Genomic DNA, 72,089 nt, shown 5'->3' on the forward strand with positions numbered 1-72,089 from the left:
CAGAATTTCAAAGAAATAAGGCAGCCAATAAAGAGGACTTTGGGTTGAAAGATGATTTCAACTTTAGGCATATTTAGATTATGGTTTTCTTTGAACATCTGTCTGGGGAACTCCAATGGCCAGATAGAAAAAACAGGGCATGTATGTTTATTGTGGCACTGTTCACAATAGCAAAGACTTGGAACCAACCCAAATGCCCATCAATGATAGAATAGATAAAGAAAATGTGGCACATGTACACCATGGAACACTATGCAGCCATAAAAAGGATGAGTTCATGTCCTTTGCAGGGACATGGATGAAGCTGGGAACCATCATTCTCAGCAAACTAACACAAGAACAGAAAACCAAACACCCCTTGTTCTCACTCATAAGTGGGAGTTGAACAATGAGAACACATGGACACAGGGAGGGGAACATCACACACTGGGGCCTGTTGGGGGTTGGGGGGCGGGGGAGGGATAGCATTAGAAATGCCTAATGTAGATGATGGGCTGATGGGTGCAGCAAACCACCATGGCACGTGTATACCTATGTAACAAACCTGCACGTTCTGCACATATATCCCAGAACTTAAAGTATATAAAAAAAAAAAAGCAAAGCAATAGGCCATTATAAATCAGAAGGTGGAAATGCTTAATAGGTACAAAAAATAGTGAGAAAGAACGAATAAGACCTAGTATTTGATAGTACAACAGGGTGAGAATAGTCAATAATAATTTAATTTTATATTTTTAAACAAATAAAAGAGTATAATTAGCTTGTTTGTAACACAAAGCATAAATACTTGAGGGAATGGATACCCTATTCTCCATAATGTGATTATTATGTATTACATTCCTATATCAAAACATCTCATATACCCCATACATATATACACCTATTATTTACCCACAAATACTAAAAATAAAAAATTTTTAAAAAGAAATAAGGAAGAACAACTCTTAATAGCATGTGATATACAGATGCTTTATAAAATATAGTTTTGTTTTTGTTTGCTTGGGGGCTTAAAATATATTTGTGAGGTCAAGGTGACACCTTATAGGCAGCAGTAATGTAGAGAATATAATTTAGAGCTGACCTGGCATGACACATTTCCAGTGTTGTGAGCATTTAGGAAAAAAGGAGATTAAGGACTTGTTGGGGCTGGTCATGGTGGTTCATGCCTGTAATCCCAGCACTTTGGGAGGCCGAGGTGGGTGGATCACAAGGTCAGGAGATCAAGACCATCCTAGCCAACATGGTGAAACCCTGTCTTTACTAAAAATACAAAAATTAGCTTGGCATGGTGGTGCACACCTATAGTCCCAGCTACTCGGGAGGCTGAGGCAGGACAATTGCTTGAACCCAGGAGGCGGAGGTTTCAGTGAGCCAAGATCTCGCTGCTGCACTCCAGCCTGGGTGACAGAGTAAGACTCTGTTAAAAAAAAAAAAAAAGGACTTGTTAAAGAGAATTTAAATTGGCCTTTGATGGGTGGAAGGGTTTAGCTGGGTGCAAGCACAGGGAAGTGTGACATTGATGCCATCTTTTAGAATTAAGAGGTACCCGTATGTTATGGTCATTATGAGTAAATGTCTTGATAACCAATTAGGCCTGATGAAGGCAAGGAATTCCCATGTATTTCTGGGTTTCTGTACTCTGCATGGCAGTTTGCTGCTGCATATCTGTCATCCACACTAAATCTGAAGTAGATCTGTGTCTGTTTAGAACTGTAGCTGGCACAGGGTAGTGAATTTAATAACAGATGCAAAATGTAGGACTGACAGGATGTATGCCCCTGTAAACAGGATGGGGCTTAATCCCTTGGAAAGTAATGTAATGCAATTCAATGCAAGATTTCACAGGGACTTTAGGTGATTTTGTTTCCCAGTAAAACCTAACAGAATTATGCAGCTTGGGATGGGCACCAATAGACCAAAAAAAAAAGTATTATTTTTCAAAGAGCAGACTAAATCTCACCTCATTTCCCCCACGATATTTGCTCTCTGCTTTCTAGGAAGAAGAAGCAAAGCACACCATTGATGTGTGTGGGTGTGATGTAGCATCTTCTAAGAGGTCTACAAAGAGACATTGCAAAGCCAGGCCTCTAAATGATTCCTCTGTGACACATTGGGCCAAACATTCCGTAACCCCTTCCTGCTCTGGTGATCATGTAAGTAGATATTCTGGAAGCACTTGCTCTACAGATGGAGAATTGTCACCATCTGCCAGGACAGCTCCTGCTCAACTTTCATGACTCAGCTCACATGTCATAACTTCAAGGGGCCTTCAGCTCTCTGGCCCTACCTGCCCCATGAAGGCTCTACCCAGTGCCCCCAACTTTGCTCCTTCGGCTGCATTTGAAGCATTTACCTGTGCTTGTTAATTGTTGGTGGAATTGTCTGTAGACTGTGACCTTGAGTGTGCAGAGTCTGGTAGAGTCATCTCTGGATTCTCCACTCTGAGAACCATGCTTGGCCATTGCAGGCTCTCAACAAAGGCTTGCTGAGGGGATGAATGAATGAATGTATGGATGGCATGAATGTATGGGCTCTGGTGAATTTTTTGCTCACATTTTGCTGGCCAGCAGCTGCATTGGGTCTGCAAACTGAACACTTTGGCTCAAGGTATCAGAGCTGCTCTCCTTCCAGTGAAGACTTGGATGGAAGACTTGAGATGCAGGTTATGGGGATATGTGTCACCTCTACTCCTCATTCAGAAGGATACATACCTCACTGGACCATAAAAAATGAGAACTGAATTCTCTGAGTGTTTGAATAAACTCCCACCTTGTTACTCCACTACAGTCTGAGAAAACTTCACTGCACAAATAGAGGCAGTGTACACCCCTCACAGACACTTTCCTTTCTCCTGTTGAGAGGTGAAGCCTCACTGGTCGGGTGAGGACTTGAAGAACTTTTTTGTCTTACAAGAGGTTTGTAAAATGCACTAATCAGTGCTCTGTAAAAACGCACCAATCAGCGCCCTGTGGCTAGCTAGCGGTTTGTAAAATGCGCCAATCAGTGCTCTGTAAAAACGCAGCAATCAGCACTCTCTGGCTAGCTAGAGGTTTGTAAAATGGACCAATCAGCACTCTGTAAAACAGACCAATCAGCCCTCTGTAAAATGGACCAATCAGCAGGACATGGGTGGAGACAAATAAGGGAATAAAAGCTGGCCACCCCAGCCAGCAGCAGCAGCAACATGGTTGCGTCCCTTTCCATGGTTTGGAAGCTTTGTTCTTTTGCTCTTTCCAATAAATCTTGCTACCCCTCACTCTTTGGGTCTGTGCCACCTTTGAGAGTTGTAACACTCACTGCGAAGGTCCGCGGCTCCATTCTTGAAGTCAGTGAGACCTTGAACCCACCAGAAGGAACAAACTCCAGACACAGTGTGTGTGAAAAAAATACCATGTGAAACCGTAAGATGCCATTGGCTCCCTTCTCTAAAGAGACTGAGCCCTGCCTTCAATATCAAAGGTTTTGTCCACTGGCAATATCTTTAAATGCAAATTACCCCATTGCTGCTGTTATTTGTTGCTCTTGAGTAATTCCAGTTTTGCTTTCTGGGAATGAAGTTTAGTATGAGAAATGTGGATGCCCATGAACATTTCTGCTATATCCTTGAGACAAATGATGGAACAAATTGTTCTCTGTGGGGTTCCATTCAGGAACCTGGAGGCATGGCGTTGTTAGTATTATTATCATTAGCAGCATGGAAACTTAGTCTATTTTCATACTGGCAGCAAAAAAGTAATATTTATCTACTTGGCCATCTGGAGAAGTGTTATGGATTTGCAATTTTGCACTTTAGTGGGGTCATAGAACAGGTACAGAAATGGAAGCTGTTGAAAATTTTCATGCAAGAGTAGAAACACACAAGATCTGTGAATAGATTGAAGCTTTGGTCAAGAAATGGAGGTTGTATTTTTGATTTGAAGGTCTTGAGCTCTCCTCAGGCTAATTGTGGACAGTCTTTTCTTGACGAGCACGAATCTATCAGCCAGCTGGATTTTATATTATAGAATTAGCCTTTCAAAAAGGACGATGCATTGTTAGCTTAGTTACTATATAGTAGTGCAATGAGATGATGTATGAGGATGTATTTTGAAAACTGGCAAGTGCTGTGTGTGGGAAGGATGACAGTGGCGGTGATGATCATGATGATCATGATGATTTATCAGCAGACATTCTAACCCAGATATATTTTTCCCCAATCAGTCCTGTGGGGAAATGAAGGTCTATAGCCTCATGCATCACAGCAAATCAGTCCCCTGAGTCCCAGCAAAGGAGACACGGGTGTGGAATTCCACGTGTAGCTGGGGTTCAGAAGCTCCAGGGGATTGAATGCTAAGAGCTTCGTATCTCTGTAAGAAGTTCTCTGTAAGAAGTCATCTCTGCAAGAAGTCACTCTTGCATTGAAGCCGCTGAGCTAAAGGAAAAGCTTGATTTGCTATTCAGAGAATCTCACATGTCACTTTAATTGTGCAGACACTCCTCCCAGCTTTCATACACCATACCCACATGCAGTCCCTAAACACATATCCTCACATTATACATGTACCCCATGTGCACACATAAACAGCTCCATGCACACACCTCCCATCTGATGTGCATACACCTGCATCTACCACCCTGATAAATATACCCCCTCTGTATTTTACACACAGAGCCCGTATACCCCCATACATGTTCTCTCTCTAATCTCTCTCCATGGCCACGGCCTCCACCCCTTATTCATGTACCCCTCACATCCTTCATAAATACACATCTTGCACATCTGTACACACCCCCACATTCCCCACTGTTATGTGCTATTACATGTTCTCCCTCATCCCACATGCATACCACTACATGCAGACCCATAGGATGTACTCAGACACTCATATACATAGTCATGCATGCATGCATGCAGGTGGTCACAGTGTTGTCTGGGGTAGAGAGAGGTACAGTTCTAGAGGGACAAGTTAATCTGTGCATATTTATTACACTTAATCTGTCATTCTCTTCCCCTTTTTCTGCCCTTCCCTCCTGGCTCCCTCCCTGACAATTGTTTGTAGAGCAACTGTTTTCAGTTTTCATAAACATCCTTTGCTTTGCCTAAAATGTAAGTATATGGCCTGAATTACTATCTATTAACCTTTTCAAACAATTAATGAATTAATTTTTGTTTTATTTTTATAGATTTAGAGAGTACAAGTAGTTTTGCTACATGGATATATTGTATTTTGGTGAAATCTGGGCTTTTAGTGTAACCATCACCTGAATAGTATGTATGGTACCCATTAATTTCTCATCTACCACCCCCCTGACACCCTCCCACCTTTCTGAGTCTCCAGTGCCTATCTTTCTACTTTCTAGGTCCATGTGTACACATTATTTAGCTCCCACTTCTAAGTGAGAACATGTGGTATCTGACTTTCGGTTTCTGAGTTATTTCACTTAAGAAAATGACCTCCGGTTCCATCAATGTTTCTGTAAAAGATACAGTTTCATTATTTTTTATGGCTGAGTAGTATTTCAGAGTATATAGTTAGGTAGGTAGGTAGATAGGTAGATAGATATCGCATTTTCTTTATTCAATACTCTGTTGATGAACACTTAGGTTGATTCCAAATCTTTGCTATTGTGAATAGTGCTGTGATAAACATACAAGTACAGGTATCTTTATTATATACTGATTTCTTTTCCTTTGAGTAGATACCCAGTAGTGGGATTGCTGGATCAAATAGTAGATCTATTTTTAGTTATTTGAGAAACTGTCATACTGTTTTCCACAGAGGTTGTACTAATTTACATTCCTATTTTTCGATGAACTCAGATGAAGAAAGTTTCTTAACAAGAGTTCATTTGGGGATATGTTTGTATTTATTCAGCCTCCCATGACCAGATCATTGAACCATTCTAGAGACTTCAAATCCATTGAGATGGGATTAATGCCTTTGCCTACTCAGGCAGAGGACAGACTGACCATTGCAAGTGTTCATCAGCATTTTCCTGCTCTTAGATGGAAGGGCCAAGGCCACCCCAAGCATGCTGAAATTAATGGGCCATCGTCAGGAAGGAGTTCACAACTGTATATGGAGCCAGGTAACTGCTTTTCATTTTCCCTTAGCTGAAAAAACTACTAGTTCAAAGACATTGTTGTAAGTGGCACAAGGGGCATACATTCTGCAATTTGTCTTTAGCAGCCCAGCAAGATGAGATTTTAAAAACTTTGTGGTGTCTTCTCTGTCATCTAGAAGAGTTCTTTGATTTTTGCACAGCTGTCAAATGTTTAATTGCTTGCCTTCTTATGCTAACCACATCTGGAGCTCTCTGAGACTACCAAAGGGCCTCCTGCTTCTTTGGTTTCTCCAGTCAAGAACTTAACCCTGAATTGATTATTGTGGATGCCTGTGGAACCATTGCAAATTTCATATGATGAAGGTGAACTCATACCTCTAGAAGACAGAAAAGCCTTGGAAATAAAGCCATTGACCTCAAACAGGAAATTCTGATGTATTTTCCCAGAAAGTTTAACAAGGAGGAGCACTTTCTCAGAATCACTGCCTCACTAGTTCATGCCCACAGTTAGACTCATTGTGGACTGACCCAGCATTGCCAGACACATAAGGATACCAGAGGTGGAGGGAGAGGAGAAAATGTGATCTATTTACAAGTGGGGCTCAGAAAGGCAAATGGAGATGCTTCAAATGCATAGCCTTTTGCTTCCTGTTTTTTGTTTTTGTCTAATTTTGTACTCTATTCCAGTTTTCCACTGAGCTAGAGAGGCTAATGCATATGATCTAAAAGTGGAGCATATCTAGAAACTCATGCCACTTCAATTGCAGTGGAATGAAAGCTGTATGCAAGGACCTAGGACTGAGATCCACCAATAATATTGCATCACTGGAGTACTTGTAAGAATCAAATCACAGTAGGGAGGTTAGAAGGATGAGAAAACTCATTGCAAACTGTGAGGAGATAGACAACTGTTCATTATTCTTCCTTAAAATACGAAGGCTTTTTTCTGCAAATTTTATAAACTTTATGGATCTGCAATTAATCCAAGGCTTCTTTGAAGATGGGGGAAATAAATTTGTCTTTACAACATCTCCAAGAAGAGACCAACAGTCCAGTAGATGATTAGAAAATCAGAAATGAATTGGTTGAACATTTTTATTCTCCTTGGGCATTTGAGCCCAGAAAAGGGAGGCAAAGAGACCCTCAGAGTGAGCAAAATGAGAAACGAGAGGGAAGGGAGAGACAGGGGAGAGGTCTGAGAAAAGGACAAGGGTTGTGAGCCAGAAGCTTCCTCTGTGCTAAGTCATTTAATTCTTGCTGTCACCTTGTGAGGAGTGTCACTCAGCTGTCCTCAAGTCCTGTACACTTTAATATCCCAAAGTGGGCTTGGCAGCTCATCTGCGCAGAGATTCCAGCATTCTCTTTAATACCACCATGGATTTGGGGTGTTTGTTTTGGTGGTGATAGTGATGGGTTATTCTATCAACCACGCAAAGTAGAAGTGCCTGCAGTTAGGTTTCTGTATTAAGTAGCAAGGGTTTTTTGGGGGATTTGGTTTTTCTGCAGTTGTATATGAATAGTCCATTTTACAAAAAAGAGGCTCAATAAATCTAAATAGCCTTCTTAGTTGATTATGATACTAATTACGAATACAGACCTAAAATACAGAACTGGAATTGAAACTCAGGGCTGTGGGCTTCAAGTCCTCCTATTTTCTGATTTGCTGCATGGTCTGTAGGAAGAGACCAGCTTTGGGCCAAGTGATACCCTGGGACAGTGCTCCCTAGGCTTCACGAGCAAAAGATTGTTGCTTGTGCAATCCTGCCCTCAGCAAGTGGACACTTGGGATACATTAGGGATGGATTTCAATGGCTTCCTGCTTCCTAGAGGAGAAATGATGAGCAGAAGCCTTAGCTCCATGCAAAATATCAGCTGCTTCTGATGTTGCTGGTTCCCTGTCTCCCTACCCTGGGTTTGCAATAGATAAGGAAAGGGCGATGGTACTCAGAGGAACTTCCAATCGGCAACATGCCTTAAATCTTAGTGGCCTTGTGGCATTCATGACTAAACATCGTCACAGGGAAACACTCATTCCAATAACTGTAAAGAAGTGTGCCTGAGGAATACTGAGCTCAAAACACATTTGCAAAAGGAATTTGAGAAGGGAAAGCAATGAAAGGAAGACAGTTTTTTAATTTTTATTTTTTTTAGTATTTTCAAGACTTTGATATTTAGTACTGATAGTAAATAATAAAAAAATAAGTTTAAAGTTCTTGAGGGCACAGAACAAAAGCTTTTGAGCTGGGATTAAATTCTAGCTGCTTTTATTAAAAGTTTTTGTAGAAATCCACAGGGACACTATTGAGACAATTCCTCATCATTCACTGATTAGTAGATTTCTTGAGCTGTGAAAATGATTTCTTCTCATTGATCTGATACACAGGGATGGAACTCTCAAAAGAACAGGGCACGTGAGTGACACTGCAAAGCACCTTGGAACTCACACCTAATATACTCTTTGATGAACAAGACTGTAATAAGATTGAGACAGATGCGTTTTTAAGACCCAAACATAGGCTGGGGGTGGTAGCTCATGCCTATAATCCCAGTACTTTAGAAGGCCACAGCGGGCAGATTGCTTGAGCCCAGGAGTTCAAGACCAGCCTGGGCAACTGGTGAGACCTTGTCTTTACAGAAATATAAACATTAGCTCAGCGTAGTGGCACATGAATGTAGTCTATAGTCTTAGCTAATGGGGAGGTCAAGGTGGAATGATCACTTGAGTCCAGAAGGTGGAGGCTGCAGTGAGCTGTGATTGTAATACCGCACTCCAGCCTGTCTAAAAAAAGAAAAAAGAAAAAAAAAAGATCCTAACATAATGAGTAGTTTTTTTGTTTTATTTTTATATAGAGCATTTTAAGTGATTTTTATCCTCCTATAACCTTAATACTCTTACCTATTGATATGGTTCGGCTGTGTCCCCACCCAAATTTCATCTTGAATTGTAGCTCCCATAATTCCCACATGTCGTGGGAGGGACCCAGTGGGAGGTAATTGAATCGTGGGGGCAGGTTTTTCCTGTGCTATTCTTGTGATAGAGAATAAGTCTCATGAGATCCACTGGCTTTATAAAGGGCAGTTCCCATGGACACGCTCTCTTGCCTGCCACCATGTAAGACATGCCTTTGCTCTTCCTTCTCCTTCTACCATGACTGTGAGGCCTCCCCAGCCATATGGAACTGTGAGTCCATTAAACTTCTTTCCTTTATAAATCACCCATTCTTGGGTATGCCTTTATTAATAGCATGAGAATAGACTGATATACTTATTTTGTAATATTTTTAATTCTCTAGGAATGCAAAGAATTTAAACTTTGGTGATCAATACATAATTGTAAATATTATGGAAAAGGAAAAAGGGGCTGGGCGTGATAGCTCACACCTGTAATCTCAGCACTTTGGGAGGCCTAAGTGGGCAGGTCACTTGAGGTCAGGAGTTTGAGACCAGCCTGGTCAACATGGTGAAACCCCATCTCTACTAAAAATATAAAAATTAGCTGGGTGTGGTGGTGGGCAGCTGTAGTCCCAGCTTCTTGGGAGGCTGAGGCAGGAGAATCCCTTGAACCTGGGAGGCGGAGGTTGCAGTGAGCCGAGATTGTGCTACTGCACTCCAGCCTGGGTGACAGAGTGAGACTCTGTCAAAAAAAAAAAAAAAAAAAATAGGAAAAGAGTAGGGTTGTGGAATCAAACAGCCAAGGATATGGACATTACAAACATGGAATTACAATCACACAATTGTTCTGTTTAATTTCTTAACTAACTTGAACTTTTGTTTTCTCAATTGTGAGATCAGGATGACAACACCTCTCTAGTAGGATTGTTTTGAGAATTAAAATTGAGAGCTTATATAAAAAGGGTCTTGAATGCTGCCTAGCATGTAGTAAGTATTAAAATGGTCATTTTCCTGCCCCTTTCCTACACTGAAGTGCTTATAATTACTATCACTGCCAATTTGTTTTTCAACATAGCATTTGGAGAACATCAGAGGCAACCAGATGAGTATTTAATGAAATTAACCGATCATCTCATTTATTTATTCAATTAATATTTAATTTTAGATATGATAAATGGAATGAGCTAGCATAAAACATATTTACTTGCTAGGGTAATTTCTTCCTGGAACTTAAGTGCCTTTGACTTTCAGTCAAAGAACTCTCTTTGAGAGTCAACTAAATCAAACTTATGGAGAAAAAAACCATCAACATAAGATTCTGTTACTTGGGGGGTTGATGTGGGAGGATGCCTTGAGTCTAGGAGGCTGAAGCTGCATTGAACTGTGATCTTACCACTGCACCTGAGCCTGGCCAACAAAGTGAGACCCTGTCTCAAAAAAAAAAAAAAAAGAAGATTCTGTTGTCAGTTGGCTGATATATTTTATTTCTACCTCCAGTGAACATATATTTATAAACATAAATTGAACACATATTGCCTATCTCATATATACATGTGCATATATATATACACACACATGCATAACATATATTGCATATATGATGCAAGGTGCTTATCCCCGCAGGAAAGGTTTTCAGGCTGATCTTTGAAACTACATTGATAAGAGGTAGAGTGAACATACATTTTAGTTTTTCTCTTTTAGGTTTAATTTATATCTGCTGACTTGATGCAATTATTAATAAAACTTGCTTGTACCCTCCAAAGAGTTCCAGGAGATGGTAAGAAGTGTTTGGATGATACAGTACATGGTCATCCTAGTAACAGGTATCTCCTCCCAGGAATAGGGGCTTTGTTTTGGCTCCTTTTGAAGGATCCTGGGAAGTAGTTGCCTTGACCATTTCTTGCTCAGGGTTGGGGTTTCATTGCGAAGGCCTCTGGTGCAGCAACAGCTGGGCTATCCAAGGGGTTGCTATGATGAATGGAAACATGCAGGGCAGCGAAGGCTGGAGGGCCAGATAATGGATGTCCAGTTTTACAGGATGTACTCATGTTAACAGTTCCATTGCTAACTAGTTAAAGATCAGCCTTATGAAAAATGACTTCCCACTTCCAGCCTCTAAGGAACATAAAACTGTGCAAAGACAGATGAGATGATGCTTTGAGTAATCCTTAATGAAACTGATTTGAGAAATAAAACCATTTGTCTCTCCCATTCGACTGCCTCTTGTTATGTAAAATCGCTGTGTAATCATCTTAAACCAGAATGGACTGGAGAGACTGAGGGACAGAAACTTCTGAGTCTTATGTTTCTGTCATCCACAGCTGCTCATCAATAAGAAAGAAGCAAATGTTGCAACAAGGCCTTTCTCATGACGATACTGAACATTCACGCATAACTTGAGAAAAATCTTTCCACGGATTTGTGAGCACTTGTGCAATGCGTTTGGCCCAGTGATTCGCCTTGATCTAAAAAGTCAGGAGGCAAGTCTTTGGCAGAAGCCTGTTGTTACCCTGAGTAAAGTAACTCTGGAGCTCAGCTCATTTCCAACTGTTTAGTGTTCAGATTCTTGGTGGTCTTAATGCCTGGCACCTATGCTGTTGAATTTGCCAGTTTCACAATTCACTCGGTTATTAACACAGCCTAAACAACTGAAGATTTTGAACGTGGCCTGCTAGAGAAAACCCTGGATAAGGAGTCTGGCAATATTATTTTCTAGTTCTCTTTTTGACTTGGAAAATTCACTTCACTTCCTTATGCCCCACTTTAATCACCTGGAAACAAGACTCACGTGGCTCACAGAAGTGCTTTGATCCAGAACACCAGCCGTTCCTTCTGCATGCCCTGTTCCTCCCTGCATGCCTGACTGTACTCCTGGCCTGTCCTCCCTGCACCACGCTTTCTACAAAAATCAATAGCATTTCGAGAGGCAGCACAGGTGCCAGTTTTGCCATACGGAAATTCCTGTTTTTCTCTCAGGTTCTTTGAAGGAAATGGTTTTCTCCTTCAAGCTTGTTAACGTGTTATCTCTATTCTTTCATGGCAATATCCATGCTACTGCTTTGCACATTTTATTATTGTTCTCAAGAGCATACTAGCTGTGGGCTGGCTCTATTGCACCTTCATTTACCTGGTTGCCAGAGAAAGAAGCTTGCAAGTGTTCTTTTTCTTGTCCATTTTTGGAGCCATGTTACGAGTGTTCTATGTGAGTCATTTCACTTGCATCTGGTTTCCTTTCTGCTGTCCTTCCTTTTCCTCTGCCCTTAACTTTCCTCCCAAATCCCCAATCACAGTGCAGTTTGCATAATGATTCCTAATTCCTTAGTTTTCTCTTGGACCCGTCTGTACCTTTCCAGCTTTATTGCTACTGACTGGTTCGTTCAGGCTCTTCTAATCATTATGGCTAGTGCAATTTTCTTCTGAGAGGCTTTTCCAGGCCTCCTGCTAACAGTGATCTATAATGCATCTGTAGGTATTTATTTATTTATTTATTTATATTATTATTATTTTTTTGAAACAGGGTCTCACTCTGTCACCCAGGCTAGAGTGCAGTGGCGCCGTCACAGCTCACTGTGGCCTCTAACTCCTGGACGAAAGCGATCCTCCCATCTCAGTCTCCTGAGTAGTGGAACTATAGGCACATGCCGCCACACCTGGCTTGTTATTTTTAGGAGAGACAAAATTTTGCCATGTTGCCTAGGCTGGTCTTGAACTCCTGAGCTCAAGCAATCCTCCTGCCTTAGCCTCCCAAAGTGCTAGGATGACAGGCGTGAGCCACCGTGTCCAGCCTGCAGTGATTTTTCTTAAAGCCCTTTCTTAAATCTCATCAGCTTGCTCCTGTTTAAAGTCTATCAGGGACCCTTTAGTGCCTGTCTGCAGGGCTGGCTCCAAAGGCGTGTAACATGAGCGCTTGTATGGGACCCGTGGGCCTAGAAGGGCCCCATGCCTGGTTTATCGTTCTGTAGTCACTGTTTTGCACTGAGATCTGCAGATTATGGAGTCAGTCCTGTATTTGGTGTAGAATCTGAGTCACATAAAGAGCCTTTATAACCACGTGGCCACCTCCCCTCATGCCCTAGTCACTGTTCTCTGATCCTAAGCCCTGTGCTTTCCTGTTCCTTCCCATGTAGCTCTCCCCCAATCGCGCCATTTGGTCTAGTTGGTGTTGTTCATGCAACAACAATTTAGTCCGTGTTTCCTGTGTGCCAGAGATTGTCCCTGGGTAGTGGAAATACAGAGATGAGGGCAGAAACTTGATTTCACAGAAAAAACCAACTATATACACATAACTCCAATGCAATATGGGAAATGCAATAAAAGAGAAATAACTGATAAGCCAGTTACACAAACATACACAATGTATGGCTTCTGTTTGTTTGATGTTTACCAAAATAGAATTGTATTTTACATATTGCCCTGAACGGGTACCCATCTTTTACAATCTTTCTACTGACTTTTGTAGGTTTTTCTCATTGTTTGCTTTTTAAAAACGACACATATTTTTATCTGCTTCTTTCTTTTCTCACTCAACAATTCCTTGTGCAAATTTCTCCTAAACCAATGATTAAAACAAAGTTTGGGATTATTTTAAGAGTCTTCTTTTAATCATTTGTTTCTCTCATTAGAACAGCAAGCTTAAAGTTCATTTTCATTCAACTACTTTAGAAGGGAACATTAAATAGTAGCTGTTTTCCAACTTGAGCCTTTTGTGTATTAAAATTAAACATTCAGTTCTACCCTTGTATTTATGCTTTCAGTTAAGCAAACTAGCATATTATTTGGAAATTTTGTTTTAAATGCTGGCTTTCCTTTACAATTTTTTTCTCAAAACATCTGTTTAGGGAGGAAACATGTAAATCGTAAGATAATTCCACAAATGATGTTCAGATGAAAACTTTTCCAGCTCGGCCTAATTTTAGAGACCTGCTACAAATATTCTGTTTAATTAATTTCACTTGCATTTGGCTTCCTTTCTCCTGTCCTTATTTTCCTCTGCCCAGGGGCAGTCATATTTTTCCTAATGTTTCCTCTCCTTCCTCTGTGTACCATAGGTCACTGTAGACTCCATGGTTCTCTCTCTGTGTTGGCCTGGATCTGCCTGCAAAAGTGCATTGCCCTCTCCTTTCCTCCTTAGCTAGGATGGCAGTTGGCAAATTGAGCCTGACATTTTCCTGGAGATGTGCAGAGGATGGCAGTTTTAATTTCATTTAAATTTTAGGAATTAAAAGTCCTTATTTTTCCCAGTCTGAGTTATTAATATCTTGGGTAAAACCTTATTTCTACTGGGAGCCTGGGGACGTATCAGGGGGCAGGATGAATCAGACAGCAGAATCTGTTTGAGGTTGAAAACAAAGCAGAGACTGAAAAGCCCGGAGACATTCTGGACCCTTATTTTCTGTTGCTCTTTCTTCTTCTGTCTGCGTGTTGAATGCCTTTATCCCCATCCCATCCTGCACCATGCCACAGATACACACATTCTAGTGGGAAGCGATTCTTTCAGATTCTTCAGACCTTCTCTCTAACCTCACTCCTCAACGCAGTTGTCTGGGATCATGTAGGCAAGAAAAATACTCGATGCTGTATTCTCTCCAAGACCTTCCTTTGTAGCACTATCCCAAACTGTTATTGCTGATTTATTTGAGAGAGTTCTTGGTTAATGTCTGTCTCTCTACTGGGCTGCATGCTTCTAGAAGACAGAGCCTACCATAGAGACCAAAATACATAAGGTCTCAGGAAATCGGTATTGCCCGACAGAACCTTCTGCAGCGATGGGCATGTTCTGTATTTGTGCTGTCCATTATCATAGCCATGGGTGACAAGTGGCTGTTGAGTATTCAAAATATGGTCAGTATGACTGAAGAATACAATTTTAAATTCTACTTAATTTTAATCCATTTAAATTTACATAGCCTCATGTTACTAGTGGCGTCCATATTGGGCAGGGCAGACTGAACTAGGTTAGTAGATGTGTGGATGGAGGAAATCCAAGGAAGTAAGTACCTGGGTATGGGATTAAAGGAGAGTCAAAGTCATCACTGGGACTATTTTTGCATTTTTTTTATTCTCAGCATACACCACCACCCCTCCCCGCCCCTCCGTCGCCCAACACACACACCAGCTTGCTCCACTGGCTGGATTGGGTTGAATTCAAGAGGTGGAAATTTGTAGCCTCCCTTATTGGTTCTGATGTCTTTGCTCTCACCAGAGAAAACACTATTGCAGTTGTACAGGGTGTGGTCATTCCCAGCCCTGTTTCACCCTTACACGTGATCCTGTCTTCCTCTGGGTGCAATGAGGTCGTCATCAGTCTAAGTATGTTGGTGTGGTCCCCTGAGTCAACAGGAAGTAGCAAATCCTTGCTGAGTGAGTTCCCTGAACTGGGAGGATATCCTGAACATGCTATAACCTGAGAAAGCACATGTTTATCTTGCAGCATAAAAGCCCTCTGTTGGCCACACAGTGCTTGTTAATCCAGGGCTCTCTGTAAGCCTGACTCAGTAGGTGGTAAGTAAAGAAATGAATTTACTGTCCCTGTTCCTGTAACTCATGCTGACTGTGCACATGCCTCAACTGGAGGCTGGTTTTTGCTTTTCCAAGGGGCATGTTTCTAAGGAGACATTTATCTGTGTGTATCAAAGAATCATTTGCCTTGGATGACATCACTGGTCACAGCCCATTCTGCTCAGTTCCTTATTTAAAGGAGCCAAGTCTGAAAGGCCTGGCTTAGAAGGTTTGTACCTTCAAAAGTTGTGTCAACGGGAGAACCTCAGCATGCTGTTCTGAATGGAGGGCCAGGTGCAACATGTACATGCAGACCCAGAAGATAAAAGTTGGGCCTACAAATGCACCCCTTCTGCAGATGATATGCCAGTCTCACCAGGCCACCTGGGAGCGAAAGGGCTTTCTGACCTTCATGAAAACCCAACACAAATATCTCAAGAACTTTTTCAAAATATCTATTTTCCTGCCGCTCTCCTGCTGGTTCAATCTCGGGAGCTTAAGTAGCTGTGATTGTCTCTGGGAAATCTGCTTTTTAGTATAACTTATTTGGACAGAAAAAAAGCCATCATCTATTTAAAGTTTACATGCACTTGCCCCTTTGATCCAGCAATTCTACTTCTAATAATTATAGAAATACTTGCATATTTAAGAATAGATATATATGGTTATTCATTAGTGTGAAAAATTTGAACCAAGAAAAATGCCATTAATAAATCAGGATGCAATAAATCAAGGTGTGCAGATGGAAATGGCAGAAGTTGCCTGCTCACTTCCGTTTCCCATTCTACTTTTTATTTTCTAATCTTAATTTCTTGAGTATTCATAATAAAATATGGCTTTATTCCAACAAAGATTGATAAGCATCGTGGTGAATAATATCAATAATGTTTGAAATATAATCAAATTTATTTTTCATTTATTGATGTAAAGGCTCTGATATGGTTTGGCTCTGTGTCCTCACCCAAATCTCATCTTGAATTGTAATCCCCACATGTCGAGAGAGAGAGGTGATTGGATCAAGGAGGTGGTTTCCCCTCTGCTGTCCTTGTGATGGTGAGTTCTCATGAGATTTGATGGTTTTATAAGGGGCTTTCCCCAATTTGCTGTCACTTCTCTCTCCTGCCATCATGTGAAGAAAGTCCTTGCTTCCCCTTCGCCTTCACTATGATTGTAAAGTTTCCTCAGGCCTCCCAAGCCATGTGGAACTATGAATCAATTAAACCTCTTTCCTTTATAAATCACCCAGTTTTGGGTAGTATCTTAACAGCAGTGTGAAAACAGACTAATACAGGGTTTAAGCTGGGGACCGGGTTAAAGGAATGACCATCACTAATGCTAACCAAGGCAGGGTTTAATGAGTAAGGCAAGATTATTGAGGCCTCTCAAGAAAAATACAATATATTTTCTGTACCAGCAGACCGGACTGAGAAAAGGGGACTGGAAGAATCTGTGACAGACCACATTTTAAACTTGAATTTGACTTAGTAATTAGAACTAATTACGAAGAATGAGATTGTTTGAACGGGAAAGGGCTAATACTTTAAATTCTTGAGTAAGGAGGGTTTCATTTTGGTTTTGATTTTGTCCTCAGAAAAACTGGGGATCCAGGGCTAATTGAGTTCACTTTTTAAAAAATAATGTGACATTTCGGCATACTAAGTGTCTACTGTCATGGGTGACAGCAAGGGCAGAGAGGACATCTATGCAGTGGCCACCCTGGATTGCCACCAGATTCTGCCTTTTCACTTTCTCAGCCCAGGGCACCTCCAGGCAGTGAAATCACTGGTAACAAGACAGCAGGAACATGAGCACACAGATAGGGGCAGATAAAGGATTCTTTATACACCTGTGGCCATGGAACCAGAGGAAGAAAGAGCAGGTCTGCTCTTGGTCATGTGCAATCTCGATTCAATAATTTTATACAAAACATAGATTCTTTCCCTCATGAGCTCATTCTTTGCGTGGCATAATTTCCGGATTCCTCCGGGGTAGACGAGCCATGTGACAAATGTCTCTACAATGCTGATTCTTCCATTTTCATGCAATTCACACCTTTTATAATATTACCATCAAAAGGTGAGGGTAGGAGTGTCTGGGCCACTGGGAAATCTTCAGGCTACTTGATCAAAACCCCATTGTGTGCTAGGTGTCCCTTCCGCCACCAGGAGTTGAAATTATGCCAATTGTTTCTTATGTCTGCAGCTTTGTCTGTCTCTTGTGATCTGTACATTTGTCTACATTTTATTTCTATTAACATATTTTGTTACACTTCCTCCATCTTTTTCAACAGATGCCCTCTTCTGAACAATCCTGCCAACCTAATATTGTACATTTGCATTGTAACTAACATTTTGACTCCCTTACTTTCAGAACAAATGGAGAGACCTCGTTTAGTCGATTGATGGTAGCAACAAGGAAGAAAGCAAATGGAGAAATGACATCTCATGACCCAGGTAATTTATGGGATTACATGATATAAGAATTAATGCTGGAAAGAACCTTGCAGATTACCTGCTCCAGCTCTCACAATTTCATTTGAATAAATTAAGAATCTTAAGTGACCTTCCCAATATCACATAGGTAGAGTTGAAACTCAAGTGAAACCAACAGAACTCATTTCTAGAAAGTTCAAATAAGATGTTCACAGCAATCTTTGGAATCAACAATAAAATAAGACTCTGAACTGAAATTTGAAATGAAGTCAGGGCATTGGGCTTCTTTGCACACTATTAGGAATGCAAAATACTAAAATTAATTTAGGCAAAATCATAGCAGCATTTTAATTTTACAAGCTGATTTATCCAAGCATTTTGGTGTAAATCCTCATTTAGTATTCATGACAACTTTATGAAGCCTGAATTATTATTCTGATTTTGCAGTTTAATTATTCTAGGTGCAGAGAGGTTAACTGGCTTTCGCATTAACAGAGGTGGTAAATGTTAAAATAAGGGCTCAAATACAAGTCACATCACTCCAAAGGCAGCGCCAACCAGTGCCCAAACAGTAAAGGCACTTCTAATTCATATCTGAGATGTATCTCCTAAAGTTTCCAGAAGAATCGAATCACTGACCATCTTCCTGCTTTGATGAGGCTTATTTCAGGGTTCACTGGCCCTCATTATTGGTGTGATCCCAGTTATTAAAGGGACCAGAGAGCTATCATGACACAGCATGCTTCCCCCAACAGTTATACTTGAAGTGTCAACAATGATAAAGGAAGCTAAGCATAGGGTGATACTATATTAGTGTTTTTTTTAAAATAGCCCCTCTTTCTGGCATCTTTATTTATAATAATTAAATTTGAATTGGATTTTGACTGCTCATTCAGCCAAATTACGGAATTGATTATGCATTTGAAAAGGGAAGGTATAAATAATGCAAAAATTATTCTGTAATTATAGGCAATTGACAAGGATTCAGGGGATGTGTTTAAACCTCTTTACCCAGCATCCAGAAGCAGCTGACTGCCCCTTTTTTTCTCCTTTTAGGGTATTTCTATAATCTTTTTTCCCATGTTAGAATGATTTAATTTTGCATGCATTTTTGCTCATGATGTTTCCGGGTTGACGCCAACCATGTATGCCAGAGACAAAAAGAAACGTGCTTCTTTGCTGGAGTTGTATAGGTTGTTCCTCAAAATGTCAGATTCCTGTAAAATTGGAAACTTAACGGTGATTTGTTGTGGTTTATGGTTTTATGGGCACAGAGCCAGAAGAGACCCTGGAGGCCATCCAGCGGTACCATTTTATGTCGTAGTGGATGGAATGAAGACTCCAAGAGATTAATTGAGATAGCCTGGAGTTTCCTGGCAATTTCCTTGAGAAATAATGATACTTAGTGGCAGAAGTGAGTCCAACATACATTTGTGCAGGTCCAAACCATGCAGTTTTCGCCACCATACCCCACTGCCTCTGGTTACAAGTTTTCATGTGCCCTCTATTCCTGACATGCTGTAATATCTGGGGCAGGTCCATCCTTCTCTGCCTGTCTCTCCTTATCTATAGATCTGATGTATGACTTCTCTTTGTAAGGGTATCACAAATTTTCTTTCAAGATTATACTTCTGTATGCTTATTTTTAAAATGGCACTTTTCTATTTCAGCTCCTCTTGCAAATAAAGTAGACCCTTGAACAATGTGTTTGAACTGCACAGGCCATTTATAAACAGATGTTTTTCAATCAATAGAGCCGGCCCTTTGTATCTGGGAGTTTTGCATCGGCAACCAACAGCAGATTATATAGTAGTATTCCCTCAGTGCACAACCTGCGGATATGAAGGGCTGACTTTTTGTGATACATGGGTTCTGTGGAGCCAACTCTGAAGCTTGAGTATGTGTGGGTTTTTGTATCTGCAGAGGGTCCTGAAATCAATCCCCTACAGACACCGAGCAACTGTAGTTACTGTTTACAGGGATAAACTTGGCAATCATTCCTTAAAATTGATTACTGACTGATGTGTTTTTCTCACTTCCGGAGCGCATACCATATGGTACTGGAGTTGGGGATTTTCTTTCTCTCTAACTGCACCACGTCCACACATGGGAGAAACTCATGGAACATCGGTTGAATCTTCCCAGCATTGCCTGTATCTGCATGGTGCAGACGAACTGAATTGCTTCACATTGCCCTCATTCATTTCTAAATGATGGTCGTAGCAAACATTATTAGGTTCTGACAGTGCTAGGCTCAAGGTAAGCAGGTGATATTTATCATCTTATTTAAAGAAGCTCACGACCGTGTGAGATAAGTACTGTCCCTAGTTCCTTTAAACAGATGAAGAAACTGAAGCTGAAAGTAGTTAGCCTGGATCTCCTGGGCTGAGTGGTGGAACCAGGATTTGAACAGGCTGATTTTCACTCACTGTGGTATTCTGCCTCTGATATAAAGTCAGGGTATCCCGGTAAGGGCAAGGAATGCCTTGGTATCTAAATCTTATGCTTCGATTCCTTCTTCGACATTCCCACCAAGTAGCCGTGTACTCTCTGAACATCTTGTGGTTTAATTTATGCAGTTCCATCTTTACCTGTTAGAAGGGCTGTCTCTATGTTAAGGCCAAACCTGCCTCCTGGTCCTTCATAAATATTGCCCCTGCCATCTGGAGTCATGGAGAAGAATCTTCTGAGTATTCTCCCATAGCACAGATTTCAGAAACTCTGAGACTTCTGCTTTCCTTGACTGATGTCCAGTTAGTGCATCTGGTCTTTGCATGTTGGAATTTTAAGCTCCTTCGTAAACCCGCACATTTGCATCTGATGCCCTCGGTTTGTCTGTGTGCCTCATAATGACAGCATTGACACCCACCTCCCACTCAGTTGGGTTTGGACCCCTTCCGAAAGTTAACCATGTTCTCTTTGTCATAGCACATAGCTCCTGTTAATTCAACTACTAGCTCCTATGAATTCAACTACTAGCTCCTGTTAATTCAACTACTAGCTCCTGTTAATTCAACTACTAGTTGTGCTCAGGGAGGTCAGAGTCATTGGTTTATGCGGGAGAAGAAGAATAGGGAGCTCCTTGTCTGAGGCAGGTGTTGCCTGTGTTTCCAGGTTCCCTTTATGTCTCAACTGGCGTGTCTGCTGCCCCTCTCCAGCCCTTTCCTGGCCCTCCAATGCCACCCTGTTTCTCCTCTGGCTCTGGGTGGTCCTTGCCTACTGGCTGCTTGTCTGGCTTTGCCCTGTGTTCCTTGGGTTACTTAATATTTTGACATGCTGCCATCCCAGTGTTTTCTTTTTGATAATGAGAGTGCTTGAGGGATTTTCAGAAATACCCAGAGGAGCTACTTTCCTCCCTTCCTTCCTCCCTCCCTCTCTTTCTTTCTTTGTGGAGTGGAGATATGGAGCAAGAACATGTAGAAAAATATCCCCAGGTAATTATGATATATAACATTTTGTATCATTTATTTATACTCATTGTCTGTTACTTGAAGAAAGAAAGTATTAAGCAATGAAACGTCTGGAAGTCTCTTAATAATATCTGGCACAATATTCCCTATATTCTTCTTTTTTTCTGAGACAAAGTCTCGCTCTGTCACCCAGGCTGGAGTGCAGTGGCGCAATCTCAGCTCACTGCAACATCCACCTCCTGGGTTCAAGTGATTCTTGGGCCTCTTCCTCCCGACTAGTTGGGATTACAGGTGTGTGCCATCATGCCCAACTAATTTTCGTATTTTTAGCAGAGGTGAGGTTTCTCCATGTTGGCCAGGCTGGTCTCCAATTCCTGACCTCAGGTGATCCACCTGCTTTGGTCTCCCAAAATGCTGGGATTACAGGTGTGAACCACCGTACCTGGCCAATATTCCTATATTCTTTTCATGAAAACAAACAAAAAAATATTTAAGAGATTCGATGCTATTTCAAAAATGTAAAACTTCACTGAACTCTAGGCTAATGAATGAGGGAATGTCATAAAAGCATTGTCAATATTTTAAAATCTTTGATGTGATTATCTCACTTTAGGAGTTGTAAATTTTCTTTTTAGCATTTTGCTCACAATTATAGTATGCTGCCAACATATAATTGAGTTTCTTTGGTGAGGTCATATTTTTATGCCAAACTTCACATCCAGTACTTATTAGACATCCTCATTCAATTTTAGTTATTCCTTTTTTCATAATTCAAGTAGTACTCTCTTTTAAAAATGAATCATATTATTTCATTAAATATCTGGCACAGAAACATTAAACAATACCACATTTATATATGTTTTTAGAGTAGTAATAGTAAAAATAATAATAAGAAGAAACTATTAGGTTTTCTCACTAATCAAACTATCAATTCTTCATAAAATTTGCTTAATTCCCAAATTTGAGGATAGTCTCTCAGACTCAGTATAAACCTTTATCATAAAGTAAGAACATTTCATAATTTCCCAGTAGATAATTATTAAAATTCTTCAGATTTCTTCCCTAACTCTCTTAGATTCCTTTTGTAGACAACTGAGGAGTTTATTTATCTTGCCTTGCTGATAAATGCATTAAATGGAGAACCTGACTTTTTGCTCCAGTGCACCACTCACCTCTCTCGTGATCCTTTTCTTGCATTCAGCTGCAGTGAAAGCGAGATAGGCCATCCAGGAAACCATGCAAAGACTCTCCAACTTGTCTCTGAGAAGTAGAGATCTGCACTCAACTTGAATCTGAACAAGTTTCTGTTATCTTAAATTTGTATGCTAATGCTTATTTGACAACTCTTATACAGTGTTAAATACATTTTACTTAAGGAAATATTTTATTATAAGTTACAGCAATTTAACACTGTTTCTGTTTACTGAAAGAGATTGGTATTATTTCTTCTTTAAATATTTGGTAGAATTCACCAGGAAAACAAGTTGGGCCAGATTCCTTGTTTTTAGAAATGTTTTAAATTGTTGATTCAATTTCATAATAGATGTAGAACTATTTAAGTTAGCTCTTTCTCCTTTTGTAACTTGGTAGTTTGTATCTTTCAAAGGGTTGGTTCATTTCATTTAAGTTATCAAATATGTGTGCATTGAGTTATTGGTAGCATTTCTTTCTTATTCCTCGAATATCCATGGGATTGGTAGTGATGACTGCTCTCTCATTTCTGATATTGATAATTTGTGACTTCCCCTTTTTTTCTTGGTTAGTCTGGCAAATGGTTTTTCAATGCTATTAATCTTTTTAAAGAATGAGTCTTTGATTTTATTGCTTTCTCTTATTTTCTTGCTTATAATTTTATGGATTTCTGCTATAGTTTTTATTATTTCCTTTTTTCCTGTTTACTTTAGGTATAATGGGCTCTTCCTCCTCTAGTTTACTAAGGGAGGAGCTTAGGTTACTGAATTTCTTCTTTTCTAGTATATGCATTGAATGCCATGCATTTTCCTGTAAGCACAGCTTTCACTGCATTCCATAAATTTTCATTTTCATTTAGTTCAAAATATTGTTAAATTTCTCGAGAGTTCTTCTTTGACCCATAGCTTATTAGAAGTGTTGTTTAATCCAAACAGTTGGGAATGTTTTAGCTATCATTCTGTTATTGATTTTTATTGTGTTCTGAGAGCATTCTTCATATAATTTATATTTTAAAAAGTTCATTGTGTTTTACGGGCTAGAATGTGGTTTATCTTGGTGAATGTTCTTATGAACCTGAGAAGAATGTGTATTCTGCTGTTGCTGGAGTACCCTATAAATGTTTATTAGTTTCAATTGATTGATAATGCTGTTCAAACCATTTATGCCCTTACTGACTTTCTCCCTTCTTGATCTATCCATTACTGAAAGTGTAGTGGATTTGTCTATTTCTCATTGCAGTTCTATCAGTTTTTGTCTCATGTATTTGGATACTCTTTTGATAGGTGCTTATACATTTAAAATTGTGTCTTAAAGAACCAACTCTTTTATTACTAAGTTATGCCTTTTTTTATGCTTGATAATCTTCTTTACCTTGACGTTTGCTTTGTCTAAAATTAATAATCTGCCAAGCTTTCTCTTGATTAGTGTTAGCATGGTATATGTTTCTCCATTCTTTTACTTTAGCCTATTAGAGGCTTTGTACTTAAAGTGAGTTTCTTGTAGACAATATAGAGTTGGGTCTTTAAAAAAATATTTACCCTGACAATCTTTGTATTTTAATTGGTATATTTAGTCCATTCACATTTAAAGTGATTATAGCTACAGTTACATTGATATCTACCATCTTTGGAACTTTTATTTATTATATTTGTCATTTATTTATTTTATTCTGACTTTTTCTGTCCTTTCTAGTCTTATTGAGTGTTTTTTATGTTTCTATTTTGTCTCCTCTCTTAGGATAGCAATTATACTTCTTTTAAAACTGTTAATATGTTTGCTTTAAACAGTTATCTTTTAGCTTATTTGAGAATAGGAAAATAAAGATTTACTTTGCCTTCATATATTTCATACAGATACTCTTTATGTTGATCTAAGTTTCTGCCCTATATTATTTTCCTTATCACTGAAAAACTTCTTTTTATATTTATTAAATTTTTGGCAGGGAAGTTCTCCCCTTAATGAAGTCCCTTAGTTTTTGTTTGCCTGAGAAATTATTTATTTTTCCTTCACTTTTGAAGGTTAATGTTCCTAGTTGTTAGGTCTGAATTCTGAGTTGATTTTTTTTTCTTTCAACATTCCCTAAGTAATATCTGTTATTAACTTTGGCAAATTGTTGGCCAATATTACATCAAATATTTTTTCTCCTTTGCTCTTACTTTCTTTACCTTCTGGCATTCTAATTATGTGTATGTTACATCTTTTGAAATTGTCCCACAGTTCTTGGATATTCTGTTCTATTTTTAAATTTTCAGTCTTTTATTTTTATTTTGGTTCAAGAAGTTTCTGTTGACCTGTCAACAAGTTTATCTATTCTTTCCTCAGTTGTGCTAAGTATACTAATGAGCCTATAATTAGTGTATATTAGTATTCTTCATTTTTGTTATTGTGTTTTTTTATTTTTAGCATTTCATTTTGATTTTTTCTTAAAGCTTTTGCTTAGGCTACTTTTACCATTAGCACTCTTAACATATTAATCATAGTTATTTTAAATGCGCCGTCTGATAATTCCAACACCTGTGTCATATGTGTTATTCTAATGCTTGCTTTATCTTTTCAGATTGTGTATGTTCTTCTTCTGGCATGTCTTCTTCTTTTTTATATTGAGTAATGGGAAACAGGTAAATTGAGGATTTACGTTATTCTGGTTAGGAGTTGGGTTGTGCTTAGTGTTGCTCATAGATGTAGGTACCAAACATTTCAGTCTCCTCTGGCATCCTTGTTTTTGTTTCACTTCTTGATTGTGGGTTTTTCTATGTTCTATTCCTTAAAGAACATTTTTCTCCTGCAGTTCTTACAGCTGCAAGCACAGTTATTACACTGGCCCCCTGTATACTCTTCTGATTAAGTCTCAGCCTTCTATTACCTCGGTGTTTGAGGCTGTGATCTTCACCAGTGTTTCTCCAGTGGTGTAGCTTTTGTCTCCTTGTCCCTCCTACCTTTCTGGCTGCAATATTCCTAATCTATTTATTTGAACTCTAATCTCTGTGAACTAGTGTGTTTTCTACTGCTTTAGGTGACACAGGAAAACTGGAGACTTGAGCTGGAAGAATTTCTCTTCTCTTTCTGGAGTAAGGGTTCAGAATTGAGTGCTGGCCATCTTCTTTTTCCTGGCAAGTGGGCTTTTTTTTTTTTTTTTCCTTTAGAAACAGCTGGCATATTTTACACTGGCTGTTCTTCCACTCCACTTAAAAGAGCCATGAGGACATATTTTTGAGATACATACAATGTCAACCTAGTGGAACTACTGAAGAGAAGGACCACAAAAGTGTGGGAACTCCTTCTCAATCTCATGCTAGTAAACACTTAGCCTCCAGAAATTCATCAAAGTCACCATTTAAGTGTTTATACCAGTTTATGTCTCTAGAAGCTTCTGCTCCAAGTAAGTAGATATTGGTTGCTGTATCTTTCTGCATGTACCTCTCTCCATATTTGGGAGTTGGTTTGCCCCGTGACCTCAATTCTCTTGGTGGGTCCAAGAAAAGTCTTTGATTTTTAGTTTGTTTAGATTTCCCTTGTAAAGATGGAGGTGATGACTTCCAAGCTATTTACATGTTCAAGCAGAAACCATAACTCCCCACATTAACTATTTTACCTCTAGTAGAAAAAGGTCCCACTGTGGTTGGCAAATCCTAAGAAGATATCTGTAATCTAGTGGATCAGAGTCACTGGGAAGTCAAAAGGAAGTGGAAGTCTGGTAAGTCCCTCTTTTGGGGAATTACTAGTACCTTGAGGCTGTTGGTGTCTCTTTAGGCTTCCTATTTCAGATAAAGAACCTACTGAAACAAAATAGTTTTCCAAAATAAGGGAAAAAAAAAGGGGGAAAAAAGAGGGAGAAAAACCCTGTTTTTCACTGTAGAAACTGAATGTGGCAATTCCGACTTCTGAATTATGAAACCACTTGCCCTCCCTTTCCCTACTTATAAAACTCCTCTCCACATGGAATTTCCTGGTATTGCGAATGTCCATATTCCTGGTATTGCAAAAATCCAATATAATAATAATAATAATACAAACATGAGAAACCAGCACCTGTGTAAAGTTATTATAAGAAAATGTAAATTAGTATCAAAACCTTTAGTATATTAAAATGTTGCCAAAAAGTCATGAGAATGAAGAACATTGTAACAAATACTGTTTATGAATTAAATATCGTTAAATGAGCAATTGCATATGTGAAAGCGTACATGACTCAGAGTAGAAAAAATCAAAAACAGGGAGGTATAAAACAAAAGTTGGTAGAGCTCAGAAAGGAAATGGAAGAAAAAGACAAAAACCATTTAAGAATAAAAGATAAATTATGAGGAACGCAAGGATGAATAGATGCAATGGAGAGGATAATAGAGAGACAAAGATAAATGTAAAACTGAAATGTGGAAGAGGCTAAAAGAATTAGATAGACTACCTGTTCTTTCCTTGATGGAGTGGTTATAGGGTTAATCTCCTGCTATAAACAATTATAGAACTGGATTAAATATTTGAAGCAACTGGTTTCAGATATTGAACAATAGGTAGTGCAAGGCTTTGATCCTTGAGCAAATGGAAATACTCAAGGAGAGCTCAACATTCACCCTGGATTTCTGGCTGGTGCTTGTTCCAAACAATTGCACAGGGAATTGGAACAAGCAGAAAGTAACTGTCCTTCTGGGTAGAAGAAACAGAGATCAGAGTTTGGGGATGCTGCAAGGCTGAAATGTACAGAGTATGGTACTGGAGAAAACATATATTCAGAGAAGGAATTTTATAAATCTGCATAGGTACCCCTTAACTCTTGGCTTAATACTAAACTATACTGGCACGGCATGCAATTTCTTCAGTTGTGACAGAGAAATGCTGCAGGGCACCACAAGCTGAACTAGTATTTTAGATATCATTCAGTTTTGAGAGATGTTAAATTTCTGATCAGGCAGCTTTGGGCATCTCAGCCATGCATTTAGCTGAGATGCCAAAAACTCTGTCTTCGAGTAGGGTTACACCTTATTTTAGAATAAGGGTTACTCTGGACCTATACTAAGAAGTACTAACAATAAGCCATGGCAAGATCAAGCTTATCTTCCAGTCAATTACCTGCCAGAATAAACCTTAACATTCTTTAATGGAACACACAAAAAATTAGGTTCTCAACTATATAACATATACAATGTCTAGTATACAAAGAAAAATTACTAGATATGGGAAGAAATAAGAAAATGTGAGCTACAACCAGAAGAAAAACCTGACAAACAGGAAAAGGCTGGGATAGAAGATATGTTGGAGTTAGCAGGCAAGGACTTTTAAAAAAGTTATAGTATGCCTGAAATTTAAAGAAAAAGATAACACAATGAGCAAACAGATTGGGGAATATTGATGACATTAACAGCAGATTGGATTATGTAGAAAAAAAATCAATGGACTTAAAGACATAGCAACAAAAACTATAAAGCATAACACACAGAGGGAAACTTGCTGAAAAAAATATGAGAGAGTGCACTGGTGACTCATGGGACAATAATAAGCTGTTTAATAGGATTGTACTTGGGGTCCAGGAGGAATAGGGGAGACATTAGGACAGAAAGAATTTGAAGAGATAATGGCCAAGAATTTTCCAAATTTGATGAAAAAGAGCAACTCACAAGTCTGAGAAGTTCAATAAACACCAAGAAGGATAAACTAAGAAAACCATCTATAATCATAAAATAATCTAAATGCTAAAAACAGCAAATACATAGAAGATTTTAATTCTTATGAATTATTTTTAGTACTTTCATAGTCCATTTAGTGTTGCTAAGGAACACTTAAGGCTGAGTAATTTAATTTATTAAAAAAAGAGGTTTATTTGTATTACAATTCTGCATGCTGTACAGCAAGCTTGACCAGCCTGCAGCCTGCAGGCCACATGCAGCCCAGGATGGCTTTGAATGCAGCCCAACACAAATTCATAAACTTTCTTAAAACCATATGAGTTTTTTTTTTTTTTTTGCAATTTTTTAAAGCTCATTAGCTATCGTTAGTGTGTTTTCTGTATGGCCCAAGACAATCCTTCTTCTTCCAATGTGGCCCAGGGAAGCCAAAAGATTGGACACCCCTGCTATACAAGAAACGTGGCACCAGTGTCTGCTTCTGTTAAGGGCTTCGGGCTGGTTCCATACATGGGGAAGGTGAAATCAAGCTGGTGTGTACAAGAAAGGGGGAAGATGCTAAGATATTTTTCAACAACCAGCTGTCATGAAGATGAATAGAGTGAGAACTCAGTATTGTAAGAATGGCAGCAAGCCATTTATGTGGGATTTGCCCCGTGATCCAAACACTTCCCAATAGGCCCCACCTCCAACATTGTGGATCAAATTTCAATATGAGGTTTGGAGGGGTCAAATATCCAAACTATAGCAAGTACTATTTATTTTTTCATATTATATTTATTTATACCACATGCATTAATATTAATCACTATGCTTTGTAGTATGTATTAATATCATATTCCTATGCTTTGTATTTCTTCTGCAAAATTAATCTTAAGTTATTTTTGGCCTTTGCTGTTTCATATCAATGATATGAAAATGCCAAAAATAAGATTAATTTTGCAGAAGAAATACAACTTATCAAAGCTTGTCAAGTTCCACAGAAATTTTGTTATTATTCAGTTAGTGGTGTTTAGGAAGAGTATGAAGTTTTGTATATTAATCTTATTCTCTATAATCGGTCGTAATATTTTGCCAATAGATTAACAGCATCTAAATAAGGAGAATAATCTAAATCTTTCAAATGCTTAAAATGTATTTCTTTTTCATATTATTGTATTGGCTGGCAACAATACCTGTTTGTATTTGTACTCATCATGGCTTCTTTGGGTAGACACTTACATAATTCTAGCTTCTAAAACCATCCCTAAAATGTGAAGCAAAAAACCTGAATAACAACAACAAAAAAACCTGGAAGGCCATAATGATCATAAAGAAAAGACTTGGAATTAATGAACAGTTGAAAAACTGGGAACCTTCGTCTTGTCCTTCACTGCATTAAAGATCATTCTAAAGTTTCATCCTTTAGTTTGGTGATATCTGTAGGTTTTGATAGAAATGCGTAATCCAGCTTCTTTTGGGATTTTGTCTTTGTCTTCAGTTTGAGCTCTTTTACTATAAAGTTTCTAGGTTTGGTTGTATTTAGGTTAATCCTGATTGGTTTTAACAGAGTTTCTTGAGTCTGTGGCTTGATGCCTTATTTCTGTTTTAGAAATTTCTTAGGTGTTATGTATTCAAATATTGCTTCATACTTCTCCATCTTTCTGGTTCTTTAATTACATGTACATTAGAACTTTCCACTGTGTCCTATACATTTTAATACTCAGTGTAATTCATCTCTTGATTTGAATATACTACTAGTTCTTTATTCTTTTGTTAAACTCATCTTCTGAATTAATTTAGTTTTAGCCAATATTTTCTCAGTTCTGAAATTCCTTTGATTCTTTCTTATAAATACCAGTTCCCAGGTAAAATTCTGCACTTACTTCTTGATTGTCTTAATTATATTAATTATAGATTTTTCAGTGTCCTTGTCTGATTGTTTCGATATCTGGTTCACATTTGAGTCTATTTCTGTTGTCTGTTTTTGCTCATGTGTTCTTGTTCTTTTCATGTTTGGTAAATTTCATTGAATGCCAGGCATTGCTTATAGAACATTTTAGAGTCTCTGGATGATTTTATCTTCCCACAATGAGAATTTAACATATTTCTGTTGGCCAAGCAGGATACTGGCCAATAACCAAGATTTAATCAAAGCTGAGTTTCAGGACTTATTAGGCCTTATCTATTTTTGATTTGGCTTTAGTCCTGTATGATGTACTAAGATTTTATTTCCATTTTTTCCCAGACTGGTGAAAGATAGTAAGCTAGTCTTAGAGTGACAGTCTAACACTTTTCCCCAGGCATATAAAGTCTGGTTGTATTTGTATTGATTGTAGTCCCTGAAACTAAGATTCTTAAGTATTTTATAAACTATGGTGACTGATATAGTTTGACTGTGTCCCCACCAAATCTCATCTTGTATTGTAGCTCACATAATTCCCACATGTTGTGGGAGGGACCTGGTGGGAGATAATTGAATCATGGGGCTGGTTTCCCCCGTACTGTTCTTGTGGCATCTGATTGTTTTATAAGGGGAAACCCCTTTCGCTTGGCTCTCATTCTTTCTTGTCTGCTGCCATGTAAGATGTGCCTTATGCCTTCCACCATGATTGTGAGGCCTCCCCAGCCACGTGGAACTGTGAGTCCATTAAGCCTCTTTTCCTCAGTAAATTACCCAGTCTCAGGTATGTCTTTATCAGCAGTGTGAAAATGGACTAATAGAGTGCCCCAATAACTTCACAGATCATGTACCAAATGTGAGAATAAGCAAACTTGGAAGGCCATAATGACTATAAAGAAATGACTTTGAAACCTGGACCTCTTGGAATTTATGGACAAACAATGTAGTAATTTGGATAGTTATGATCCCAACTTGTGGCTATTTGTTATATCTAGATTTACTATTTTTTGATTACATATGTTAATGTCACAGCACAATAAAATAAACGAACTAACTGTACAGTTGACCCTTGAACAACACAGGTTTGAACTATGCAGGTCCACTTACATGTGGATTTTCTTCTGCCTCTGCTGCCTCTTAAAGAACAAGATAAATCCCTCTTCTTCTTCCTCCTCCTCAACCTACTAAATGTGAAGACCACAAGGATGAAGAACTTTATCATGATCCACTTCCACTTAGTGAATAGTAAATGTATCTTCTCTTTCTTGTAATTTAAAAATAACATTACTTTTCTCTAGCTTACTTTATTGCAAGAATACAGTACATAATTCATACAACATTTAAAGTATGTGTTAATTGACTGTTCATATTATCAGTAAGGTTTCTAGTCAACAGTAGGCTGTTAGTATTAGGTTGGTGCAAAAGCAACTGCAGTTTTTGCCATTACTTTTAATTACTTTTAATGGCAAAAACTGCAGTTACTTTTGCACCAACCTAATAGTCAAGTTTTTTGGGTGTCAAACGTTGTAAACATCTTTCTGCCTGTGTGGCAGATCTGCACCCATTATCTTCACATTATTCAAGAGTCAACTGTATATTATAAAACCTTGGGACAACATAGGTATCCAATTTCAGTACTTTTCCTCAGACAAGCTTTAGAATGCTCACATTAGATACACATTTGCACATTTCTGAAGTTACTAGTTCATCTTTTGGCTCTCAGAGAGAGCCTCTAGCAAAGACTCATTTCAATGTTTCTTGGTGGCATACAGTCCAGATGTGAGCCACCACCAGCTGAACATCCTGAGGGCTATAAAGCACACTGTGTTTGTTTTGTTTTGTTTTTTGTTTGTTCCTAATTCTTGTTTATGGTTTTGCCAAGGCGTGATCTAAGCAATCTTTTTCAGTCACAAAATTGCTGTTGTGTTTCCTCTATAATATGAATAATTTGACTGCAGGCATGCAGGCTGTCTGGTTATGGTTAATTTCAGTCTCTGACTATTGAAGGTGCTCTGCCCTAGTGTGGCAGTCTCTTCTCATGAATTCTCAGACACTTGTTTCATGGGAGGTGAAAATTCCAAGCCCCCAGCCAGAAGGCTGAAGAATAATGGAGAAGATGAGATGACACAGACCAGCATACATCCAGGGAAACAGCTCTGGCTGGGCTGGAGTGTTAAGGTGGTGAGCTACTTAGAGAACAAAGTATATCAACTCCCTGACTTTATCCAGCTGCTCGCCAGCTCCAGATGGACAGAAAGAGTTTGATCTCTCCCTTCTCCATTTAGACAAACAATACGTTATTATAAATAAACAATTATTCTGAAATGTGCATAACAGCTGCAGGTTGGATGCAATTGTGATAAGCAGAAGAAAAGAAAAGCCTGAAATGAAGCCTTAAAAGAAACCTAGAGAATATTCAGGTTCCACAAAATAGAGACGATTCACAAACTAGAGACAATTCACTTTGGCAGCATCCTTTGAGCTGCTTGGCAGTTTTGATGCTGAATCCTTATCTTTGTAAGCATATTTTTGCCATTGCTGTTACTTTATAATCTCTCTTCTCAAGAAATGTTATATGCTTTGTTCTGGAGATCATAGTTGGCAACAAGCCATGAGGGAGGAGCTCATGGAGGGGTGTGTGTGTGTGTGTGTGTGTGTGTGTATGTGTGTGTGCGTGAGCTATCACCTCCTCTTTTGTTAATTCTCAACTCCTTTTCTATTAGTACTTGAAAAACTTAGTCACATGAACAAATGAGTTAAAGTAATTTTTCTTGTTCTTGAGAAAACAAACTCACCTATTACACTATGAATTTAATTTCTTTTTTTTTTTTCATTTTAAAAAGGCAGACTTCTGAGAGACCTTGCTTGGAAGAAACTAGAAAGTCTAGTTTTTATTTCAAATTTGCATGAACCACATAGAGAATATATTAATTCTGTTGAAATCACTTTCTTTTTGGATCTGTCTGGGATAGATGAACTTGGTTTAGAGAGCCAGAGGCACTGGATGACTTTCAGATGTATTGCATGACTTTCCCAAGGCAATTTCCCTGGTTAGATAGAAACCGTGGATTCTCTTTTCTGTTGGTTCCCAATCCAAGGTCGTTGTCTGCTTCCCCTCAGCTCTTTATTTTATTCCAGCAGAGCTACAAATGAGAAACCCAACCCATTCAATAGCTCTGAACGAGGTCACTCTGCTCACTCTGCTGTTTAAAATAAATAGATGTCCTCTCCCTACCCTAAGGTGGGGCTGAGCTGTCCTCAGTTTAGGGAGACAGTTTCTCTAGGGCAAAGATTTTTTAGACTTTTTTGTTAGTTGACCTAACCATCCATTGAGAATTGGACGGATAAATGGATTATCTCCCTTCCCCCCAACAAATACACACATTCCAAAATTAGCATCCAATATTGCAGAAATTATGAAGCATCTTGGAGATATTTCATGTACACCAAGTAAAGAATCCCTGTGTTAGTGGCATGTGGATAAATGTTCAAAGCAGGCTTTGGAGACATACAAACATGGGTTTAAAATCCAATTCTGCTACTTAGTAACTTGAGACTCTAGACAAAAATACTTAAAATCTTGTTGCATCACTTTTCTCATCAATAAAATGAAGATTATAGTATATACCTAATGGATTAGTTATGGGGGATATCCAAGTGCCATATAAACCGTGAGAAATGAAAACAAGAATCACAATCTGTAATCCTGCACTATGACTCACAAAACAGATAAAATGCTTCAAATGATGACATGCAACAGAACTATCAAAACTCCAGTTGTTGGAATACCAGTACCTTCAGACCCATATGTTCTAAGATTAGAGCATAAAAAAACTGTTTTAACAGTAACTCTGCAGGAATCCATGTGTTTCAAAGATAGAACCATTGCTCATTCCAGCAAATCATCTGATTTATAAGTTCTGAACAGTCCCTGCCCGGGTCTTGATTAATAACTATCCTAAAACCAGTCTATAACTTCCCTTTCTTAATTCCTCATTTGAGATACTATCATAGTTTACAACCATCCGTGGATTTCTTTAGTGGTCTTGGTATGTGGGCTTCCACTACCCCACATGCTATATTTTCTATCTGAAAATAGAACAGAGATTGTCTATTTTCTTCCTTCACCTAAAGCATGTTGAATTTGTTTACAGTTGTCTTGGTTAGGGCCACCATCCAGAGAAGAAAAAGCAAGACTGAATGTGAGGCTGTCTAACGGCGGGTAAGAACAGCCTTGTTCTGCGAATTATATGTTAATATATTTTTGCTTATTTTCTGTTGAGTTTTTGGTCTTTTTATTTCTAGGAACTCCTTGTACATCAGCATTATTAGCCCATCATCAATGATATGAGTTGCAGAATGTTTATTGAAAAGATGCACTGTCTTTTGACTTTGACTCCGTTTATGGATTTTTATTTGTTTTAGTTCATCTTTCAGAAGAACTTAATTTCATGTAGACAAACGTATCGTGGTATTAATGATTTCTGCATTTTGAGTGGCATTACAAAGGTCTTCCCCACCAAGGATAAAGTTCATTGTGAAAAAAATAGGTGAATAAAAATGGCAAGAATCTATTTTTAAAATAAGAGCTAACAGTGCAGATAGTACTACCAGGTATAAAAACAATTTTAAAGATGTGGCAATGGCACATAAAGAGAGATTGATGGAATATAAAGAAATAGAAAAAAATTACAATAGGAAACTAAAAGCAAAAACGTATAGGAATCCACTATTCAATAAAGGTAGCATCTGAAACCAATAGGAAAAATATGTCCATTTCATAAAGTAAACTAAAACAATCGGGCCACATCTGGAAAAAAGCTGGAGCTTTACTGTGGATAAATTTCAAATGGACCAAAGATTTAAATGTGAAAAATCCCTTACAAGTCTAAAAGGAAAGAGGGGAGAATTTGTTTATATACTTAATTTTTCTTTACCTTGAATAGTGGATACTTGTTAGTTACCTGCCTTCCCAGCATAATTCCATTTGTATAAAATGTCCAAATTGTATATAAATATATAAATACAGAAAGTACACTAGTGGTTGTATGAGACTGGCAGTGGGAACTACGATTGACTAAATGTAAGTGGGCATGAGGCATCTTTCAGGGGTGATGAAAATATTCCAAAACTGTACTGTGGTGATATTATAATTATTGAATTGTATATTCGAAATGAGTGAATTTTATGATATGCAAATTATACTTTAAGTTGTTAAAATCAAGTATGATTTAGTGACAGCTATTCTTGGGCAGAATAAACCTAGAACCATGCTCACACCAAGGTCTCTCAATATGTCAAATGACCGATTCTCCCCAGGATTAGGACTTGGGAAGAATGGAGGTAACCCTGATGAATGAATAAAGACGACGGAACTAGAAGAAAGGGAAAATATTCTTCTGAAGCTCTGGTTTCCTTCCATTTGTTATCTTGCTTCCTGCAGGAACTGGCAACCTCTGTTGAAAACGGCATCCTAGCTTTCTTCCACAGATGGTGACCAGAACAGCCTGTCTCATTGCTGAACAATCAGCAACATCCCTTATTGACCTCAGCCCAGTTGTTGCCCCTCTTGTTTAATTGGCCTTACATGGAAGCACTTCAACTGAAAGCATGTCATTTTTTAGGGAATTGTGCCAAAAAGCAATTAATTTCAAATACACAGCTTTTATATTTGATGCTGCAGTTTCTGTCTGAGGCAACATTTATTTATGTTCCTGTTGGAGGGAGATAACACACCAGCTGAAGGAACAAGCAGATGCAGACCCATGGGAATCACATTGTTGTTGGTCTAACTCTCCTCTTGGCTTTGGCATCCTGCAGCTGTGGCTGCCTTTACAAAATGGTAGCAATCAACTCTACCCAGGGACTGTGGCTCTTGTTTCTTTCTTTTTAAAAATTTAATTTATTACACTGGTTTATAATCTGGATAGAACTCTGACAACTGTGGGAATATTCCCATGAAAGCCTACATGCAAAGGGATATTATTCAAATTCCATGGGGATTTTTCTACCCATCTCAACCATGGCTCTGCAAAAAAACCATGCTATTTGTTCTGTTTATATCTCTCAGGAGCCTACTAAAGTTTCATGTACTCCAATATGTTTCTAAATCTATGTTTCATTATGCTCTACTAGGATTCCGTTGCTTTCACTTAAAGTTGTAAGGATATCACAGAGAAAGAGTGTCCCAGAGGGATAGCCACACAGCTGGGTGGGAGCTGAGACACTTGGGGCATTTGATATACCATTCGAGTGGTGGGGTGGGCAGCACCAGGGAAGTGTATCTAACACAGCAGCACTGTCCCTTGCTGTCACTCCTTATGGCTTGTGTGACAGCTGGTGGTGTAGGTCCAGAGGGGGCTAAAGGGTCCTTGTCCTGTGAGCATGCACTATGCAGAGTTTTACAGTTCTGCTTAGAAGAGAGCAACTCTTATGTTGGTTTGGCCAATGTCTTTCTCCTGGTCACCTAGCTTTCACTTTTCTCCTTTGTGCAGGTGAAGCCTGCTGTTACTGTCGGGCTAAAATATGCCACATAGCTTGCGTTAAGGAATCTTTTTTATTTCTTTAAGAAGAATTTGGTGCCCATGAAAGTGATCAAAGTTTTTTGTTCTCCAGTGACATCAAGCAGGAGAAAAGGATATACTCTCCATTGGTGAGTCCTTAAATAGTCTAATCTCATTTCAACAAATTCCTTCCTTCCTACTTCTATTCTTCCCTCCCTTCTTTCATTTTTTCCTTCCTTCCTACTTCTATTCTTCCCTCCCTTCTTTCTTTTTTTCCTTCCTTACCTTAGACAACCTAAGCAGTAAATAAAAAATCACAACCAGCAAGAAAACAAACCAGAAGAGCAATCCTTCCTTACCTTAGACAACCCTAAGGAGTAAATAGAAAATCACAACCAACCAAAAAACAAGCCAGAAAAGCAATATGTAAGATCACAATACAGGTGGCCCACAGGCTTGAATATTGTTATTAAAGTTGAATTGAAAATTTGGCTTTGAGGTTCTTAGGTCCAAGCAAAAGAGAATAATCACAGTTGCATGGGTCCCTTTGACCACATAGAAAAAGTAAAACTATTCTTGGCACTGAAAATTCCCATCTGTGACTCTATAGGTTATAAGAGCCCAGGCAGCATGTAGGGTATGTAAGGCAATGACTGTATTAAAAAAAGCTATTGGTTTTAACAACTTTGATTCTGTAGTATTCTCAGGAAATGTTGAGGATACATGTAACCTAGTAGGAGTACTGTGAGAGCCTGGGCAGTTTTCTGCAAGTTAATGTGGCTTCTTGATGGCCTAGTTTAATCTACAGGTGTAACACAGTTATTTCAAACTCTCCAGTGTAAATATGGATTATCTTGGCAAAATCTTTTTTTTTTTTTTAATCAGGCAGCAGATAGCTCGGAGATATGTCTTCTGTCAAATACCATTGTGGCATAATTTCTCTTCTCCCCAACCTCCTACCAATTTGCTGCAGAATCTAAGTACATAATAAGCCTGAAACTATAAGATGTGCTATAAAGTTCCTAAATGGTAAGAAGTAAAACATCATTGAAAAGTTGGCTTTACCTTAGAAAAAATGAGGAGGTGCTGGGATTTCTGGGTGTCTTCGATGAATGCTGGTTGCCTCTTTGTGACAAATGCAGTTGGGAGTCCAGCTCTGCAGGGCTTTCATTGATTTTGTGGAGGGGTGACTGCTGTTTGCCACTTCAGAGCCCAGGTGAACCATCTATATTCATTAAGCCTGCTGGCATGGTGGAGAAAATGGATACATCATACTTTCTTAGGTCGAAAGATCTGGGATCAGAATTTTAAGTGTTCTAGAAAACTCTGGCTGATACCTGCACTTCTTGTCTTCTATAACCAGTATTCAATATGGGCCATCCAGCTTCTTTATTGAGATTTGATCACTTAGCTTTCCATCAGTAACTCATTTTGACATATGATTGAAGAAGTTACCTTGCCAAATATCATCCAGAATCAATTTTCAGCAACTTGGGACATTTTTCAGCCTGGTCATGAATTAAGACTCATGCTCTTTTGTCTGACCGTAAACTTTACTCAACACGTGGAAGCTGCTCCCCAATTTCTTAGTACATAGTCGAGTTTCCCTCCTCCGCTATACCTGAGCATGGAGCCAGCTGTGTTTGAGACTGATTAATGAAGATTAAAATAGAAGAATCTTATCCAGTGTGAGTGAGTCAGTAGAGCAAGAGATTGAGCACACGGTGAGGGGTGTTAGAATCAGGAGGGTAGAGGGGAAAGAAAGAGAGCTAGGGACAGTTAGGACAAAGCAAGCAAAGAAGAGGCTTTGAGTAAGAAGTGTCTTGAAGAAATAGTAGCTGTTGCTCATGATTATGTTTTACCTGTGAAATTCAGATAATAGTTTTGAGATATTAAAGCAATGACTTTTTGCTCCCCCCAAATCTCTAATAGAGTTGTGTCCCACACATTTCCTGACCAATTGACTCAATAATGTTCATTATTTGAAGGAATGGGCCATACTGCTTAGAACAAGTTCAGAATTTCATGTGATATTTTGAGACTCATTGATGCCAAAGCTAAGCACAAAATTCATGTTTTATTAGTTTAAAAAGTTTTCTAAATTCTAGAAGCTTCCCTTTACCTATTGAGTAAAGCCTTGGGGATCTGTGCTAGTGAGGTTGAGGAGATATAAAGACATTGAGTTTATGATTTAAGTGAAGTCTCTACCACACAGAAAGGGAAAACAGAAAGGCCTTCTAGCCAGTTTTGGGTAGAACGGTAGCTTAAGGGAGAACAGGAGAACAAGGAAGTCAGACTGAACAAAAGCATGATTCTGAAGAGCCTGGACGGGCAGAGAGACCCAGTCTATTATCAAAAAGAAAAGAATCCCTCCTTACTTAAAATTACCCAGGAGTCCAGAAAGTATGCTTTTTATATTAATATAGATACATGCAGAAACACCTGTATAAAATATATATGCGGCCAGGCGCGGTGGCTCACGCCTGTAATCCCAGCACTTTGGGAGGCTGAGGTGGGCAGATCACGAGGTCAGGAGATCGGGACCATCCTGACTAACAAGGTGAAACCCCGTCTCTACTAAAAATACAAAAAATTAGCTGGGCGTGGTGGTGGGCGCCTGTAGTCCCAGCTACTCAGGAGGCTGAGGCAGGAGAATGGCGTGAACCTGGGAGACGGAGCTTGCAGTGAGCTGAGATCATGCCACTGCACTCCAGCCTGGGTGACAGAGCAAGACTCCATCTCAAAAAAAAAAAAAAATACAAAAAAATAGCCATATATATATATGCACGTAAATATGCAAATATGTTAAAAATGTAATATTTTATCTGAAACACAAATTTACACCTTTTTCTAGCTCAGTGTTAGTTTCCCTTGTACCTATACAAAGGGGCTGCTCTCAGGTAATGTGCACCCGTCTCTCTCTATGCTCACACAGCAGCTCCCTCCAGAAAGCTACTAGACATTTCGTACCAAAACTAATGGTAGGCCACATGCACCAGAATAAGGAAACACAGTCAAAAGCATCTATATTATTTGACAAGCATCTAGAGCATACATAAATAAATTATATTGGGAAAAACAGGCATTGAGTGATTAGCAAAGATTCTCAACCCTTGTACTGTATACTTAATTGGGGAGTTTTAAAACACTGATATATAGTCCCCACTCAGAGATTTGAGTAACTGGTCTGGCCAGGCACTGATACATATGGTTAAAAACATTTTACTTTGTACGTTAAATAATTCCAGACTTACAGAAAAATTGTAAGAATAATACCAAAGACTTCTGATTATCCTTCATCCACATTCCTCAGTAGTTATTTTTTTTTTAATTTTTGAGACAGAGTCTCACTCTGCTGCTCAGGCTGGAGTGCAATGGCACAATCTCTGCTCACTGCAACCTCCCTCTGCCTCCTGGGTTCAAGCGATTCTCCTGCCTCAACCTCCTGAGTAGCTGGGATTACAGACGTGTACCACCACGCCCGGCTGATTTTTTGTATTTTTAGTAGAGATGGGGTTTCACCATGTTGGTCAGGCTGGACTCGAACTCCTGACCTCAAATGATCTGCCTGCCTCAGCCTCCCAAAGCGCTGGGATTACAGGCGTGAGCCACTGTGCCTGGCCAGTTGTGAAAATCTTAACACATTTACTTTTAAAAAAATTCTTTTTTTCACTGTATATGCGTTTGAGTACATTATTTTTTATGAAACATTTGAGAGTAAATTGCAAGTATGTTGTCCCTTTTCTCTTAAATACTTTAATTTCCTATGAATGAGGACATCTTCCTACATAACAACAGTACAATTATAAAAATCAAGACATTAACATTGATACTATTGAATCAAAGCACCAATGTAACCAGTGAACCAATACATGCATATTTGGGACTGTCTCTGCTTAGATAGAAACAGCTCTACAAATGCTTGCAGGTGATGCTGAAACCAGTTGCACTGGCAGCTGAGCTTCATTACGATTCATTGCCCATAGTAGCGTACCAGCTGAAGGCAATGGTGACTGTTCTGTTTAAGGGCAAATGCTTTCCAATAGGGTTGCTTTTTCTACATCGTGGCAAACCTGCCCAATCAAAGTCTTTCTTTTTGGAGTATAAAATCTGGATGACAAGCCAGAACATCACTGAAGCTTAGCACCAGGTTAAAATAAAGCTATAGGAGACCCCGAGGCCGAAGAGCTGCAAATGAGACCACATCTTCTACTAACCCATATCCTCTATTTTCCTGCATCTTCCTTACTGACAGGAGTAAGTACTTTCCTCCCTGCAATTCTAAGGAATTTGTCTCCTACAAAGCTGTAGAGTAAAAATTTATTTTTTGATAAATCCAATACCACTGACAAAAAACCTGCTTCTGGACTGAAGCATGTTTCAAAAGCTGTTTACAAGAACAATAGCCTTCTGTTCTGAATTAGTGGTAAGTAACTTAATGAAAAGCTGTATTAAATGGGGTTTATTTTTGCCTTTTGCTATTAAAAATGTGGTCTGTGGACTGGCAGCATCATCATGGGTGAGAAATGAAAAACGTGGGGTCTTTCCTCACATGGATCAGTATCTGCAGTTTCACAAGCTCCCGAGGGGTGAGTGCACATGAAGGATTGAGTATTGCTCCAAATAACCAGACCAACAAGGTAAGTGTGGTGCTTTTTGGTTTTACCCGATTACAGGTGTCCATTTAGCTGTGATACAGCAACAGACATATTCATTCCTTCTTGGCTACATCTTCTTGTTTGGCAAGATATCTGTATTTAGACACATTACTATGGTACAGCGGTTCTCAAAGTGTGGTCCACGGACTGGAAGTATCAGCCTCACTTGGGAATCTGTTAGAGATGCAGATTCTCTGGCCACACCCCAGACCTACTGAATCAGAAACTCTGGGACTGGGGCTCAAAGTGTGTGTCTTGACCAGCGTTCCAGATAATTCTCTTGGGCTATGGTAGTGAGACCCACTACTGGAGTACCTAGCTGCTCCACTAAGCAGACAATCTTGTCATTATAAAGCAGTCTACCAGAGTTTGAAGCAGTGGAAAATCAGTGACTAATGGAGAACAGGAATGATAATCCAGCTCAGTTTCATTTTTATCTTAGAATTAATTGGAAAATGTATAGGTCGAGTGTTTCTTTCTAATCTTTCTTTAAATGCTCGGCCAGTGCCTGGATTTTTGCCTTTAATTCTAATGTCCTCCTTGCTCAGGGAGGATGCCTTTGGTGGAAGCCAAAGTTACTGCCTAAAAGACCAGTTTACTACAAATAGGTAAGAAGAAACCTGCCTAAAATCAATCACCTACTTTAAGTTAATCAGATGTTCTAAGTGGATGATTTAAATGATTCACAAAGGGCATTTCAAAAAAGTTGCTGTGGACCCAGCTTCAGCAGTGAATTTTGTGTTCTAGGTAAATAAAAGGGAAAGTTTTGCAAGCAAATGCTGATTTGCAGATGGGCAGGCACCGTAGAGTTCATGAACAGGAGGCACACCTGCTCTGAAGTTCTGCGGCCAACAAAGCTGTTTAAAGAGAAAGGGAGAAGCAATCAGTATTACCCACTCGTGCCTCCAAGAAGTGCCAAAGGAGGTACTTCTCATTTTAAACAAGTCGAATAATAAGGTGCAGATTAGAATCAAATGTGTAGGCAGTCCTTTTTCCTGGGCAGCACTGCCTCCACTCAGAGCTGGTCACAGATGAGCAAAATTGACTTCCTGGCTTATCTCATTTTCAGTTGAAAATATTGTTGATGCATTTGCTTCTATGAAAGCCAGGAAAGTAAAATTATAGTAGATCCAATTTTAGGTATGAAGAAATACTTCAACATAAAATAATGTGAGCTTTAATACACTGGTCTTTCAATTTTTCAATAATTTCTCAACTCCTTCAATGGCCCAGAAAAAAAGAACTACAAAAATATATATAAAGATATACGTATATCAGGTAGACATTTTCAGTTTTGCCTTAGACTCCGATAAAGATTGACAAGGTATTGTTGGGCTACATCATTTATTTAAAAATCTTGATATTTTGTTCATGAACATTTTTCCATTGTTTTAAAAAATTCATTAAAATATTATTTATCTTCATTACTGATTTTTGGCACCCTCTTAAATTAGCCCAAGGCTAGTGCCTCGCTTGTCTCACCCTCATCCTGGATCTGCTGCAGAGAATTGAGTTCTACTTATTGGGATGAAAAGGATTGGTTTTTCTTGTTAAACGTCATAGTGCAATGAAGATATATTGGGCTTTTGAATAAAACGGGACATCTTTTGAATCCTTGCTGTCATTTACTAGTTTGTGATTTTGCCATTTTTGCAGATATGAAATACTGTTTGATGTCCTAACTTCCCTAAAAACCACTTTTATAAGTTAACTTGTGTTTTTATATTTGTTAGATATTTTTGTTCCATTATGTAAATTGTGTGTTCTCTGAATATATTTCTGCTGGATTTATTTATTTATTTATTTATTTTACTTCAAGTTCTAGGGTCCATGTGCACAACGTGCAGGTTTGTTACATATGTATATATTTGCCACATTGGTGTGCTGCACCCATTAACTCGTCATTTACATTAGGTATATCTCCTAATGCTATCCCTCCCCACTCCCCCCACCCCACAACAGGCCCCAGTGTGTGATGTTCCCCACCCTGTGTCCACCTGTTCCTATTGTTCAATTCCCACCTATGAGTGAGAACATGCGGTGTTTGGTTTTCTGTCCTTGCCATAGTTTGCTCAGAATGATGGTTTCCAGCTTCATCCATGTCCCTACAAAGGACATGAATGCATCCTTTTTTATGGCTGCATAGTATTCCATGGTGTATATGTGCCACATTTTCTTAATCCAGTCTATCATTGATGGACATTTGGGTTGGTTCCAAGTCTTTGCTATTGTGAATAGTGCCACAATAAACATACATGTGCATGTCTCTTTATAGCAGTATGGTTTATAATCCTTTGGGTATATGCCCAGTAATGAGATGGCTGGGTCAAATGTTATTTCCAGTTCTAGATCCTTGAGGAATCACCACACTGTCTTCCACAATGATTGAACCAGTTTACAGTCCCACCAACAGAGTAAAAGTGTTCCTATTTCTCCACATCCTCTCCAGCAGCTGTTGTTTCCTGACTTTTTAATGATCGCCATTCTAACTGGTATGAGATGGTATCTCATTGTGGTTTTGATTTGCATTTCTCTGATGGCCAGTGATGATGAGCATTTTTTCATGTGTCTGTTGGCTGCATAAATGTCTTCTTTTGAGGAGTGTCATATCCTTCGCCCACTTTTTGATGGGGTTGTTTGATTTTTTCTTGGAAATTTGTTGGAGTTCATTGTAGATTCTGGATATTAGCCCTTTGTCAGATGGGTAAATTGTAAAATTTTTCTCCCATTCTTTAGGTTGCCTGTTCACTCTGATGGTAGTTTCTTTTGCCATGCAGAAGCTCTTTAGTTTAATTAGATCCCATTTGTCAATTTTGGCTTTTGTTGCCATTGCTTTTGGTGTTTTAGACATGAAGTCCTTGCCCATGCCTATGTCCTGAATGGTATTGCCTAGGTTTTCTTCTAGGGTTTTTATGGTTTTAGGTCTAACATTTAAGTCTTTAATCCATCTTGAATTGATTTTTGTATAGTGTGTAAGGAAGGGATCCAGTTTCAGCTTTCTACATATGGCTAGTCAGTTTTCCCAGCACCATTAATTAAATAGGGAATCCTTTCCCCATTTCCTGTTTTTGTCAGGTTTGTCAAAGATCAGATAGTTGTAGATGTGTGGTATTATTTCCGAGGGCTCTATTCTGTTCCATTGGTCTATATCTCTGTTTTGATACCAGTACCATGCTGTTTTGGTTACTGTAGCCTTGTAGTATAGAAAGAAAATTCTTTTCTTTAAGAATGTTGAATATTGGCCCCCTCTCTTCTGGCTTGTAGAGTTTCTGCCAAGAGATCCGCTGTTAGTCTGATGGGCTTCCCTTTGTGGGTAACCCGACCTTTCTCTCTGGCTGCCCTTAACATTTTTTCCTTTGTTTCAACTTTGGTGAATCTGACAATTATGTGTCTTGGAACCAAAAAAGAGCCCACATTGCCAAGACAATCCTAAGCCAAAAGAACAAACCTGGGGGCATCACACTACCTGACTTCAAACTATTCTGCAAGGCTACAGTAACCAAAACAGCATGGTATTTCTTTCCCCATTTCTTGTTTTTGTCAGGTTTGTCAAATATCAGATGGTTGTAGATGTGTGGTATTATTTCCGAGGGCTCTATTGTCTCTCTGGAATCAGTGAGTTCTTGCTCTTTTGGACATAGAGTAGTTCCCACCAAAGCAGGTTCTTATAAGTGAGACTGCCTCTTGTGTTGGGTCTTTTTGCACATGCTCACTTGCTTTTTTTTTTTTTTTTTTGAGACGGAGTCTTGCTCTGTTGCCCAGGCTGGAGTGCAGTTGCGCATCTTGGCTCACTGCAAGCTCCGCCTCCCAGGTTCATGCCATTTTCCTGCCTCAGCCTCCTGAGTAGCTGGGACTACAGGTGCCCACCACCACGCCCGGCTAATTTTTTTTGTATTTTTAGTAGAGACAGGGTTTCACTGTGTTAGGCAAGATGGTCTCGATCTCCTGACCTCGTGATCCTCCCACCTCGACCTCCCAAAGTGCTGGGATTACAGGCGTGAGCCACCGCATCCAGCCGCTCACCTGCTTTTATGCTTGTCTGCCATGTTGCGAGACAGCATGAGGCCCTTACCAGAGCCTGAGCAGATGCTGGTGCCATTCTCTTGAAACTTTCCAGCCACCAGAATCATAAGCCCAATAAACCTCTTTTTAAAATAAATTATCTGGTGTCAGGTATTCTGTTACAGCAACACAAAATGGACTATGACACTTTGGTAGAGTCAAACTCACCAATTTTTCCCATATAGTATATGCTTTGAAGAAGATATTGAAATTTCTACTTTTATCATCCAGTACTCCTACCTTTACTCTTTCTGACCTCCCTTGATCTTATGTGCTTTTAGAGGTTTTCCTTATGAAATCCTTTTCCTCTGAGATAAAAAAATATGTCATTTTTAATTAGTTTTGTAGTGTATGTTTCATAATTAGGACTCTAATCCAAGTTGATTTTCTCTGTTGGATGATTTTATTACAACTTCTTTTAAACATATTACTCCATACGGTCTGAGTCAAATATTCTAACACTTTGTGTAAAATCAGTTTTTTCTTTTTTTCTACTGATTCGTGATGCAAACCCTCTCACATATTATGTTCCCACATATACATGAGTGGCTAACCTCTCTATCATGCTCAGTTGCTTTCCTTGAATGTTCGTATGCCACAATGATACCTTTTTAATTACTATGGTTTTGTAAGGAATTTTACAGCTGAGTTAATGTCCTTAGTTAGTTGGCTTTGAGTCACTCAAAAGGGAGATTATCTTGGATGGACCTGATCTATCAGATGAGCTTTTGCAAAGAGCATCTAGACATCAGAACCTTGAAGCAGCAGAGATTCTCTTTATTGCTGGCTTTGAAGAAGAAAGTTTCCATGAATATTAATGCAACAAAGCCATTAATTCTGCCAACAACCAGAGATTGCTTAAAGACAGATACTTCCTGAGTCAAGCCTCCAGCTGAGAATGCAGCTTGAGTGACACCTTGATTTCAGCCTTGTGAAACCCTGAGGAGAGAACCTGACAGAGCTCTGCCTGAGCTCTGGCCTTTAGAGGTCAGACTCACTTATTACTGCAAGTGATAAATTAATCCTGTTTTAAGCTATTAAGTTTGTGACTATTTGTTATACAGAATAGAAAGCTAGTATGCTATCTAGAACTAATCAGTATTTAAAACTTTCTACTAAGATGTGCATATTATTTTCTTTCTCTTCCTCATCTTCCTCATCTCCACCATGTTGGTATCATATATTTAGTTCATGATTGCTGTAAAAATTTTTAAAAATGGATAATTCAGAAACTTGTTTTTTTTTTACAGTTAATACCTGTAGCTGACATTATTTATTGCTCAATAGCCAAATATCACTTTCATCTTATTTTGATGTCCTGGCTTGCCAACAGAGACCTAATTTTGTTCAGTTGGCAGGTGCAGAGCCCTTGGAAAGTAGGTTCGTCTATCAGCTTCACAGGTAAAATACCGATTGATATAAGTTAATAAAGACTCATTCCTATATTACATGGGGCAGTTCCGGCCAATGAGATATAAAGTAGCACTGGGAAAATATGTTTTCTTATTGATACTGTTTGGCTCCCTTTGTGCCCTTTTGGTCTAAGATCTTGAATCTTTTTAAGCTCTGGGACGTAATTAAATATAATTTCTTCAAGTATAGCCCACGCTCATTTTACCTTTTCTTTTTACCCTATAATTGCACTTAGTTGGATATTGAAATTTCTACTTTTATCATCCAGTACTCCTACTTTTACTCTTTCTGACCTCCCTTAATCTTATTCAATGTCCTATGGGGAGTTTCTGAAAATCCCCTAGCTCTCTAGTTCTTTCTTCAGTTGAGTCCATTCTGTTATTAAAATCATCCTCTGAGTTCTTTATTTCAGCAATTTTTAGTGGCAAATGTCTCTGGTTGGTTCATCCTAATGCTTGTTCATGCTTCATATTGGTAAGAATTCTCGTTGAATACCTCAACCCTATTTATTAAGCTTATTTTGAGTTACTATTTTCTTATATCATTAACTCTGCTTCTGCTGTGTTACATTGCGATTTTTATTGTCTTTTTCTTGTAACTCTTGGCCCTTTAAGTGTCATATAATTTTTCCGTGGGAGGTCGTTTATATTGCCTGGAGCTTTCCTTACTGTTACAGCTACCTTTGGGGAGGACAGAAAGCCTGGATGTTGCTCAGGGAGTTTAAGGGTTGGAGACTTGGAGGTTGTAAGGGTATAAATCCTCCCTTTGCATTCTGGAATCTACTACCATCTGCCTCCTGCACCCCTTCCCTTTTCGATAGCATCCTTTGCCTCCCCAGGAAAACTCCCAGTATCTCTGTCGTAAGTACTGTTCTATGAAATTGTAATTTCTTAGCCATAAACTGAAAAATATGAAGAGAAGTCTCAGATTCTGATCAGGCCGCCTTCATGTTTTGGTGTTGGTCTCCAATCCATTCAGGCTCGAGAGCTGCCCCATGGCTACTGTGGCCTTTGACTGGAGCATCTGCTCTACCAATCTTCAGACTTAGAGCAGGTGGGACTTCACTCAGAGCAATATAAGGAGAGAGGGGTCCCCCCAGGAAGCTCTCTCCTAGTCTAGCTCCTTGTCCATGCACCGAGGATGCATCTTTCTAGTCCCTGGGGTAAAATTCCAAAATGGAATACCACGTCCTGGTCATGAGTAGAGAGAAGGAAATGATAAGGTGGACTGGGTACGCTGAAAACAAATTGTATCAGACTAGTCTCATTCAGTGCTTTTGAGAGCTACTATGCTGAAGATTCAGAAAATGAGGTACCTCTAGGAGAAAAGAGAAAGGCATGATATCTTTTGAAGCCTTGTCGACTAGATGAAAAAAATACAAGAAAGATCAATGAGTTGTAGGTATTTTCAGATGGCTGTTGAGTGGCCCCAGCTAAGTCAGTTAATTGATTAATGTCTACCTGAAGAGGATTCTAGTAGTGTGCTTCAGGGATTTGACCTTAGTCCTATCCTGATAGTTCAGTATTATTATATTAATGACATGGTGAAATATAAAGGCATATTCATATTTATAAATGTTCAAAAGCTAGGAGGGGGGACTGTGCCTATGTTGTATGTGAGAATCTGGTTCTAAATAAACATCAAAAAGATTAGAGAGACTAATAGAAATTAATAGGAATAAGTATGCGGTTCTAAAATTTTCCTCCAAATATAACAGGATTAGCACCAGTTAATGTTGAGCATTTTAGTTCGCAGTAAGTAAACTTAATAATTTGTCAGCCACATTACACTTATTAATATTATTGCCAAAAGTTGCATGTAGAGGAATACGTTAGAAAAAGGGAGGTAAGGTCTTGCTCTTCCCTGTTCTGGTCAAACTTTACCAAGACAACTTAGTTCAAGTCTGAGTATCAAGCTTTAAGAGATAAAATGATGCATTCTGGAATCCACTACCCAAAATTCAGCCTCCGCAGTGAAACAGAGTACATTCATGGCATTATCAGAGCAGTGAAAATGCTCACAACTACGTCACATAAGGACTTATTTAAGGAACTTGTGATTTTCATCCTGTAAAAAAGGATGACTGGGAAGGAGATGAACATCCTCAAGTAAGGGATGTTGGGAGAAAAAAAAAAAGGAATCAGCTGCACTTTATGTGACTCTTCCAAAGGATAGGGTTAAGACCAGTGGGTGGAAGTTGCAGAAAGATAGATTTCAGCTCAATGTATGGAAAACATTCGAACAGAGCTTAGCCATTGGACACTCCATCTTTGGAAAAGGGTTGACTGATAAAGGAGACGTTTAAACATAAGCCATATGGTTCATTAAAACCACACGATGGGCAACAGGAGAAGAGATCATAAAATGTTCCTATAACTCAAAATTGCTTAGCTTATTTGAGGAAACTTCATGGGGGAGATAAAAATGGAGCTGTGCCAGGAAGGATGGACAGATAGGACTTAGTTCATGCATTTTCAACATGGTGACATTGCCCTAAGGGAATGAAATCGGTTCTTGGAGGGTGAAAAAAATCTTGGCTATTCGAATTGTTTGTGGCCCTCCTCAGAGCCACAATACATAGACAGACATACAGTATATCTTTCATATTAATATTTCATGCTGGAAGGAGAGTGGTTAGGGAAATGCTCTAACAAGTTTCCTTGGCCAGGGACGGTGGCTCACATCTGTAATCCCAGCACTTTGGGAGGCTGAGAAGGTCGGATGACTTGAGGTCAGGAGTTCGAGACCAGCCTGGCCAACATGGTAAAACACTGTCTCTACTAAAAATACAAAAACTAGCTGGTTGTGGCAGTGGCCACCGTAATCCCAGCTACTGGGGAGGCTGAGGCAGGAGAATCGCTTGTACCTGGGAGATGGAGGTTGCAGTGAGCTGAGATAGCACCACTGCACTCCAGTCTGGGTGACAGCGTGAGACTCTGTCTCAATTTTTTTTCCGTTAAGGAGGCGTAGTGAAAAAAATGGTGTATATATGTTTTCTTTTCTTTTCTTTTTCTTTTTTTGAGATGGGGTCTTGCTTTGTCCCCATCCACAGCATGAAGTGCAGTGGCTCAATCACAGCTCATGGCAGCCTTGAACTCCTAGACTCAAGTGATTATCCTACCTCAGCCTCCCCAATAGCTAGGACTACAGGGCATTGTTGCATAAAAAATTACCACAAACTTTGTGACTTGAAGCAACACACATTTATTATCTTATGGTTCTGGAGGGTCAGAAGCCTAAATGAGTTGGCAGAGCTGCAGCCCTTCTGGAGGTTTTAAGGGAGAATTCATTTCCTGGCCCTTTCCACCTTCTAGAAGCTGCCACAGTTCTTGGATCAGAACTTTGCATTATTCTAATTTCTGCTTCAGTTGTACATCTCCTGTTTCTCCGTTTCTTTAGAAAGCCCCTATAATTACATTAGTGCTGCTAGTGTTACATTAGTGGATAATGCAGGATAATTTCTCCCATCTCAAAGTCTTACATAGGCAACATTCTTTTGCCATAACAGGTAACACAGTCACAGGTTCTGGGATGAGGATGTAGATATGTGGGGAGGGGGATGTGCATTCTTTTGCCTATCAGTTGGGAAGTGCTGACCGATGATGTATCATTAGCCACGTGTTAGGAGGAACAAGGAAAGAGAACACAGATGGTTCTGCACAGTCATAACTGTGAAAAAATGGCTCAGGACAGAGATAGATACAGAAGCATGCTAAGCCCAAATATGGGCACCATTATTATAATTTGAACTGTTGTTGTCGTTCACCACTGTTATCATTGTCATCATTTAGACAGGGCTAATTTTTAAGTATCATTTGCACATGAAATCCAAAAGCCTCAGTCATTCCCTGTGGTAGTTTTGTAGGGCTGCCATAACAAATTAATATAGATTGGGGGCTTATAACAGAAACATATCCTCCCACGGTTCTGGAGGGCAGAAGTCAAAAATCATGGTGTTGGTAGGGCCATCTTCCCTTTGCAGCCTCTACGAGAGAATCCTTCCCTCTCTCTTCCAGCTTCTGAGGGCTTGTGACTGCGTAACTCTAAGTTCTGCTTCTACCCTCGCATGGCTTCCTTCTTTTCTCACTCTATATTCATGTCTTCTTTTCTGTCTTTTACAAGGACGCTTCTTTTCTATCTTTTATAAGGACACTTCTTTTCTATCTTTTATTTATTCATTTGTTTATTTTTCTATCTTTTATAAGGACACTTCTTTTCCGTCTTTCATAAGGACACGTCATTGGATTCAGGGTTCATCTTATAATCCAGGATAATTACATCTACAAAGACCTGTTTTCCAAGTAAGGTTATACACACAGTTTCCAGGGTTAGCATGTGGACTTATCTTTCTCGGAGGCACCATTCAACCCACTAAGTTCCTGAATCAGAGCTGCCTCAAGGGAAAGAAATGGTAATTTTATCCTTAAAGATAAACACCAATATGCTGGGCTTAACCATTAATCATTCTCTCAGTAGTGTTCCTAGGCGTTAGTGGGCAGCAGCTTATTTGGTGGGTAGGTCCAGGGGGCACTTAGGGATCTATACTATTTGCAGACTCCCTTGGTGGGGAGTAGAGTATGATGCTATTTCAAAGTGCTTGTCTTGATCCTTCTCATTTCTCCCCTCACTTCCCTTCTCCCCTCCTTCACACAGTAGCTGGGGTTGCACTTTTAAAGCACAGACCTGAACACAGCATTTGTTCCTCAAAACGGTCACTGATTTTTTTCCTTATTTCTTCAGACTAAGTCCAGATTGCCAGCTGGGCATTTAACCCGTTTAATGAACCTGTCTCATACTCATCTCAGTCTCGACTCTAAGCTCCAGTTCTTTCAGGCGTTTCCCTGCTCTCTGTGACCGTCTGCTATTCCCCTGGGATCACGTCACTGCTTTTGGGGTTCCTTCATCCATCCTTCAGGAAGGCTCCTCCCTGCTAGCATGTATTCCTCCTTCCCAGTGCAAGCACATTGATTTCCCATTTTCTGTGCTTCTCAGACTTTAGAGTGAACAGGAATCACCTGCAGAGCATGTTGAAATGCAGATTCTGACTCGATCTGGGGTGGGCTGGAGACAATGCATGTCTAGCAAGCATCCAAATGATGCTGATGCTGTCCTTAGGGACCACACTTCAGCAGAAAAATTCTGTAGCCCGCCACTGTCTGCCTTAACTGGTTAATTATGGGTATTTGTGGAGGGGAAGGTGTCTCTCTTCCTCTCCCCAACAGGATCTGATCTCTCAGGGATGAAGAACAGTGGTTTGTTTGTCGAAGCTGATGAATGTGAGTGGAGGTAAATTACATTTGAGTAAAAATGGAGAGTAACTGCTGTAATTCGGCTTGGCTGTATCCCTTCTGCTGTTGCACGGTGGGCTCTGGAGAGGGACATCCAGTGCCCTTAGCTGGCTAAGGAGATGGCCATGACCACTGGTTTTCAAGAACCAAAAGCCTATCTGAAGTATCTTTATGCACCCAATCAACTCTCCTTCCGGCAAAAGTAATTGTTTAAGCAGATAACATCACCAGCAGATCCAGGCCACAGCAGCTATTCAGAGAGAAACATTTCCCATCATGTTTGTAGAATCAGGAGAAAGCATATTTTCTCCTAAAAACAGTGTCTATTGGGAGCATGTGGAATGAAATGGTAAAACTCTCATTTTGGGGTGGGCTGCCTTGTTTTGCTACTTTCCTTTAGAAGTAAACTGGAGAAAAGCTTAATAGAAATAAAATATTTCTATAGGCACCAGCAGACTACTAAGAAACAGAGGTCACTTGGTTTTTCCTATCCCTCTGCATGCTTGGTGGAAACATTAGACAACTGAAAAAGATGAAACAGCTTTAAAAAGAGAGAAGACAAAGTGTAGTTTGGTAGAGAAATACCACCACACCCCAAGAATGAAGGGTACAGGGATTTCACCAACAGGAGCGGGGTAAGTATAGTAGGCTGACCAATTCATCTTGGCTGCCTGGAACTGTCCTGGTTTTAGTATTGAAAATTCCAGGTCCCAGAAAACCCCTCAGGTCTGGGCAAACTGGGAAGTTTGATCACTGTCCATATAGGGAGAGCCACCATAAGGAAGGTTTTAAAGCCGTTCATTTGGCTCCTTCTTGTCTAAATTCTTCAGCTGCATTCTTTCCTCCTGGTGGTCCCCATCTGCCTTCCCACCTCCCCAAAAAGAGGCGACTTTGAATGTCCTTCTCCTGAATCTATTCCAAGTGTTTAACACTGAAGAAGACTTGAAGCCTTTTGCCTTCCAGGAACATTGTTGCTGTGAGCCCCTGAGGCTTCCTCCAGTCTCCATGCATTTTTACACGCTTGTCTTCATGTTTTCATTTGTAACAAAACAGCACATTTGCATACAATTTTGTTTTGCAGAATGTTTTCTGATATTATCACATTTGCTAATCATTACAAATCCCTGTGGAATCTGTTGGGAAGGGTGTTGGTATGTCTAAGTTTCACTTAAAAACAATAGGCTGGGAAAGCTGCACAGGTGGCCTAAAGTGACACAGGTAATCAGAGATGGAGCTGAGCTCTCAAACTCAGGAGTCCTGACCCTAAACATAGGGCACATTCCACTGTCACCTTATTAAAAATATTTTGTTTCTATCTGTACAATGGTGGTGTTTTCATTCTCATGTTATCTCTATGTGAAAGTCAAGTTCTGAATTAGCCCATCACCAACGACTGAAAACTGCCACATCTCATCTCAGGTGGATGAAAGATGACTGGGCTTCATAATTTTTTATTTTCATCTTCAGTAGCCTCAGAGCTCTCAGGCCAGTTGGGAGAATTTCTTGTGTGTAATAACTCCACTTTCAGGCCAGAGGCAGATGTCTGTTCCTGCAGCCAGGACCAGGTAGAAAGAAGAGCAAGGTCTAGCCCGAAGCCCACCCACTATGCCAGTTTAGATCCTGGGTAAAAGGATTCAGATACAGGCTCATCATAGCTTTCCAGGGAGGCTGGCAAAAGCCAGTGTTTAAGCGGAGGGCCACACCCCACTGTAATTGTGGTCACATTTGGTCCAAGGATCTGTTATACCTGTGGTGGGGAAGGCAATCATATGTCTTACAGGAAGTTAGGGTGTCTTCATCCAAATGGTCTGTGCAACATTGAAGGGTCCCTGCTTGACCCTTCTAGGGACATTTGCTGACAATATTTGATAACAAGTGAACTACAGACGTATGTTATATTTACTGAGTGATACGGATTTTAGCATCCAAACAGCGAGACAGTGGAAATGATTCATTTGATTGCTCTCCTACATACAATTGTTACTGGACTGCAGGATGTTTTGTTTATATTTTAAGAATTTTATTTAACTGTAATAGGTAAATCATAAATGAGGAATTATAAAGGGGAAATTGACAGTTGGCTTTAAAATTCTTTTGTTATTTTAAATGAAGGCTGGGCGCAGTGGCGCATGTCTGTAAACTCAGCACTTTGGGAGGCCGAGGTGGGCAGATTGCTTGAGCCTGGGAGTTTGAGACCATCCTGGGCAATGTGGTGAAACCCTGTCTCTACAAAAAATACAAAAATTAGCCAGGCATGGTGCTGTTCCCCTGTAGTCCCAGCTACTCTGGAGGTGGTGGTGGGAGGGTGGCTTGAGCCTAGGAGGTCAAGGCTGCAGTGAGCTGTGATCATGCCACTGCACTCCAGCCTGGGTGACAGAGTGAGACCCTGTCTCAACATAAATAAATAAATAAAATGAATAAATTACACTTCTGACATGTATTAGCCAATAGAATATTTTTAGAGTGTGTATTATTCAGGTGGCCAGAAGAAACAGATGGTACATTCAAATTAGGATGATTTGAGTAGTGTTTAATAAAAGGCCTCTTAAGATGGTGTGAGCAGGATATGGAAAAACCACAAAGGATGAAGCAGGACCCTGAGCTAGTCATAAAGTGGGGGACACCATTACCATCCTCAGGCAAAAAGGGCTGAGGGGAGGTAACAGTTCCTGGAAACCGCCGTAGAGGGTAGGTGGACTTGGTGACCTGCAGGTACTACCACCTCAGGGCAAAGGACATAGCTAGCCTGGGGTGAGCTTGCCAGGTGGGAGCCAAAGGAATACACTCCCAGCCCTACTCTCGCTCCTCCTCTTGTTCTCCTGCTAGTGCTCTTCATTGCCAAATCTAACCTGAAGTCAGTGTATGGAGCCCAGTGGATGTGGAATCTATCCAGGTATCCAGGTGGGTACCTCAGGGCAGAGAGGAAGCTGGGGGCAGTATAGAGAGGGGATAACAGGGACAGAGGGAAGCAACCCAGCAGACAATTTCCATAATCATTCCAACTTTTGAACCTTACAGTGATCTTATGAAAAAGCTGTACAGTTACTATCTCCATTTGTAAATAAGGAAACTGAGGCTAAGAGATAACCCCGTCATGTCAAAGACATCAAACTCATATCTTTTTTTCTACAAACGCTGTGCTGTCTCCTCTGCTTCAGAACAATGAGTTGGTGGGCCACTTCATTACAATACCATGCCCGATGGTGCATAGCCCAGAGACGAATCTTTAAAAACTCAACTAGCTCCCAAGATTTTAAAATACCTCTAAATCACCTCCTTATTTTCTTTGGTATCAGGGCTGAATCACTATAGTGTCTGCCTTTGGTGAGTTTCAGTATCAATCTGACCTCTTGTGAGCATCTCCGAGGCGATTTAAGCTCTGGCATTGTATTTTATAAACTCTTTTGGGGCTGGTTAAAAACGTTTCACAATGTGAGGCTTGTTTTATTTAATGGCTTACTGTGCCCATTTAAAAAAGATTCTCCTGTCCAAAGACCTCTCTGAGTTGCCCACACTCCAAGTCCTGTAAAATGCAAGAAAACTATTCCATTGCCTGTATTTCCCAAGGCAAAGGGACATTTCTTCCTGCCTGGACAAAATGTTCCATAAATTACCCAGACCAAGATGCTTCCATGGTGACAAAGAAGTCAGCTAGTATTTATGCAAAGGTGAGAAGGCATAGTTTTCCTTCCTCATCAGGTATATGCCATTTGCATATCTTATTATCTGCTTATTAACCAGAGTGTCTTATAACAATGGCAGGTTGTGAAATGAGCACACATGGGCAGTTAAGCAACAAGCTCTCAGGGATTCGTCTTTCGATTACATCCTGTAATGAAGAGGCAAAAGGCAAGGTTGTAATGATGGGATACTTGGCAATGAAACGAAATCAGAATTTGATCTAATGCAACATGACTTGCTCATGGCACAGATAGAATATCAAATGATTCGTGTGAAATTCAATCCTTGGAATAATCTTCCTATTACATCCATTGTTCTCTCATTCCCCTGAATGCTATACAAAACAGTATGTAAACTAGGATGGCATTAACACATTTTCCTTTATTTTAATTCAGTTTAACTGGGACTTCTATGTTTTAACTTAGTTTACTCTGGGTATATGTATGCCCTGGTCAGCTTAGTAATACGATGGGAAGGCAAAAAATGATGCTCCCTGGCATCCGGGTCATGCCCACTGGAGGTAGATATAGAAAAGCTGTTTCTTTGAAAGCAGGTGTACTCAGAGTTAAGGCATCTAAAATGCAGCATGGTTTTTGGAGTTTGCCATGTATTATTCTTAGGAACTTCTCAGAAATTAATTGTTTGGACTTTATCTGATGTTAAAATAACAGAAAGCATACAATGATATATTGCAAGGAAGAGAACTAACAGGTAAGTAGTCACTTAGGGCTACGTACTCTGATAGATACTCAGAGTATCTATCAGACATACGCTATCTGACTGGATTTCCATGACAACTCATGAGGAAACAATTACTGTGTCTGTTTCTGCTCTTTCAGAGCCCTTCTCAGCCAAATCAAGATGCTCACGGTGGGGGATAAGGTAGTCTATGGGAAGGGTTATTCCGCAAGGGTCCTTTCTACTTTGAGCTGCCAGAACAAAGGCTCTCGAAGTTAGGATCTTGCTATTTGGGACATTCAGACCGAATCCAAATCTCTAGCTCTGGGCTTTGGTTCCTCTGCCAAAGCTGCACATGCTGCTCAGTAAAAAATAGCTCTTGTTTCTTTCCGGCACCTGGATAATCATTGCCAGCTTCATCCTCAGCTAGAGTGGCCTGGGTCCCCCTCCAGCCTTGCTGCTTGTCTGCCCCTCAACTCCTTGTGATGGGATGATGGGATGTAGACCTTGCTCCAGGATTATCAGGCACCTCATCCCTTTCTCAGTCCTCTCCCAGGAGGAACACATTATACATGTTGTGTTAATTCTAGAGTTAGGTCTCTGTCTCTGGAGTGTTTTTGATCAGACATTTAGAACATTAGTGAGCTTCTCTTTTTTAAAATGCAGAAATATTAAATGGACAAAATAAAACTAGAGTAATTTAGCCAATCTATTCATTGTCCTAGAGAAGACGTTTAAGGCCAATAAAATTCAAATCGATTTCTGTCTTTGCTTAAAAAGAAATTTAAGCATCAACAAATGAGCCTTTTTTTTTTTTTTTTTTTTGAGAAAAGCAAGGCTCTCAGCTTCTCTTGCCATTGTAGTGTGGCTGCATTGCCAGGTCCTGCTTTAAATTTGAAGGTCACATAGTTAACTTATGATAAATGATACTACATTGAGGTTTGAGCCAAGGCAAAGAGTGTGGGAAAGCTTATAAGAAAACCATTAAGCCTCCAAATTTGCTGACCTGTGAGGACTCTGAACTGAAAATGTAGAGATTCTTGCGGTAAGTATGTACTTGTGAAGAAGCCAGAGCGGGTATTACTGGCTGAACCAAGGTCAGAGGAAAACAGGGTATCAGAACCTGACAATAACCCCATTTAAGATTTTTACAAACTTGTATTTACAAACCTGTCCTCTGAAATTTCAGATTTGCCTTTTTCTTTTTTTTTTCTTGTCTAATTGGATAGAAGACCTGCTATAAACTGCAGGCTTAAGTGAGCTTTTGAAAAGCACTTTCTAATATTGCTTTTTCTGTACAATATTTTCTTTATGTTTGATAGGGCTTTGTAGCCAAGCTGATTCTAACAGAGCCGACTGTTGGCTTTCTACTTATTTATCCTCAGTTTTAATATTACCGGCATACTTTGTTGTTGTTGTTTGTTTTGCCTTGTTTTGATCTTAAAATTTGTAGGCTCAAGAATAAACAGTTTAAGTTAGAGATAACTACGAGCTATTTAAGATGAATCCTATCATAAACTTAAATAATTCACATCATTTCTCATGTCCTCAGATTTCTTGCCTGTATAATGAAGGCATATCCCCCTTTTGTCAACTATGAGAATTTCGTAAAGGCTTGCTGTGTGCCAAGAATGACCAAAATACTCTACATTCGTATATACATTGTCTCATTCAATCTCCAAGTCATCCTACGAGCCAGTTACTACAATTATTTCCAATTCTGTAGAGGAGGATGCTCAGGCTCAGAGATGTTAAATAACCTGGAAGGCATGGAGGGCAAATTCGGGCAGTATATTAAGGCACTGTACTAAAATGTTTAAGTACCTTCCTGCCTGAATAGTCTTTGACTTTGTTTTTTAATATAAAGATTCACATTGGTTTAGCTATACTAAAATATTAACTCTAATGATATCCTCTGAATAACAAAGGAATACTTGATTTCTTCAAAATTTAACGTGGCTTATACGTTGATGATGGCTGCTGAATATATTTTCCTACAGATTAAGTCTTTCTGTGAAAGAGAAAGGCTGAGCAGAGACATCCCAAAGCTGCTTGGCATCCGTTTTCAGGGAAGATACTTAGTAATAATGGAAGTAATTGTACTTCTTCACTCCATAAGCAGAAGTAGAAATAAAAACAACACTTAAAAATATATATAGCGTATTTTGAATTTTAAACCATCAATGGTGGTTTTTTATTCTTATGACAATACAACCATAGAAGCACCATTTTTACATTTGAGGAGATTGCTGCTTTGATTTTATTTGGATTTTTATTTCGGGGTCTCAAATTGTTATACCTCTTACCTAAGGTGTCCAAGAGAACACACCTCTAAGGTGGAGGGGAAACGGGGGAATGGAAGGACCTTGAACACATTTGACACAGTACATTATAAGACAACGGCCACTTTACTGTCAGAGGCAGATGGAGACTGGCTTGGAAATAGATATAGTAGCTTTGCTATCATCCGTCTATCTGTCTATTCATTAATTCAGTTCTTTAATAAATATGTATTAAGTGTTTACTATATGCCAGGGACAGGGCAAGCTTTACCATTACCAAAATACCAAAATGTATGACAAAGGTCTTAGTCTCAGGAACCTCCCAGTCTAGTGAAGCAGACAGATAAGGGAAACAATAACAACAATGAAACCACCTTTGCAAAAATTATAACTGAGAAAATTATTACAGCGAAAGAGATCTGACCTAACCGACTCCATCTTGTTTGTAACCTCCAAACTCTCCTTGCCCATTCCTAGGCATAGGTTAAACTAACTATGGGAGGAACTTAGCTTGTAGTTTAGCTTTGAAACAAAGACAGTGACAGCCCTTTCTCGAAACAAACCTCCTTCCTGCCTGGGGACTAGACTGCCTTTGCAGGACTAACAAATTAGCCACAAGATTAGAAACTAGGGTTTGGGAGTCACGCAGCTGGAGGCTGCAAGATTCTAAACCTCTCCAAATTGCTTCTAGGGATAACATTATTATTGTAACACCTGAGATCAGTGCTTGAGATATTTTGCAGACGCTGCACTCGAAGGATCAGCTGGCACCACCTAGATCGATAAACTGGCTCATCTGGTCTTATGGCCCCCACCCAGGATCTGGCTTAGCACAGCAGGACAGCTTTGACTCCCTATGATTTCATCTCCGACCTGACTAATCAGCACTCTGGACTCACTGGCCCCCTGCCTACCAAATTATCCTTAAAAACTCCAATCCTCAAGTTTTCAGGGAGACTGATTTGAGTCATAACAAAACTCTGGCCTCCCGCATGAATTAGTCATTCTCTATTGCAATTCCACTGTCTTGAAAAATCGGCTCTGTCTAGGCAGTGGGCAAGGTGAATCCATTGAGCGGTTACAACGACAGATTACTAGAAAGTGTAAATAGAAGTATGAGAGAAGACAGTGCCAAATATGGGGATACTTATTTCAACCCCTGTGATGGCCAGGGCATGCTACCTAAATCAGAGTCTTAAAAATTGGGTAGGTATAATATTTTCCAAGTGATGAAGTGGAGGGAAACTTCTAGACATGAGCAAAGAGATAAGGATTTGGGTAATGGCAACAAACTTAATTGAACAGAGCTAGAACTTAGGGTATGCATGAGAGAATAGGGAGAGCTAGGAGAGGTGGCATACGGGAGCCAAGTCAAAAAGGGCTTTGCATGTTGTGCTGAATACCTTGAACCCTTTCTTAGAACTAGCAAAGAATATTAAGGCAAAGGATGTCATAATATGATTTTTAAAAAGACAACCTTGGTGGATAGTGTAGAGAAAGAAACGCTTAATTTTTCAACTCAATGATTAGACTTTGTATGTGGAACTCTTCTTGTTAATCAGCAAGGACTTTTGAGAGGCTTCTAGAAACCACTGTCCTTCAATTGGGGGAGGCCAGCCATACCCAATTTGGGGGAATGCAGAAAGCAGGAAATGGGCAATTGACTGACAGTTTGGAGGTGAGAACACCTGTTTGCATAATTTAGAAATGAAATATAAAAAGTGCATGACCATAACAGAAGCAATCATGAGAAATCATTTGTTGTCTGATTTTGGCCAATAAAATATCAATGGAAACTTAAATTTGGTTCTACTTTGCTAATCTTCATCCTGTTCTTAGAGACATTAATTATAGTTTTTTTTTTTTTTTTTTTTTTTTTTTTGAGACAGAGTCTTGCTCTGTCGTCCAGGCTGAAGTACAGTGGCGCGATCTCGGCTCACTGCAAGCTCCGCCTCCCAGGTTCACGCCATTCTCCTGCCTCAGCCTCCCAAGTAGCTGGGACCACAGGCACCCACTACCACGCCTGACTAATTTTTTGTATTTTTAGTAGAGACGGGGTTTCACCGTGTTGGTCAGGATGGTCTCGATCTCCTGACCTTGTGATCCGCCTGCCTCAGCCTCCCAAAGAGCTGGGATTACAGGTGTGAACCACCGCGCCCGGCCAATTATGGATTTTTTTTCTTTTTAAATGTTGGCATAATATGGCAGGGCCCAGAAGCCAGGTTGTTCATCACCAGCCCATTTTTATGATATTTCCTCATTTAAAATTTGAGCTGAGGAATTGGCAAGGGAATGGGGGAGTGGAGAGGGTAGGTACTTGGCAAGTTGCTGTAGTTTGGGGATGTTGAGATGAAAACAAATCAGCAAATACTTCATTATTTAAGTCACTACAGCTATTTGTACGGTTATAGTCCTAATCATATGTTTGTCTACGCTACTGGATTTAGTTTAAATTGCATTATTCTGGAGAGAAGGAACTAGATTTATTCAACTTGACTTTAGCCTAATTATGGATAGATGCAAAAAGGTAACATTTAAACACAACTTATCATTCCTGTTAATAGGTTTCTTTTCTAAATCTCCTAAATACTAGTGATTGAATAACTTCAATAATGAGTAAATAATTTAAACCATCTTGTATAATAAAAATGCCCTAGAGTTCTGTAATAATGTATTATTTAAAATTATTCTTACATATGTTGTTTTATATGATTCTCTGAGACCTCTACATCAGTAGACTTGATTTTTAATGTAGAAAAATGTAGGGTAAGGGCTTTGAAAAGTCCCTGGGCTCGTCCTCTTTTTTCAAGGGCCTTGTGCATCTTATTTCTATCACAACAAACCTTTGATGCACAGTTGTTCTAAGAGCATGACTTTGCAGCCACAAAATACCGCACTTGCAAATGCATCCTTTGCTCTGACTTGTGAATTACTCAGCCCATGCATAAAATGTCATGTTTGAATTTTTATGGATTCCAGGAGAAATCTGGCCAGTTGGAATCCCTTGCTTAGTTCCCTTCAACTTGGCTGAATGGGGCTAGGCAATATTCTCTAACTGGTCTGCTGCATATGGGCTAATATTTCCCATCATGTGCCCTCCCCAGTCCCACGTTCCCTATTCCCATTTAAAAATATGCTATTTATGATTTCAGTTGACTTATCCCAAAGGAGTACAGTGGTCATAATATAAAATGGAATAGAGAGAGAGAAAAAAATAAAGCCAGTGTAAGCTGGTTTCTCAGTTTCTGCCTACGGTGGGGGAGATGCGAGAGAAAACTACTTCAATCTGGAATCAATTATGTAGCATGATACATGACAAGAAAGGAACTAAACAGATGGAAAAAGGGGTGAATAAAGAGGACAACCCACCTGATCCTAATTATGTGCACCTACCCTTGGAAGTCTTTTTGCCAGACATCTTGAATAGTTCAGGACTAGGTGGAGGAGATTTCCCAAGGATTCAATGTAAAAATGCAAACCTCAATGGTGAACAAAGAGTTCACATAAAAAGAATAGGAAAATCATTCCTCGATGGACACCTGGAATGGAACATTTAAGTCCTTAAGTTTTATACTCATATATATCCTACAGATCTTGGCACCTTCTGAGAGCTAATATATTTTAGACACTACTTTAGAAAAGGAATATTGGAATGCTTTGAAAACATGGTTTCCATTATTTAAAAGGCAAATTTAGAGGGCATGGTGTATCTAAGAATTGTTTTATTGGAGCATTTAGCAAGATTCTATGTGTTTAGCAGGTCATTGGTGGAGACCAGGGATGACACTTGGCTGAAAAATTAGTATTAGTCTCCGAAGCACAAGGGCTGGAGGAGAGGAGGGAGGTAGGAGAGAGGGCGGGCAACATTAGTTGAGTATCTGTTGTCTACCGGGAGCTTTGGCTTATAATTTCTCATGTGATTTGCAGGATTCTTTGAGGTATGACTTACTATTCTTCATTTATAAATTAGGAAATTGTGTCTCATAGAAGTTAAGTAAAATTTGCCTGACATTATGCAGTTAAATGCTGATAAAGCCTCAACTTCTGGAACCAGCATAATTCCCATTAGATTGGAGTGTTTTAATAAAGAGAAGAGAGAAATGTGGAGGCTGGGTTTCCCCAAGACCGGGCCCCCGGGGGTCCCTGCCACGCTCCCCCTTTCCTCTGCCTATTGTGTGTTATTTGTACCACAGCTATAGTGCACGGTATAACTGGTTGTACTGCAGTTTTATTGTCAACACAGTTACACTGGGGTGGGACCATTGTTTCCCAGAATCTCTTTCCTTGTTTTGTTCCAAGTTAGAGTTGGCCAAAAGAGGAATTTGTAATGGATTTGGGAGGTGGGAAGAGAGCAGCTGTTATTATTCTCTGAATATCTTGGTAAAATGTGGTGACCAGACTGAGGCTGAGATTTGCGGGTTCCAGCTTGTCGTTGCTCTCCACTGCTGTGAACTTGGCTTTCTTCCTGACTACCAAGCCTGCTGACCAACAGTGACCCCAGGCTCACCACCACATGCTTAGTGACGGATCTGCAGAGGCCACGGTTCCCCAGAGGCCACGGCTTCCCAAAGCCTTCTTCATAAACGCTCCCTTCACAGGCCCATGTACCCTCACATACACCGGTTCTGATTTGCCCACCCTTCTAAGGCTTCAGGCAGACTGCTTAGTGATGTTTTCTCTGATCCTCCAGTGTCCGCTCCAGACCTTCATTTCCCTCGGCAGCTCCCACCTTTGTGAAGGTCTAAGTCCTGCCACGAACCGCTCAGCCTGTAGCACTTCTAGTGGCTGTCCTTCCCTGACTGATTCCCGACTCATACTATTGCAGAGAACTATGCATTTGCTCATCTCATTCAGTTCCTTATTTGGGGAAGGAACTCTGTTGTTCCACATGAGGTCCTGCACTGTTCTTTACATGTAGTAAATGTTCAGTAAAGGTGTATTAAATGTTCAGAATGGCCTATTTTAAGGGTTAGTGAAAGCTCTTCTGTTGAACTTAGGATAGTGAGAAAATTTATCTCCAAAATTAGAAGATTTTATTCTCTCAGTCTGGCTTAATCCCACCTGTGAGATTAATGTTTATAACATAAACTCTACGTCCCTGTTTCTCACATCTTGTGAGTCTTGTGAGAAATGCTGAGAGTAACCATATTCCCTGGAACCCTTGGGGAAGTGCAAGATAAGGTGGGAAAATGATGGCATTTGCAGTCAGAAGATCTAGATTGGGGTCTCAGTGCTCTTACTTGCTGGCAGCATGACCTTAGTCGAGCCAATCTCAGCTGTGGTTTTTTCAAATTTTGTTTGTGGATAATAATACCTAGTTTATAGTTTTGCTCTGTGGCTAAAAAAATATAAAAAGTTTATAAGTTACAAATGTTTGGGAACATTAGTTACTACTTTACCTATATACATGTTTGGAAAGTATGTAAAGCATTTGGGGGTTAGCGAGTTAACTAGTCCATTACTGCTATAGAGTTTATGTCATCAAAATGCAGTTATTAATAATTTCTAACTTGATACACATCCACAGGATTTCACAAAATGGACTATATCATCACGTGCCATGTAATTCCTCACCCCCTGCTCCATTGGGTTGACTTAACATGTAATTATTTCATTATAGAGTTTTTGGCCAGGATAATCATGAAGCTAAGCAGTCTATTATTTTCAGAATTCATTTTCTTCCTTTTGGGAATGGAAACAACATCTCTTCACTTAAAATAATTGCAGATATATTGGGGCTTAAGTCTGTTTATTGTTTTCCATTTCCTCTGTTTCTTGTTTCTGTATCTTTTTTCTCGCCTTCCTGTGGGCTACTCAAAAAAAAGTTTGAGTTCTATTTTGTTTTTTAAATAATATTTTCACCATATTACCTTATACAGCTTTCTCAGTGATTGCTCTAGGTATTAACATATATATATATATCTCAGTACAGGCTACTGGTATTGATGTTTTATCCATTTCAAGTATAGAAAATGTACTTTTATTTAGGTCTCTATACCTCCCCACGTTTTCATATAATTGTCTCAAGTATTCCTTCTACCCTTCTACATACATTGAGCACATACTCTATATTGTTATAAGTAATAGGAATGTGAAATATAACTCAAGAAACTCATTAAGTGAAGGATATTCTACTATGTTTACCTTTATTTTTAATCCTTTCTATTCTGAATGCCGTAGCCTGCTTAATGTTATCATTATCTTTCTGTTGGAGAGCTTCTTTAAGGGTAGGTGTGCTAGCAATAAATTCTCTTAGTTTTCCTTAATTCGAGAATATCTTAATTTCCCTCTTCCCAAAGGACAACTTTGACAGGCATTGAATGCAGAGTTGACAATTCTTTTCGTTCTTCAGCTGAAAAAAAATGTTTTGCCTCTTCCCTCTTAACTCCCTGATTTTAGATGATAAATCTGCTGTCATTTGAATTAAATTCTGTATAATATGTCTTTTCTCTCTGGCTGTTTTTAAGATTTTTTTCTTTAGTTTTCAGAAGTTTATGTTGTGTCTTGGTATAAATTTCTTTAGTTTTAATTTGTTTGGGATTCATCTGGCTTCTTGAACCTGTAGGTTATGCCTTTGCTTCTTTTGGGAAATTTTTAGCCTTTTTTTTTTTTCTTAATCTTTTCCGTTTTATACCCTTTCTCTTCTCTTCTCCTTCTGGGATCTTTCGTTATTGTCCGGCAGATCTCCGAAGCTCTGTTCATTTTTTATTTCCAGTCTATTTTCTCTGTTCAGATTGAGTAAATTCTATTAATCTCTCTGATTTGAGTTCACTAATTCTAACTTTTATTATCTTCACTCTATTAAGTCCATTCAGCAAGTTTAAATTTTGAAATTTTTTAATTCTGTAATTTTCATTTAATTCCTTTTTATAATTTCTATTTCTTTTCTGAGATTTGCTATATTTTTTCCTTTTTCCCAGGATAATTTGTAATTGATTGTTGAAACCTTTTTACAGTGGGTACTTTTAGCAGATAATTTTAACATCTGATCTCCGTATAGCTATCAATTGACTGTCTTTTCTAATTCAAATTGTGGTATTCCTGGTTCCTGGCACAACTGATTTTTATTTTATCTTGAACACCTCATTATGTTAGGAGGCTCTTGATCCTATTTAAATCTTTGATTTTAGCAAGCAGTGGCTTTGTTTAGGTTTATCACAGGTTCTAGGCTCATTCTGTGAGTTTTAATTCCAATGATACTAGTGTTCAGAGCCCTGGCAATGCTCTTCTGGGGTGCTGTGTTTTTCTGGTGCAGCTGGAACTTCTGCACAGTCCCCACTGATGACAACTACAAGAGTGGAAGGCACTTCCCTGGGTTGCCTGGTGTCACTGGTCCACTTTCTATAGAAGGACAGGGTCAGGAGACACCAAGCCTGAGACTCATGTCACTGGGTGGAGAGCAGGGAGACACTGGGTTTCACTGCTGCTGCCACTGTCAGCAGAGCAGGCTGCCCACCAGTGCCCTAATTGTGCAGGAGGTTTGCTGCTCTGGGGCAGGTGAGTGAGACCACCTGCTGGTTGTGGAGCAGAAGTCGAGCTTCCCTGACTTCCCAATCCTTTAGCCCTAGAGACTAGGCTTTCTTGTTTGCTTCATATTTTGCTTGCTTGTTTTTGTCTATGCTTTTTGGTGGTTTGGGGTTGCAGATCTCTCCAGAGCCTAGTCTGGGGCATGTGGGCGGTAAGACAATAACCAGAAACCTTACAACATCAATGTTCCTCAGGTCCTAAGATCTCTAACAAGTCTGCCTTCTTTCCAGTTCCCACAGTCCTTTTATTGTTACCTGTTGAATAATTTCCAGTGTATTTAGTTGTACTTAGGTCAAGGAAAGGCAAATCTGGGTTATCTTTTTCTAGAACTGGAGGTCTATCTACTTTTGATAAGGAGAAATGTTCATTGTATAGTATGTGAACTTGTAAAGTTTGAAACACTATATATAGCATGAACCCATTTTTAAACATGCAGATTATATTTATGTAGGCATAAAAATTAGTTTAAAGAAATATACAACAAAATATTAGCAATGGTTATTTTCTGGATAATGGTAATTTTTAAAATTTTCATATTAATATTTTGATTTTAAACTTATTTTTATAAGAACTTATATTGACTTTATAATGTAAAAATAAAAGCTAGATCTTTTCTAATTTTGACAAGAAAAGGCTTATGGTGGGTAATATGCTTGTGGTTTTTAAATCCTTGAAGAACTGTCAAAGTAAAGAGGGATTAAACTTGTAATATGCTCTTCCCAAAGGCAAAATTCAGAATGAGAAATATTACACAGAGGGACCTTTTGGCTTAATTTACTAGACAATTTTTGTGAAACAAATTTTGAATGACAAAAATTGCAGAGAGGGACCTTTTGGCTTAATTTACTAGAGAATTTTTTGTGAAACAAATTTTGTTCAACAATGGCACAGTCACTTTTCGGGTTTATTATAGAGAGGGTTTGGTGCAATGAAAAGGTCCTCCAAGGTGACAGTGTATCTGTCTGCCAGGTGCATCCCTGGCATCCCAATTATCAATTTAATAGGTGAGAATGCCTTACTGAAACTTACCATGCACTGGAAAATACATTTGTCTTGGTTGGAGAAAGTTAAAGTCTAAGAGAGTGAACATTTAACATTACTGCTTTCTGGTTTATCTTTCCTTCGAAAGCAAAAATATTACTTTGATTCCTTCCTGGTGCCAATCATGGGGATCTGATCTCCATTTTGGAGGTGAAGAATGGTAGGAAACCTTTTTTTTTTTACCTTCTCCTTGTTGTGAAAGAAAGACAATATTCATCAACACATTATCTAGCTCCTGTCTTGTCCAGATCTTAATCCTCTTGGCAAATAGATGAGGAGTCTTTCCTGGAACTTTTTCCTTTATGTTGAACAGTTTGAAGCGGCTTAAGAAGGTACCCTGGATTTCAGAGGTGTGGAGGAGACATAGGGAGTGGAAATGGCACCACATAAGAGGGCAAGGGCCCCGGGTACAAATGTTTGTGCTATAAGCCATGTAGTGTGCAACACTGAGTTACCTAGTAGATAACCAGTATATGAAGCATTCAGCAGATGTTTGCTGAAGTTAACAAATAAGTGTGTGCATCTGTCAAATACTGTGGTTGATTTACGTTGGTGGCTTTCAAATTGTGCTTACAGTGAATGTAAGGATCCTGCAAATTGCCTCAAGACCTTTGTGTAAGACAGCAAAGCAGTTGCAGTGAAAATTTTGGTTTTAGTGCTTTGCCTAAACCAACACACACACAAAACTATGCAGCAGGGGGTCAGCTTTGGAGGGGAATTCTGTGTAGAGTAAGAATCAGCTTCTTTGGTGAATTCCAAATAGAGCTTTAGCAACTCAACCTGTAGAGTTTTCCATTTTGCAGCTGAACAATTTAAAATACCTCCTTTGAGAGCAAGACAAAACCAAGGCCATATTTCAGTATCAACAGAAAGAACCACATGCCTCTCTCAGTACAGAACATGAAAGGAGCTTTGAACATAAAGACTTTGCCTGCATCAAATAAAAATATCAAGTTTACTTAAGGAACATGTGGAGCTTAAAATCCTTTAGTCTTGTGATGAGCTTAAAGCCTGCTCTTTCTATCCGCTGGGAGCTCCAAGAGAGAGCCAGCATGGGAGCCCACAGATGAACAGACCTGCAAATGCGGAAGGTCCCTGGGCTTTCCTTTTGGTTTCAGTTCTCACAGAATCCAGCCTGCATTCCCTCCTGTGTTTCCATGGGTTTTTATCCCTATTTTCATTTTCCTGAAAAATTTAAAAAATTTTTATTGCCATACAATATCATCAACAAATTTTCACAAAGTGAACTCACCCATGTAATCTGTCTGTACCTAGACCGAGACAGAGATTGAGAGAGAGAGAGAGAGAGAGAGTGCGCTTTCACCTGGACCAGAACACTTCACAGGTCCCCTCCCTTCCCAGTGGTCGCCGTATGTAGTAATAGTTCGTGTCCTCTCATTGCTCTGTGGAGCTCCATTGTATGAATGTACCACGCCTATTTAACATTCTACAGTTGATGCACATTTGAGTTGTTTCCACTTTTTGGCTATTATGAATAAAACAGCTACGAATGTTTATTTACATGTTTTTAAGTGAAGATGTTGATGCATTTCTGTTGGGTACATACCTAGGAGTGGAATTGCTGGGTCCTGAGGTATGTTTAGCTTGAATAGATTCTGCTAACAAATTTGCCAAAGTGGTTGAAACAATTTGCACTCCCATCAGCAGAGTATAAAGCTCCTGCTTCTTCATATCACTCCAAGCACTGGATATAGTGTCGTTTTAAATTAGGCATTCTGATGTGTATAAAGTAGTACTCCCTATGGTTTTCACTTGTGTTTTCCTAATGATTAATAAATCTGATTCCTTTTTACATATTTATTGACCACCTCAATATAGGAAAGTACCTGTTCAAGCTCTTTTTCCATTTTTTTCAATGAGGTTATTTATCTTTTCAAAAATTGTTTAATTGGCAATCTTATATTTTTTGGATATGAGTCCTTTGTCAGATATACGTATTTCAATGTATGCATATATTCAATATATGTAAATATATGCATTTCAATTATCCTCTCTGGCTCTATGATTTGCCTTTTCAATCCCTTAATGATGTTTTGTTCTGAACATAAATTTCTAGTCCAATTTATCTTATTTTTTCTATGATTAGGGTTTTTATATCACGCTTAGAAATGTTTACCTACCCTATGGTCGTAAACATGTTTTCCTCTGAAAATTCTATTGCTTTTGTTTTCATATTTAGGTCTATAATTTATTGTGAGTTGACTTTTGTGTCTAGTATTAGGTCGGGTTCAAGATTCACTGTCTTCCTCATGGCTGTCAATATCCAGTACTATGTATAAAAAAGATCACCTTTTACCCACAGCACGGCAGTGTCTCCTTTGTACTAAATCGAGTTACCGTAAATGTTTGTATTGATTTCTGGGATCTCTGTTCTGCTCCACTATTCTATTTATCACCCTCCAGTTTTTTTTTTTTTTTTTTTTTTTTTTTTTTTTTTTTTTTTTGAGACAGCGTCTCCCTCTGTCACCCAGGCTGGAGTGCAGTGGCGCCATCTTGGCTCACTACAAGCTCTGCCTCCTGGGTTCATGCAGTCTCCTGCCTCAGCCTCCCAAGTAGCTGGGACTACAGGTGCCCGCCACCATGTCCAGCTAATTTTTTTGTATTTTTAGTAGAGACGGGGTTTCACCATGTTAGCCAGGATGGCCTCAATCTCCTGACCTCGTGATCCGCCCGCCTCGGCCTCCCAAAGTGCCGGGATTACAGGCGTGAGCCACAGTGCCCAGCCAGTTTTTTTAAATGAGAGAAAATATTACAGATGCAGTTAAAATCTCATGTCCCCATATTAACTAATTTCTTACCTTCTCTTTTAATAGTTATCCATGATCCTGAACTTTATTCCCATGGGTAATTACATTTTTACCATACATATATATGTGTCCAAACAAATATCATATTGTTTTATATGATTTAAAGTTTGTAATGTGGTATTATGCATGTAATATCTTTTTTGACTTACTATTTTATGTCAACATAATCATTTGAGATATAACTATGTTGATAGATGCTCTTTTTCATTCATTTAAATTTTAACTCATATATACTGCAGTAAATGAATATAGCTCTTATTGTCTCTTTAGCTTTTCTCTCTCTTTTTTTTTTTTTTTTTGAGATGGAGTCTCACTCTGTCATCCAGGCTAGAGTGCAGTGGCACAATCTTGGCTCACTTCAACCTCTGCCTCCCAGGTTCAAGCAATTCTCGTGCTTCAGCCTCCCAAGTAGCTGGGATTATAGGCGCCCACCACCACACCTGGCTAATTTTTGTATTTTTAGTAGAGACAGGTTTTCACCATGTTGGCCAGGCTTTTCTCCAACTCCTGACCTCAGGTGATCCACCCGCCTCGGTCTCCCAAAGTGCTGGGATTTTAGGCGTGAGCTATCGCACCTGGCCAGCTTTTCTATTCTTAATAAACAATTAGTGTGTTTTAACTATGTTTGACTATTACAGACAATGCTGTACTAAAAATTATCATATGCATCTCCTTATATATAAGCTCTTTCAAAGGTGGTGATCTAGAAAGAAAAATGGCAGGCTGAAGTATATTTGTACCTTCAACTTTTATAGATATTTCAAATTACTCTCCAAATTAGATGTACCAATTTATGCTCATCAGTATAGTATGGGACTTCCCCTAGTCACATCTTCACCAATGCCTGTTTTTGTTAGATGCTTTAATTTTTTCTGATCTCATGTCTGTGAAATGAAACCCTATTATTTTAAATTGCATTTCCTTGTTGAAGAATGAGATTTAGCAAGTTTTCATATATTTACTGATGATTTGGGTTTTCTCTTTGCATTGTCACTTCATATATGTTTCTTACTCTCCTGGAAGGTTGTCTCTTACCAATTTGAGGATGTTGAAGAATAAACAAAGGTTCATTTTGAATTATAGACTTAACAATTTTCAGAAGCATTTTTGTTCAAAACTGCAGAGTAGAAACAAAAGTACAGGCTTTTATTGAAACACGATTATGTTGATTATAGCAATTGTCTATGGAGTTTTGTTTTTTAGTTTGATTACTATAGTTTCTAGTTCAAAGAGTTCTAATTATTTCTATGTGATTGTCTTTGTTTAATAATTTCTGGGGTTTTTTTGGATATTATCCCTTCATTTTTCTCTTTGATCAGATTAAAATACTTATTTTAAACTCTTTGATAGAGCATTTAACTTTGAATTTGTTCATATTCCATTAGTTGTTTCTGTTAAATATATTTTCTTGTATATTTTATACGTTTTGTAATTTTGGAGTGTCAACTCATTTGAGTAGTAGGATCATTTTGTTTTTTTCTCTCTCCCTTTCTTCCCCTCGCACGATTGCTCCTTCCCATAGAAAGGTAGAAATGGAAAGTTATTCAATGAAAAATGTATATGTAAAGAATCCATGATGGCAATTAGAAAAGAGACACTGATATTACAGAAATCAGTACACAAAAATCTATTTGTGTTATAGAAATCAGGCTGGAGTAAATGTTAAAATTTGTAGTATTGGGGGAAATTTGGAATCTCTCCCAGTTTTCTTTTCAGTGAACTTCCAGTGTTTTCAACAAAGGAAGAACATGACAATAATTTGAGTACCACGTTATAAATAATTTACAGGTATACAGTGCTTCTCCACTTAACTCCTCAGCCACTATCCTTCCCTGCTCTGCGAAGGGAGAGGCAACTTAGAGATTTTTTAAATGTCCTGGCCCAAGATGAAGAAGCCAAGAAGCTCCTATGCAGCAGGATGGGCAAGGTTTTGGCATCACCATACTGTGTTTGACTCTGCCATTTATTGACTTTAAACCTTCAAATGTATAGCAGGAATTTGTATAATAACTTATGCTTTTAAAATTAAATTACATATTATATAATATATAATTTACATTATAAAGACATAAAATCTAATATATAATATAATGTATATTATCTATAAAATTATAATTTTGTATTTACAATAACTTGTAACTTTATAATTTTAACAACAACTTC

This window comes from Gorilla gorilla, chromosome 16, assembly GCF_029281585.2.
Source record: "Gorilla gorilla gorilla isolate KB3781 chromosome 16, NHGRI_mGorGor1-v2.1_pri, whole genome shotgun sequence".
Taxonomy (NCBI): Eukaryota; Metazoa; Chordata; class Mammalia; order Primates; family Hominidae; genus Gorilla; species Gorilla gorilla.